Genomic DNA, 72,089 nt, shown 5'->3' with positions numbered 1-72,089 from the left:
GGAAGAGAGGGAGTGAGAGTAGTAGAGAGATAGAGAGGAAGTCCACTAAAGTTAATAATAACTTTGTTCTTATCACTATGACTACAATTTGCATTATGAGTCAGGGCCCACATCTAACAAATGAGAAGAAATTATTGTTCATGCACAAATGAATTAAGAAGAGCCTCAGGAAGAGAGGGAGTGAAAGTAGCATAGAGATAGAGATGAAGTGCAATAAAGATAATAATAACTTTATTCCTATCATTTTTTACTACAATTTGCACAATGAGTTAGGGTCCACATCTAACAAAACGAGAAGAAATTCTCATTCATGCATCACATGGATATCAATTGTAGACAACAATTTTCACTATGAGTTAGGGCCTACATCTATCAAATGAGAAGAAATTCTCATTCATACATAGCATGGATATCAATTGTAGACAACAATTCCTCAAGGAATTGTAGTAGTCATTGTCAAGTCATAGCTCCTATAGTGGGAATAGAAGCCTTGTGGTAGTGATAATGCTATCTCATTAGAGAAGCAACTACCATTAATTCAATAGGGCACCCTTCCCACATCATCATACGAAGGATGACTAGGCCCTTTCACATTAGTCCGTCAACTTGTTCCTCAAACCATTAGACCATTAGAGACCCCTTCACCACTCACTAGAGCGGGGTGGACACCAAACCTATTTGACTATGGATTAATGGGATTTGGGAGTTCTACTCAACAATCTCTACAGTTTAACTTTTACCATCTGAGATCCACCTCTACTTCCCAACCCTTGATCACATTCTTGATCTCCGAACCATTGACATGATGGCTTATACAGTAGATGCATACAATATCTTGGAGAGTCCATTGCATAGTGGTCACCCTTCCCATAGTGACCACCCCTCCCAGTCTATAGCATCTATACTGCATAGCCTTAGAACACGTGACTTCTTCTAACTTCTTGCACTTGATCAATGACTAGATAGGTCAACTGAACTTAAATAAGGAAGAAAAAGGCTTATTGTTGATTGGATAAAGGAGCTTGTTTTGTCAACATAAAAATACAACATAATAACTACATGAAGAGAGCAAAATCCCCAAAAAGAAATCAACTCATAAGGACTCTCCATGGTAAGCTCCCACAATTATTGATAAAACGGATGGATTTTTAGATAATTATGTACTAGCATGCATTATAAAACACCTATCTCACCTTCACTCAAAGGCATAATATGCCTCTAATAATGGACTAACTCATCCTAGTTGGCTTAAAAAAGACTATTGTAAAATAACAAAGAGAAAAATTAGACAAAATCTAAACAAGTGGCATGTTTAATCCAACTAACATTTGTTCTATATATGCTTGCACCCAAAGTTTGATCAAAATAACCTTAGTTATATATCTCATTCTTATTACACAATTGCTTCTATGATGAACCTTTATAGGAGGATAAGATATTTGATTAGAGATCTAATCATGCATTTTTTAACTATATTCAACTCTATGTATGTATGTACAAACTTTTAACTATATTCAACTCTATGTATGTATGTATAAACTTTTTAACAATTTTTTAAGAAAAACAAATTTTGTTGGGGCTACTTATTTTTTTGTGCAAAGTTTAATTGGATTTAATTTCCTATAATCACTTGTGTTTGTATGATTCCTTGAGGGGTTCACCATATGTATATCCTCTATATTGCATGTGTTCAAGGCCTATTTAGAAATATGCTTATTTGTGAATTTTCCTTAATAAAACACAATCCTTCTATATTCAGTCTATAAATAATCCCTTTATATGAAACTATTCTCTATGTAAAAATTGTGTGAAAATCAATACAAGGTACAAGCCACATACTAATGTTTAAAGCGACGCAAATATTTATAAAAAAATTTGCCCTCGTCTCATCACTGTTGTACTACACACTCATACAAATAAACAAGTAACCTAGATCTAACCATAGTTAAGTCAGTATGACTTAACCTTATTCAACTAAGGTAGACAACTAACCAAAGACTATGAGCTTGACTCTCAACACTCCCCCTTAAGCTCAAGTGGGGTACTTCACTCTAAGTAGCTCTCTAAAATGCACAAACTTATCTTTACCCAATGACTTGGTAAAGATATCTACAACTTGGTCTTATGTCCTCACATGGACCAAATCAATGTCACCTATAATCACTTTTTTTCTGATAAAGTGATAGTGTACCTCAATGTGCTTAGTCCTAGCATGATAGACATGATTATTGGCTAGAAGCACACTACTCATGTTGTCACAATAGAGTGTGATATGCCTAACTTCCTGCATGCGCAAACCATCAAGAAGCTTCATGAGCCATGTTGCCTCACATGCAGCTAGTGCAACACCTCTATACTCTGCCTTAGTACTAGAGAGAGCAACTGTGGGTTGCTTCTTACTGTTCCATCTGACCATACTACTACCAAGGAAAAATGCATACCCACTAGTAGATATCCTATCATAGACACTTCTTGCCCAGCCAGCATCTGTATGACCATAGTCTAATGTAGCCTTCACATATCTCAAGATCCTCCTCATTGCATCCAAGTGAGGCTTCATAGGCTTCTGCATGAATTGGCTAATCAATCCAACTGAATAGCTAAGATCCGATCTAGTAATGGTAAGGTAAATCAAGCTACCTACCATTTGTCTATACATAGTGACATTCTCAATCTCATGTGCAACATGTGCAAGTAGCTTAACATTTTGTTCCAATGGAGCACTCAAAGACTTGCAATCCAACATATCATACTTTGTTAACATGTCTTGTGCATACTGCTTCTACAACAACCAAGTACCATGAGGTGTAGAGACAACCTCAATCCTAAGGAAATACTTCAGTTCACCCAAATCTTTGACCTGAAATTCAACATGTAACATTTCCTTGATCTCTCCAATTCCCGTGACATCATCACCTGTAATGATCAAGTCATCCACATAGATGACTAATATCACATAACCAGCCCTTGTCTTATTTGTGAATAGGCTATGATCAGCCTTGCCCATAGTGAAACCAAGTTTTTGTAAGTACGCACTTATCTTAGCATTCCAAGCTCTAGGTGCTTTCTTCAGCCTATACAATGCTTTCTTCAATCTACACACATGTGTAGGAAAATCTCGATGTACATAGCCCTTGAGCTAATCCATGTATACTTCCTCAACCAAATCACCATTGAGAAAATCATTCTTCACATACATCTAATACATACTCCATCCTCTAGATGTTGCCAATGTAATCATTGTTCTCAGGGTTGCCATTTTAGCAACGGGACCGAATGTCTCCTCATAATCAAGACCATAATGTTGTGCATACCCTTTTGCCACAAGTCTTTCCTTGTATCTTTCCGATGTGCCATCTAATTTGCACTTCACCTTGTATACCCATTTGTAACCAATAGCCATTTTTCCTTCAGGTAAATCAACCAAATCCCAAGTGTCAACTTTTGCCATGTATGCATAGTTCATCATTGTATAACCACTGTATGTAAGCCTATCCACAGGCTTCCTGACTCTTTTTTATCTTCTCAACTAAGGTGAAATATGAGACTCTCCTCTCTTATGAGGTGGTACGTATCTATGTCTCACACCAAGAGTCACAACTGATGGAATACCAAACTCACTATCCAAGCTGTCAGTGCTAGGTGAATCATAACCACAAGTGAGTGGCCATGTAACATTATCAAGTTTACCTTTGCCTTTATCCACATTTCTCCCCTTCACTGACATATCCATATCACTGGACAAAGATACTGAAGTCCTGAATCTACTTGTCCAAGGACTAACAGATGTAGTAGCATCTTTAGAAGGCCCAAAAATTTCTGCACTCTCATTTGTACCTGCATGTACATAAGTCTCCTGACAAGCATCATCATCATTCATCAATATGGTCTTCTTCTCATGGCATGATTTCAGCTCATCAAATACATCTCTTGAGACCAATGTCTCATGAGTAAAAGAATTGTAGCATTTGTACACTTTCATATCTTGTGCATACCCACAATAAAGATGGAATTTTTTACCTTTGGATCAAGCTTCTTTCTCTTTTCATTTGGAACATGTACATACGCGAAGTATCCAAAAATCTTAATATGGCTAATTTTTGGCTTTATCCCATAAAGCCTCTCATGATGAGTCACCTCATGTATCCCTACTATTGGTGTACGATTCATGACATACACTGTAGTCATTACAGCCTTTGCCTAATATACATTTGGTAGACTCTTCTCATTGAGCATGGCTCTAGCCGATTCCATGATCACCTTGTTTTTCCTTTCTGCCACACCATTTTGTTATGATGTGTACCTACATGTCAATTGTCTTTTTATCCCATGGGCTGCCAAGAAGTGATCAAAGTCTTTAGAAACATATTCTCCACCACTATCATATCTCAAGCATGAGATGTAGCAAGCCAATTCTTTCTCCACATGTCTCTTGAAGTCCTGAAATCCATGACATTACTCTTATGCTTCAGCACATACAACCATGTATACCTACTATAGTCATCTATGAATGACACATAGTAATGTGATTCCCCAAGAGATGCATTTTTTGAAGGTCCCCATACATCAGAATGTACAAGCTATAATGGTCTAGTAGTATTGCTTACATGCCTCATAAATGGAAGCCTTGATTGCTTCCCAATTTGACACAACTGACGTACATGTCCCAATGCCATATGCTTGAACTTAGGGAATCCAATTACAACTTGCTTATGCTACATATTCTTCAGCTTTTGAGCATTTACATGACCAATCCTTTTATGCCATATCTCAATGTCATTGCAATATTGTCATGTGAGTACATAGCAGCATTTAATGTTGGAATCTTCGTATCCAATGTAAACTTCCTGCCATTTCTTTTGCCTTTAGCAATGATTTTGCATCCTTGACCATACTCTTCAATGTAGCATCCATCTCTATTATTGAATCTAACTTGTAGATTCTATTCAGCCATTTGTCCCACAGAAAGCAAGTTGTTGGTTATGGAGAGTACATTTAATACATCATCGAGATTGTTTTTCCTGTCACCATGCATCATCAAGGGAACAATACATGTATGCATAATGTCATGTTGTGTATCATCCCCTATGCAAACATATCCATGAGCACCTTGTACCAATGTGTCAAACCACTCTCCATGAGGATTCATGTGGTTAGATGCCCCTGAGTCTATATACTATACATCTTCTACTTTGCCTTGTGTAGGCAACCTTTCTTCACATGTTGCATGGCAAACAACATGTCTTCCTCCTGCATACCACTAGAAGAAGCATAATTACCATGTTGCCTTCCTCTTACTCTCTGATCATTCTGCTTCTTGTAGCAATCCTTAGCTACATGCTCGTATTTGTTAGCAGAGTATTTGTCAACTCATGTATGAGTCTGAGCTCGATCTGGGCTGGGCATTTTTATTAGGTATTTTAGGTTTTTTCTAGTGTGGCATTTTATGCGAGTGGAGCATTTTTATGCACCAGTCGGCCAGCATTAATGCTGTCCGACCAGCATTATTGCTCCCCACTTTTTCAGCCTATTTATACTCAGTGCTCCTCCTCAGTCAATATCATCATCTTCACCATCTGCAGACTCTGTGGAGAGAGGAGCCAGAGCTAGTGCCAGTGTCCACGCAGCCAGTAACTCACTGTTGTATGCGACTGTCTCGTGTTCAAATATATGGATTCCATTTTCGGTGCATACATCTGAGTTCTCATCTGTATCGTGTTCTTTTCTTTTCTCTTTTTGTCTTGTGTTTCAGCAGTTTATTTCAGCACATGTTTATGCTTCCACCACTACTCCACTTCTGACAGTATTTGCCACAATAATGACGATCCTTATTTGCATTTGATTGTTGTCCATGACTCATTTGAGGCTCCTACCAAGTGTCTCTTCCTCTAGCTAAATAACCCCCTCTTCCACCAGCATTTGAGGCACCTCTATTTGCTTGAGACTGCCTATTTTGCCATCCAATACCTTGTTGTCCATGGGCTGCATATGCATTTCTAGCACCTCTTCCTCTAAGGTTTGATCTTCCTCTTCTACCTCTACCCCTTTCATTTGAGTAGAAGACACTATCCTCGTTGTTTTTAGACCCAGTGGAACTTGTATTGAGTCCAAGTTTCACTTCTTCATACAGAAGAAGTGCCACAAGTTCATCAAAGTTGGGCTGCTCTTGACACACTGAAATGGAAGTGTTAAAATGCTTATATTCTACTCCAAGACCATGGAGGGTAGTGGCCACCAAATCATCATCCTTAACATCAGCTCCAATTGAGCCTAGTTGTTCTGTAATGGTTCTTATCTCACTCACATAGTCTTCAATAAACCTTCAATTCCTGGATATGTGGCTGAATTTTTGCTTCAATTGTGTCTTTCTCACATGAGTGACATGCCCATAATTCTCTGGTGCGCAGATCGGTCGCAGATAGCTCACGTGGTGAATCCCGGAAGGTCCCCAAGAACAAAGTACTCTACTTTTTAGCACAAAAACCCATGTAAAAGCAAGCACGACAAGAGGCAAGAGACAAATTGGGTTCAATCTCCCCCATGCCTTGTGTGAGCGCTTCACAAAGCATGTATTTTATGTATATTTCCAATCTTCATGCTCAATAATAGCCCAATTACAAAAATATGACAAGCTTTTAGCTTTTGAGTTTGCTTTCTACAAAAATAGTAAAATAAAGCTAATGGACGGTGCCCATAGTATCTGGCACGCCCAATCTCAATGTCCAAATAGAAATAACATATCCAGGCGCATAAGCGCATACAAAATAATAATAAATAATCGATGTCTCAATAGACATAACAAAATATAGACGTGGCGCCTATCCAAATCTAGTCCAAGAGTCGAAAACCTGCTAGACTCCAATGCTTTTCTCCGCCACTGCTGCTATCTCTACACATCAACTGAAGCATTCACAATTGTTAGTAAATTAATACAATTAAACCGACAAAAGTGAATACCTAGCAGTTTTCAGCTACATAAATAAATCAACTGGTTAGAAATAAATCCTAACCTTAATTTATTACGAGTGCGCACTCTAAACTCATAAACGTTTATTAATTTAATATGCATTTTGTGAAATTGCCCGCTATGGAATCACCCATGTACACACTAAATTAATGAAACGCCCGAAAAGGACAGGCGTCCCCATCAACTTCTCGCACAAAGAATCCTCTTTGCGTATGAGCCCCGGTCATCTAAGTTTACGGAATCCACCGTAAAACCTCACGGAGTCCACCGTGGAATATGCCTCCTGGCATCATACCCCCGGGGTGGGATAGCAATTGACCTCAATTGCTATTAGCTCAATGTGGAGCTAACAGAGTGGGGAAAGCATTTAAGTCTCTAGCGTGCATCCATTGTGCTTCCTCTACAGGATGGTTCTTAAATTTGACTAGATATCTAGAATACCTTCGGCCAGTTCTAGTGGTCATGTAGTCAGTGTCTATAATGGCTTCTGGTTCAAGTATTTCAGTCTCTTCTTCTAGTAAAGGTGGGTTTTCATAGACAGGGTGTATAGGTAATTGGCCTCTAAATGGTCTCAATAAACTAATATGAAATGTATTATGAATTTTCCAATGAGATGGCAGTTCTAACTTGAATGCATTGTCATTAATCTTATGAATGATTCTAAATGGTCCGTAGAATCTAGGAGCTAATTTGATAACTGGATGTCTATCTACACTTTGCAGTCTACGCTTTTCTATTCTAAGCCAAACATAATCATCAACTTTGAAATTCATGGCTTGTCTTTTCTTGTTGGCTTGTTTGGTATATGATTGTTGGGCTTTAGCAATCATATCCTTTACCTCATCAAAAATAGTGTTCTGCATAACAGCAATATCATCAGCACTCTGTATTCTATTAGACAAAGATGCAACAGATGTAGATAATCTATACCCATAAATAACTTCAAAAGGTGCTTTCTTTGTAGATGTGTGCGGTGTATTGTTATATGCAAACTGTAATAAATGTAAATGAGTATCCCATGTCTGAGGTTTAGAGATAGTGTATGCACGTAAAAGATCTAGAATTGTACTATTTGTGGCTTTTGTTTGTCCATTCGTTTCTGGATGAAATGCAGATGAGAAATCAATCTTTGTGCCTAGATTTGCAAACAGTGTAATCCAAAAATTATTACAAAATCTAGAATCTCTATCTGAAATAATCACTTTCGGCAATCCATGGTTAGTAAAAACAGTTTTCAAAAATAACTGTGCTGCTTGTGATACTGTTAAAGTTTTCTTACATGCAATGAAATATGCTTGCTTACTAAATCTATCTACAATTGTCCAAACCATGTCATGGTTAGATTTAGTATTTGGTAAACCAATAATGAAATCCATAGATATATGTTCCCAAGGTTTAGATGGAATAGACAAAGGCATTAATAATCCATACTGTTTACCATGATGTCTTTTTATTCTTTGACAAATCAAACATTCAGAAACAAAATTAGATACATCTGCATCCATATGCGGCCAATAAAAATCTTCAGTTAACATGCGTAATGTAGAAATGATACCTCTATGACCTTGATATGGGGGACAATGAATTTCATTTAAAACAAAAGATCGGAATGGAATAGTAACACACAGTCTTTTTTCAAAGAACATGAATCCATCATTATATGACAATGAATCAACAAGAATGAAATTATTTTGAACTAATTTTTGTCAATCAGAATGAAAAGTAATATCCTGGTGATATGTGTCTTTCATAGCAATCAAAGAATCAAAAGATATGATAGAAATATTATGAATTGCAGGTCTTCTACTCAATGCATCAGCAACTACATTTTCTTTTCCAGGTTGGTATTGAATGATAGGATGGAAACTTTGAATGAATGAAGCCCATTTGATATGACGGTCAGAAATTTGGGGTTGGCTAAGTAGATGTCTAATGCTTTGCTAGTCGGTCTTTATCATGAATTCTGAACCCATTAAATAATGCTTCCATTGTTTTAATGCTTGGACAACTGCTAAAAGTTCCTTGTCATAAGTGGAATATTTAAGCTCAGAGGGTTTCAGCTTAGAGCTAGAATATGCTATTGGATGGTTGTCTTGCATTAGCACGGCTCCTATTCCTGATCCGCTAGCATCGGTCACAACTAAAAAGAATGGTCTGTTAAAGTCAGGCAATTGTAGAACAGGGGCATTGGTTAATGCACGTTTGAGTAAGTCAAAGGATTTCTGCTGGTTTTCAGTCCATTGATAAACAATGCCTTTCTTAAGAAGTTTGGTCAATGGTAAAGCAAGTAATGAGAAATTACGTACAAACTTCCTATAGAAACTAGCAAGACCAAGGAATGAGCGTAATTCATGTACATTTTTAGGAACAGGCCAATGCAATATTGCATCAATTTTCTTAGGATCAACTTTTATTCCTTCTTTTGATACAATATGACCTAGATATTCTATTTCTGTCTTAAAGAATTCACTCTTGTCAGGATTTGCAAACAATTAATTTTCTTTCAGTAATTGAAAAACTAATGATAAATGCTCATAATGCTCTTTTTCACTTTGACTGAACACTAGAATATCATCAAAGAAAACAATCACACAATATTGATATTTTAGAAAAATACGGTTCATCATTCTACTGAAAGTGGCAGGTGCATTAGTTAATCCAAATGGCATGACTAAGAATTCGTAATGGCCAAACTGTGTCCTGAATGCAGTCTTAAATATGTCGGATCTATCTAGCCTCACCTGATGATATCCAGACTTAAGGTCAATTTTACTAAATATAGAAGATCCTTGCAGTTTGTCCATAAGGTCATCAACTCTAGGTATAGGATACCTATTCTTTACAGTGATCTTATTTAATGCTCGGTAGTCAATACACATCCGATAAGTATTATTCTTTTTCTTGACTAAGAGCACAGGTGCACCGAATGGAGAACTGCTAGGTCGAATTAAGCCTCTATTTAGTAATTCTTCAACTTGACTCTGGATTTCTTTTTGCTCTATTTGATTGTGCCTATATGGGGCTTTGCAAGGTGGTTGTGTGCCAGGTATTAGGTCAATCTTATGGTCTTCTGGACGTGATGGAGGTAAACCTGGTGGTAGGTCTTCTGCAAAACAGTCCTTAAAATATGCGAGAAATTCCTTATGCCTAGGGTGCATATGATTTTCCTTTGCGTGCAATTCATTTATCCAAATGAGATATGATTTAGTATTCTTGCGTAATGCACGTTTTGCTTGAGTATGCGAAAGCAGTGGAAACATATGAGATGCATGCATACCAAATAATGTAATAGATTTTCCTTGAAAATTTATATTCATTGTGTGTGTGGAATAATCTATATTGGGATTATGTTGGTGTCTTCATGGCATTCCTAGAATAATGTCACTAGACTGTAATGGGACAACTAAGAAATTTCTTCTTTCAATATATGGACCAATTTGAATTTCTAAATCTTGAACTTTTTGTGTGCCATTGTACCTAGTGCCTAAAAATGTAGCTTTTATGCGATAGTGCGTAGGTACAGTATGCAATTTCAATTCCTTTACCAATTTTGCTGAAATAAAGTCATGGGTACTACCGTCATCATGCAAGATAGTTCTTTCTTTTCCATGCACCATACATTTCATTGTCAATAATGAATGTAAAGTAGGCATACCTGGTAAAGTGTCGGAAGTAGTAGTAGGATCATCCTCATCTTCAGTGAAATCTGGCATATGCTCATGCTCTTCTTCGTCCATAGCTCCAAGGTAGTTGATATGTGCTGATGGCTTCTTTGAATGACAATTTGCTGCGAGATGCCCTGGCTGGTGACACTTGTAGCATACGATGGGCTTGGCTTTGGTCACATTATTTGCAATGGCTGGGAGTCTGGGTATATTTGGATTTGCTTGTGGAATAGGCTTAGGATTTGGATTGACAGTGGATGGTAATGCAGGTGGTTTAGGCCAATTCTTGCGGAAAGATGGTGATGAGAAACGACCTGGATTAAACCTTCTGAAATTGGAATTGAATTGTTTAGATCCATAATTACCATTTGCTTGGAATGGCTGTGGTCGTCGATCTCTTCCGCGTAACTTATCTTCAGTATCGTGGGCTAAGGAGATGGTGTCTTCAAGGGTAGCAGGCTTGAACATATTCACCTCAGCGTAGTAATGTCCAAGAAGTCCAGACATATACTTCCGCTTATGTGTCGTCTCTAGTACGTCTTCAAGCATGCGTAGCTGTAGGAGTGCATTCCAAAAACGCTCTGTATACTGTGGAATAGGCTCACGATCGCACTGTTGAAGTAAATCCCATTGCTTGACAGCCTTCTCATGAAATTGCGGTGGTAGGAAATTTTGCATGAACTTCTTCTTGAAATCTTCCCATGTAGCAGGACATTCTATGCTCTTGCGGACTACAGTCCACCAAAGTGATGCTCTGTCTATCAGATGATTAGTAACACACTTGATTTTATCTTTTTCGGGATAAGTTTCCTCCTGGAAATAGTCATCAAACTGACTAATGAATGATAAAACAGTCTTTTCTTCTCTTATGCCATTGAAAGTGCGGAACTTGAAACTTCGTTTACTTATCTTGGATTCCTTGTGAATGGTTTGTGCTTCAAGAGTGGCGTTGATGGTACGGCGAATCAAATCTTCAGCTTGAGGTTCTTCTTTATCAGTGGACGCTCCTTGTAGCTTTGTCAATTGCGCTTGCAAGGCTTGCCTAGCTCTTCGCTCTTCTTCCAATTGCAGCATGATAAGATCCAGCTTTTGTTCCATGGTAGGCTCGGGTAGATCGTCTTCATCCATAGGATCATCCATATGTGGGGTAGTCATCCTGTAAAACTCAACAAACCTTTCTCACTCAAAATCAGTTAGCGGGATGAGCGTAGCTCAAATTTGGGATTACAAGGCTATGTATTTTTTGGTATTTTCTTCTTCAATTTTCAGAAATTCTGCAATATTTCTGTCTCCGTTTGCTGAAAGTACTTCAACGAACTTGTAGATAGGTAGAACAGCTTGCTGCGAACAACTTTCCAATTCAGAGTTTTTGCATACGAACAAGTCTTCTATGAGTTTTAAGCACTAGTCAGTTCTGATTTAGTCTGACTTGCAGAGTTTCAGACTTAGCAGACTTGCAGAGTTGTTGACTTGCTGGACTTAGGCCGACTTGCAGAACTTGCAGAACTTGATTACCGTCGACTTACGGAACTTGACTTCAAGAGTGCGAGACCCGTAGTTACTAAACTTGTTTGCCCAGTGTGACTTGCAAAGTATTGTGTGACTTAGCTTAAGAAATTAAGCTTAAGCTTAATAAGCTTAATAGCTTAGACTTCGTGGGGATGAAGAGCCGTCAGAAAACGGCGCAATTCGTGGAGGACAAGAGTATGTCTTTGATGACGACGCGGATTTTTCGGACGTCCTCAGTTACCACGATTTGAAATTTGAAGCTTATTAAGCTTCTTCTCCAAGCTTTGTTGATTAATAAAGTTAGGCTTTTAAACTTGAAGAAAAGGAAATACTCTGATTATCCACGACTTGATGAAGGAGTTGGATGCGTGGTCCTCCGCCTGCAGAGCCTGGTCCTTCGCGATCTGACAGTGGAAACAGGGGTTCTTGATCGCCAGAAGTCTGCCTGTATCGACGGTTCGCGACGAGGTTGACTGTAGAGGTCGTTTGTTCCTGGAGCTCCGCCTTCGCCCGAGATTGGTAGTGATTGGAAGCTCTTGATCTCTGCTCCGCTCTGATACCACTGGTGCGCAGATCGGTCGCAGATAGCTCACGTGGTGAATCCCGGAAGGTCCCCAAGAACAAAGTACTCTACTTTTTAGCACAAAAACCCATGTAAAAGCAAGCACGACAAGAGGCAAGAGACAAATTGGGTTCAATCTCCCCCATGCCTTATGTGAGCGCTTCACAAAGCATGTATTTTATGTATATTTCCAATCTTCATGCTCAATAATAGCCCAATTACAAAAATATGACAAGCTTTTAGCTTTTGAGTTTGCTTTCTACAAAAATAGTAAAATAAAGCTAATGGACGGTGCCCATAGTATCTGGCACGCCCAATCTCAATGTCCAAATAGAAATAACATATCCAGGCGCATAAGCGCATACAAAATAATAATAAATAATCGATGTCTCAATAGACATAACAAAATATAGACGTGGCGCCTATCCAAATCTAGTCCAAGAGTCGAAAACCTGCTAGACTCCAATGCTTTCCTCCGCCACTGCTACTATCTCTACACATCAACTAAAGCATTCACAATCGTTAGTAAATTAATACAATTAAACCGACAAAAGTGAATACCTAGCAGTTTTCAGCTACATAAATAAATCAACTGGTTAGAAATAAATCCTAACCTTAATTTATTACGAGTGCGCACTCTAAACTCATAAACGTTTATTAATTTAATATGCATTTTGCGGAATCACCCGCTATGGAATCACCCATGTACACACTAAATTAATGAAACGCCCGAAAAGGACAAGCGTCCCCATCAACTTCTCGCACAAAGAATCCTCTTTGCGTATGAGCCCCGGTCATCTAAGTTTACGGAATCCACCGTAAAACCTCACGGAGTCCACCGTGGAATATGCCTCCTGGCATCATTCTTCATCAATAAGTCCCAAGCAGCTTTTGGGAAAGTGCAGTTTGCAATTTGCATAGCTTTTGTGTCTGACACACATAAGGACTGCCAATGCAAGACCTTGCTAGTCTTTTCCAAATGTGTCCTACGTGCCTTTAATTGATCCTATGTTGGAGGTCTATCCTCTGATAGCTTGGGCTCATCTTCAAGACCTGTGACTAGGTCCCAATAGCCTCTTCCAATTAAGAAATTAGATATCCTGAATTTCCATAAAACAAAATTATTGTAGTCCAACTTCTCACCAACTATCTGAGTGATAGTGTCCTTCTCTCCTGTGTTCGCCATTCCAAAGTTTCAGCTTTATAAAAACAAGTTTGAATGTAGAGAGTCAATCTCCCAAAATTCCAGCAGGCAATACACTTCAATGACCTGTAGTGCAACCAGTTTTTACTGTAAAACTACAACAATAATACTATTGCATTCTCAGCCAATACATATCTTTTGTTCCCATTCAACCACAATTACAATGCCTCCAATAACTTTGTATTCCAATCTAATATGATGATTGCAAATCTTGGCAAAGAGGTTACTACCTCTTTTTTTGCAGCTTGCAAGGAGAACACTCTCTATGCATCATTCTTGTATTTGCTGCCCATAAGCAAGGTGCCTATTTATGGATAACCAGGGAGCTACTCTTGATCAAAAGAGCAAAGCACCTTTCAGAGATGTTGTGCCATTCACCACTTCAATGTTAATCCTGCTTCATTTGACATTGAATATGGAGCCAAAGAAGAGAATAACTCACAGATGAATCACTAGAAAGAGGATGAGGAAGTTATGGGCCAAAGTTACCTTCTTAAAAATAGGCTTGTGTCCTGTTATCAAGGCCTACTGCAGATTTGTGGCCCAGGATTGCAAGTGCAGCTAATGCTATTGTTTGATCCACATTTTCTTTGTTCCTTCAAATGCCAAATTTGCTAATGAAAGCACTCTATCACCATGGTCTATTAGTTGACATGCATACCATTTCAAGAAAAATCTTCCATAGTAATTGTCCCAATCACCTCCATCACGAAAGAATTCTATGTCTTGAGGTTTATAATTGTAATGCCCATAGTTAATTGGGACCTTGCCCTATGCTGGATGCCCACGAGCTTTAGTAGCTTTCCTAATATTCTTGTGAATATATTATCATAGCATTGGAACTCTCCAATCAGGATACTTCCAGCCATGCCTTTTCGGGTAAGAAGAATATCGAAGCTCTCCGCATGCACCAAGCCATGGCAGTGACTAGTAGCAGTAGATGTAATTATACTCCTGTGATCCTGAACATTGACAATACATTGAGGCAAGTCCATTTGTACAATGGCATCATCATCATCATCTCTTCTGAATGTAGAGACTGATATCGAAACGGTTGTTGGAATTGATGTCGAAACACCTGTTGAAGAAAAAAACGACAATGATGCAAGGACAATATACGTGACGCCACCTTTTTCACGCCTTCGTTCAGCAGTAGCACCTGGAAACGCGCAGACTCTTCAGCAACTATCTCGTCGACTCTGCATCAGTCAATACGTCTTCGACCAATTGTTGCTGGCTATATTTAATTTGTGATGGCATAGTGTAACTGTTGCTATTGTGAGGGGCTCCATAATAGTATTTTGTACATGCTCTAAAGCAATCCCAAATTACAAGTATATGCTGCAATCTTAGCCCTCAAGAGGATCCTGTGCCATCTTCCTGCTTTTTTTTGTGTTTGATACTGCTTGTATGCGTCTGAACAGCACCTTGTGTTACACAAGAAGGGGTGGGATAAATACTTATCTCCCAAACATTTTCATAAGAAAGCACAGAGCTAACAATGTGTTGTAGCGTAGGGGCGTCCATAGCCATAGCCTCCTGGAGGACGAGGAAGAAGAGCGGTGGATAGCGCTGATAATGATGGTGAGGCACTTTCGCAAAAGCCATCATGCCATCGTCATGGCCTCGTCGACATCATGCTCCCTGCACCTACATTGTAACGTATAATCCTCGACCTCCCTTATTTTTGGCTTTGTCAATTCCAAAGTAGCTAGCCCTACAGCTCCACCGCTTCATTCAAAAATGACATTGTGCATCGATTAGATCTTTTGTTTTCTGATATAGCTATTAGCTATGGCTGCTGGATCAGTGTAGGTGGCCGAGCTCAATAATGGAGTATTGATTTGAAGCTCTAATACCATGTAAAGAACTAGGAAGAGAAATGGACAAAGGCCAGTCCAAAAGGGTAGCAGTCATGCTCCCTGTTCAATCCATTATCATCACACACTCAAGTCAACTGTAGTACTACAGACTCATACAAACAAACAAGTAATCTAGATCTAACCATGGTTACGTCTGTGTATGACTTAACCTTATTCAACTAAGGTAGACAACTGACCAAAGACTATGAGCTTGACTCTCAACACACCATGCCCTCAGGATATTGAACCGGTCGATGGCATGTACTGCGTCAAAATTTTGATCGCGCTTCCTCCCACTCTTTTCTAGCACACACTTGTACCTAGCGAGCCACTTCTCCATAGATGCATGATACAAGATACAAAAACAATTCACTTTCACCTCCATGGCACCATTCATCCTTTTTTCTACCCCATTTTCAATAACCACATCTCCAATCAATCTATGATCATCCTTCAATGATCACAGCATATTGTTGTCTAAATCCACCATCAAAAGCTACTCCAAAATATGTACTAATGCCTTCAACACTAGCCAACCTTTGGCCATGCTACATTCTATCCAAGCTCATTATCACACAAAGCCTTTCACGGTTTCATAAAGCGCTCTAAGAAGAACATACATCGCGTATGGATGGGTCCCGCAATCTCCACTTCATCCACAAGATGTACCAAGAGGCAAGTTTGTATCATGAGCATGCTTGTGGGTAGGTGTTTCTCAAAGAGATAGACCATTTCCACCACTCCCCACCTTGCAGACTCAATAAAGGATGTGTTAATCTCTATTAACAGTATTTTGAGAAGGCAAACTGGAAGTGCAAGTATAGATACTCTTTTTTGATGGATTAGTATTTTTGAAACTTCAGTATATTACCTTTCGGAACATCAATGCACTTGTATTATTATTTTACTCATGGTCATTATCATATTATCATGGATTTATTACTTTGTGAGAGTCGACAAGCTCACTCTCGTGCAAATTATTGTATCTATCACTCACAGTTATATTTGTCACACCTGGAAGTATTACGTGGATTATGCACATGTATGTGTGATTAGACTAGCATAGACTTGGTCTATTTAGACTGAGGTTTAAGCATGCAATGGGAATTGATTGGCCTAGAGCAGCCCACTAAAAGGATAAGATGTCCAAAAGAGGGTGCAAACCCTAATTCACTATTGTGGAAGCCCTAAATGCAAAAGGGTCACAAACCTTAACCCTAACCATAATCTTGTGTCTATATAAGGATAGGTGGTCTCAGTTGTATTGAGCCCTTTTGGCACATTCATGCTATGGAAGCTCTGTGTCACTATGACTATTCAAGGTTTCTCTTTAATCTTTCTAGTCCATCATCTTGCTTCCATTGTATTGAGAGTGACTAAGAGGGAGGAGTGAGAGGTGTGTTGAGAAGCGAGGGACTGAGGGAAGGTGAAGCTCTTCATCATCATCTTTCTTTTATCGTCTTCTCTACTAGCTCTTCGACTCATTGGTGTGCTTGGTGGTAGATATGAAGAAGTAATAGTATTGGATTCTGTTGATCGTGGTCGTGGAACTATCTTCGAGCCTTCGTGTCATCAAACACAAGAAGAAGGTAAGTTAGAAGCTTGTTGCCGAAGTGAATTATAGCTTTTGAAATAGTCGAAGTCTATCCAAAGTCTTGACTATTGGATAGTTTGACTCAACAATCTCCTTCTATGAGATCCATTGCACTAAATTCAACAACCTATAAATCGTTAAGCATATTTCTAGAGTGAGGCACCCTGTGATCGCGATCAGTGTAGTATGAACTGTCAAAAATTTGAAGCATTACAAACATCAAATTAATCCCAAATGTTGATTCACTCTTATATGTCATACTGAGCAGGTAATCTTCTATCCAAATCTCCGACAACCTTGATAGTGGTATGTTGTGCCGTCAACTCCTCTTCAGAGTATGCGAATGTATGATAAAAGCAATGTTTCTAGCATAGACCAGGAAAGTATACAGGTGGAGGAGTCGATATTGCAAGGGGTGGAGGGTGAAGACGGCTTGGAGCATACATGGGTAACGTAGACGAAGAGATAAGAGACCAAGAATTTTTTGAGAATGAAATGGACTCCTCTTTCTGTGGTGATCTATCTATAGACCTTCTAGTGTATGTTGAGTTGTGCTAGGAAATTCACATGGGACCATAGACCGAGTCATATTTGCATCTGCTTAATTAATTCTTTGATGATTCGCTTTTAAGGGTACTTTAATATATGTGTTTTAATTAGTAGCATTTTTTTCAAAGTTATATTGTCGTGATTTGCTACTCCTCATTCTTGTACTGCCGATTCCAAAGAGAGGGTGGCTCAAGTGGGTGTTGTGGAGACACCGATGCAGTGTCTCGATGTCATCAATCTAGAGGATACTTGTTGCCTCCAAGATTTGACACGCCTATAGGGACATCTACTCCCGCAGCTTCAAGTTTTGTTCAGCCATCTGCAGTAGGTGGCACCCCTATGGGTGCCACTCCAAGGAATACTACCCCTGTTGCAGCACACCAGATATACATGGATCTCCTAGTTATGCCCATGAGCATGGTCACAAGTGGGAGAGGCTACACCTTAGATATATCCCAGTAGGATACGGCTATCTCATATATGATAGGACATGTGCTTAAATCATGAATGGTGAGGAGAGGAGGGTGATGTCTCGCATGAGGGAGTTATGCCAACAAGTATTTAGGCACAATGTTCTAGACCATTAGAAGAATATACCTGAGAGGGGATCAAGAAATACATAGTGGCATCCTTGCAAGAGGATTTTCCGGTACCTACGGCGGTAGAGAGGTTCTCCAATAGATAGATGATGGATTATATGTGTGCATACATGTCACACAAATGATCAGACACATGCAAGGCATTTAAGAGTGGTGCCTCAAAGCCCGAGTGGCTAGATGTAGAGGATTGGCAAAGGCTCAAGGAGGAGGCCTCAGATTCTCCGAAACGATGGTGATAGCAAGAGGTAGTGTGGGCATGATTGGAGGCAGGGGTCATGCATCATCTAGGGAGTAGCGGCCATAGGACTTATCTGGAGGACTTTGTAAGTTTTCTTTTGGTTTTTATCGCTTTCTTATTTGGAATGTCACTTGTACTAGCAATAACAATCGTGTTTCTAACAATGCTATTTTATTTTCTTTGCATCACTCCATCACAAACCACGATCTCACAGGTTTGGAGACTCAATATGCAAAGAGACACAGTCTCACTGTACTTATCGATAGATTGTATGTGCACGATGGCCTAGTAAGTCAATCTTGTTTCTTGTCAGTAGTCACTAATTTTTTCTATGATGTATTATGTATAAGGGACTAATTATCTAGCTCTTCATTTTGCAGAGTCCATTCGACGCTTCTTTGCATCCGGACGAGCTTTCAGATGGCGAGGATTTATAGCACATGCTTAGATTTGCGGAGCACATGTCATCCTCTTTTTTTGTCATGTGATATATGAAGGTCTCTCCCATCTCCCATGTAGCATTCCTTTGATGTATTTATCATCATTTGTATAAATTCACAATTTGCATATTTACATATAGATTTTCATGTTTATTTTGACTCTCATCCCCATAGTTTTATGTAATTTCATGAGTTGCCATCACTAGTCTTATATGAATTTTATGAGTTATCAGTCGTCTTGTGGTTTTAATAAGTTTCTGTGCCCGTGTCTTGACGACGATTACGTATCCAACATGTAATTACTTTGCACGATATTGTAACCGTCGCTATTTGCATCGTAAATTTACTGCACACGTATCACTATTTACATCACTATTTGCATCGCTATTCGTGATGCTGATTGCGATGTAAATAGCGACACCTTCTGCGACGAATTTGTAGAGATGCTTATACTAATGCTTTTAGCAACAACTAGGGTAATTTTTATAATGAACAGTTGCGTCGCTTTTAATGTCGATATGAGACATGTATATTGTAATATCAGTTTATGACCCTCCGGCAAGAAAGTAATGTGTCCTTGATATACCATATTCTTCATGGTCTATGATCTAGGTCTTAACTATGGCCCGCACAATGGACATGTATGATAACTTGAGGTAACCAGAGCTATCACAATACCCCTATCTAGTCAACACAAACTTGAACAAGCCATGTTAGATATCAAAAACAAAAACAGAAGTCCACTTACATGAGTACTCTCCGAATCCTGAAAAGCATGCATGGTCCACATCAGAAAGGCTTGTATATTAGTGGACCGCCAATCATCATGCTTACTTATGTCTTCCATAGTGACCCGCTTCTCCCACAAAATCTTAAGCTCATCAACTAATGGACAGAGATAGATATGGCATGTTCTTGACTTTGTAGAGCCTAAGAATGAGCAAGCTATAAAAATCAAATGTCCTTTCTTCGTAGAAAGCCATGGCAGGGTATTGTAGTCTATAAGGACTACATACCACACATTGTAAGAAGTTGAGTGGAGACCAAATGGATTCATGCCATCCATAGCAAGACCAAGCTGAAGATTCCTTGGTTATCATGCAAAGCTTAGAAAGGTGAAGTCAATTTGGCTCCATGCAGTAAATGTGCTGATATTTGTTGGAATCCATCTGTCGATCTATTCTGCACATGTCACATTGTCAATCTCACCATGCTTGATGTATACATGACATAAGTGAAAGGTGTCAAATAATCTTCTGAGGGGCGGTTTTGCCCTTGCAAGTCCTGTCTTGTCAATAACTATAAGCACCACACTTCGGACATGTCTCCAAAGTCCCATAGTCGCCTCGAAATAGCACACAATCGTTGACACGTGCATGGATCCTGTTATAGTCTATGCCAAGCTTTCGTAATACCAATCATCTATCATCACGAGATAGGTATCGCATTTTTAGGTGGTAATATGTGATATTTTAGTATCCTGGAAAAATAAAAACCCACCCTTGAATAGCACAAAAAGTGTTTTTTATAATGAAGTCAAAATCAATAGAGTGTAGAATGTACCTAAACAACTCTGACACACTCACATCGCTCCACCCATACTTTATCTGTACACTTAAGAGCGCAAGCATCATCTTTAATTGAGATACTCAGCACCCATCATACAATGATATAGACGCTTTCTCTCTTAGTCGATCAAATGACTGGGCATCCATGGGTAGTAATGCATCGATCATTGTTTCCATCTCAGGCTCCAAGATTGGAGAAAGGTCCAAAAAGTCCACTATCACCTCTAGTATCAAGGGTGTAGTGTATAGTGTGCCCTCCAATTGATGTCTTGGCTTAAGCACTCCATCCATCGTATGTCCATGAACTCTTATGAGGGGCTGCAATAGGTGCATTCCTTGGGATAAAGCATAACCTTTCTGTATAAATTTCTAGGATACATCTAATATTTTTGCATGTAATATTCAATTACTTTGCTAATGTAAAGCATGATTGATACACACTTTTCTTACCATTCGCTCAAAGTCTCAGATCGCCTAATCAATGATCTTCGATTGAAACTCGTCGAAGTGTCGTGCATGGTCTATGAGCAAGCGATGCTTTCATTTGATTGCCAACTTGCATTGAGTGCAAGGACACAAGGGCACACTGATTAAGATACACCTCGCGATCTTGAATGTTATGACCATCATTGTTCTCCATTTAGTCTATGTTACGATAAACAATATGTTCATGTTTCTCTTATTGATGATCTTCCTCCATTTTAATCTCTTCTTATCTTTCTCACTCTCCATTCTTATATTTTCCTCCGTTCTTTTTCTCTCTCTTCTCTTTATTTCTCTCCCCACCCCTCTTTCTCTCTCCCTTTTCCTTTCTTTGTTCGCCTCCCTTCATCTCTTTGTTTCTTCCCCCCTCTCTCTCATCTCTCTACTTCTCTCCATTCTTTTTATCTCCCCTTCTCTTTACCCTTATCTATTTTATCTATCCCCCTCGCTATTTCTCTTCCCACCTCTCTTTCTCTCCCTCTTTCCCTTTCTTTGTTTACCTCCCTCTATCTCTTTTTGTCCATTCCTTTTCTCTCCCACTCTCTCGATCTTTATCTATCCCCATCTCTATTTCTCTCCCCGCCACTCTTTCTCCCTGTCTTTCCCTTTCTTCGTTTGTCTCCCTTCATCTTTCTTTGTTTCTCTTCCCCCCCTCTCTCTCTCATTGTTTCTCTCTCCTCTCATCTTCCCTCCTAACTCTCACTTTTTTTCTCTCTTCCTTTCCCTCCCTTCTTTCTATTTCTCTCTCATTCTCTCCCCACTCTCACTCAACATATCTCGTTACAATCAAAGTTAAATATAGAAAATAAAAAACTTAAAAAACAAGGATATTAAAATACACTCTCTCCCCACCTCTCTTTGTCTTTGTGTTTTCCCTCCCCCTTTATTTTTCTATCTTTCCATTCTCTCATTATTTCCCTATTTCGCTCTCCCTCTCTCTCGCTCTTTATTTGTATTCCTCCTTATCTCTTTTTTTCTCTCTCTTCTTATCTCTTTTTCTCCCCCTCTCTCTCCCTCTCTCTTCTTCCTCTCTTTACCTCATCCCTCTCTCTCATTTCTCTCACTCATTCTCCTGTCTCCCTTCATATCTCATTTCTCTCTTCCTTTTTCTCTTTGTTACCTTCCCCTCCTTTCTCTCCCTTTCTTCTTCTCCTTCCCTCCTTCATTTCCTTCTTCTTCCTCCCTCCCTTCCTCCCTTTCACCCTCTCTTTCAATGCATTTCATTACAAAGAGAAACAAAAAAAAAACACAAAAACAAAGCAAGAAGAGACAATGTACCTATCTCAAAGTCCCAAAGATGAATTCTTTTGTGCCTTCTGTTTGCAGCTTCCCTTCTTTCTCCCATACACACTTCTCTCTCTTCTTCGCATACGACAATGGTGGTGGCGATGATAGTGAGGAGCTCTCTCTCTCTCTCTCTCTCTCTCTCTCTCTCTCTCTCTCTCTCTCTCTCTCTCTCTCATTTTTGTGGCAAATGTGGCACTCAAGTTTTTTGTGCTTCTTTTTTCTCAAACTAACATCGCTATTTGTGTCACAATTAGCATTGCTAAGTGTTGCTATTGGCATCACAAGTGTCACTATTGGCATCGCTAAAGCATCACTATTAGCATCGCAAATTTCAATTTGCGATACTACGCATAGCGACACTTATAACGACACAGATAGCAAGGCCACTATTTTGCTCGCAAATCACCATCGCTATTGCCCTATTCCCTTGTAGTGAATGGTATTTGAGAAAAAATTTGCATGTTGATTGTGATCCCTCTCTTCGCCAAAGTATAATTCCATTGGGATTCATACAAGTTCAAATATTAGTCCATGTCCAACAACATAGTAGAACATACAAAGAGCAAGATCCTTCTATTTTTTGTCCTTTGCATATGTTAATATATGCATCAATATTATTTTCTACATGCATTGAAATATGTATTGATATTATTGTGGCTATATATGATCACATTTGCAACACTTATTTCGTCACTTATTATGATACCTATACCACTATACAAAGACTGAATCTTTTAACAATGCTTATTTCAATGATAAAGTTTGACATTTTAAAACATCTTGTGAACAATTCTATCTTAAATTTTATTAGTATACACTAGATATATTGTAGTCCTAGTAAGCAACTCCACTACTTTCTAAATTTCATCCCAGGCTACTTAGTGTTGGATGAAAGTTTAAATATGGATATTTTAGAAGGTAAGGTTTTACTACGCTAAATACCACTTTGACCATGGATAGAATCAATTGTCCAAATACTAAAGGTTTAATACTAATAAGGTTAGTAAGAATTTGTGAGCGATATCCATAACATTTTCAAGCAAACAATAACATGATTAGAAAGGCTAGCTTTTAATCATAGCTTTTGCCACAAGCGTGCACTACTAGTGTCATCCATTTATGTTGATGAACCACTATCAATGAAGAACAACTTTTCTTATAAGACGCAAAATGAGAGAGTTAATTATTCTCAAGAAACCTTACAAGAACTAAATCAATATGTTGGATTTGGTAACAAGATAAAATTGGTAAACAATTTTCCATCTCAAGGCTCATTTTGGAGCCCTTCACAAAGTCCAAGAAGATGGAGTTTCTCATTCCCTAGGCAAATGACTCAGAAGCTTTCCCTTTTTATTGGAGACTTGTTTTTGTTGTTAGGACTGTATTGACTAGAAATATGCTAATGATAAGTGCTCATTCTTTGTTTGGTGACTTCTAAAGTTTGCTAGCATTTCTCTACCACCACTCACATAAGGAGCAGGTCCCCATGCAAAAGGGGCAAAAGCTTCCCAACTAAATTTCTTTGGATGAAGAGTACTTGTTGTTGTGTTTGCTAACATCTAGAGCAATCTATAAGTAATGTGTTAGTACTTTTTGTCCACTCGCTCATATATGGCTAGATTCTTACCTTTGGTCAAGGAAATTACATTGTCTACTACATACTCTTATCAACGTATTGTGATGTTGCAAAGAATGTTAGTAGCTATTAATGATGTATGACTTTAAAAGACACATTTAATATAAATACTTTTTGTTATTTAACTCCTCAAATGTCCAATTGATAATTTGCTTCTAGTACAAATGTGTCCAAACCAACTTCCAACATACGATAACTAAATGTGATTAAAAGATGTTTGACAGCTTAATGATCCAAACTCTAATTGTTAACTATAGTTGTGATTAGACTAGGCACAACTCAAGAGCAATTACACACCATAACTGGAGCACAAAGGTGTGTTCTCAATGTCAAGGTGGAAGGGGCTTCTTCATATCTTGAGTTTGCACACTTTTGGATGGGCAACGGACTATAGTTGAGTGTGCACACATTCTCATAAGTTTTAGATGTCTGTAGTTGGACTTGAAAACTTACTAGAACACAAAGGCAACAAGGAAAACACTTCCTAAAAGCAAAGGTCAGTTTGTTAATCATTTTTATGTAGTCATCTTTTGATATTTACAAACACAATTGCCAAGGACAATGCGAATTTCCAACAAGTGGTGGGTGTGGGCGGGGCACACACGTGTGGATATCCAAACCACCGTGCAAATCTGACCAACCTTCCGCCTCTTCAGTGTGGACGGTGAAGCCGAAAGCAGAGCATGTCACAAGGAGGCAAGAGAGCTTTTGCTGAATGCCGAGGGTCTTGAAGGAGTCCCTTCTGCTGCTCGTCTGAACCCAGTCTAAGTTACGCTTGCCTCTCTTCAGTCCCTCCTTAGTCTCTCCAGCTCTTGGGCAGGCTATAACCTAATTGCTTGTCTACTATGAAAGAAAGATGTTGTGTGGAGTTGCGCCCCATGGCATAAGGGAGGCGCTCACTCATGCATGGAGTGAGATTTTACTCATATATGTGGTGAAATTGTACTCATTCTCTTGCATTCACGTCTCCCATTCTGATAAACCCACAGTATAGTCCACGCAGGTACCATCTTGCCGAACAAATAATACACCATCTAATCACAAACAAGGACGTCTAACGCGGCTGCAAGAAAAGAGCGTTGCAACATCTACAGGCATAAAGCCTCTTCTTAGTTTACATTCTGTCGGATGGAAGCCATCCCTCACTTCGAAAGCCCTATGGACCGCCAAAATTGTTGTTAGTTGGCACTCATGTGATGATTGTTGATCCCGGAATCTGCCTGTAGGGATTGCATTTGATGTACCTGTAAGAATTACATCTGACTAAGCCAGTCTCATATACTCAGATAAATCAGCCACCTTGATTGGATTCCTTTACGTTATCCCCTTGTCTTTTAAGTATAGCCTTGCAATCTGGGAAAACTACAGTTACTTTTAACAACTTCATCACTGCTATTCAGTCGGGATCCATAAGAGTCGAGCCCAATATTGTAAACAAGCACCTTCTGCCATTAGGTTAACACCAGCTATGCAGTCCTCTACTCCTCTTCTTGGTGATGCAGTTGATCCTGTTCCTGTTCGTTTGTTGAATCTTGTGCCTTCTTGTTTTGTTGTGACTGCTCTTGCTGCTGACATTGATGAAACTGCTCTAACTGCTCCTGTTTCAGCATCTGGAGTTGCTGATGCTGCTGCAAAAATGTATTGTGGATGCCTACATTACTAGATGACAGGGCCTACAGCACATATGAAAAGACAGTCATGAATCTAAATTTCGTATAATACCTCATTTTCATGTCACTTGTCTAATCCAGTCCCATGATCACCATGATTTTTATTATGCAACTTTGCTTTCGCATTTCAAAGGGAAAGGACTTCACACAGTTCTTTTGGACTGGAAGCACCCAACTATTCCACAACTCATGATGGATTTCCTAAATAAGAGTGCAAAGACCTCTAGTATATCTAGTCAATGTGCGACATCACTCTCAACTCCAACTTAATCTTGTACCTGAGGGTGGGGGAAATGAATTGGTGTAGACCCAGTGGTACTCAAGGGATGAAATTGAGGTAGAGAGCTTGTTGGTGCTGAAAGGGAAAGTAGCAAGTTCAACAGTGGTCTAGTTGGAGCTCCATACGTCACTTCTACCATTGCTAGGACCTTATTCTGGATTGTTTCAGCAACCCCACCCGGAAATCCCCCACTCAGTCCTATTCCTAAAGACTGAGCTGGATTAATTGGAGCCTGAACATGTGGCGATCCTGATGGATATGCAGGTGACACACTTACCCCGGTTCTCATGGACATCACCTGCATCACCGTAAATTGCTGAAAAGATAGACCCCTGATAATTAATCGTAGTGCACAAAGACAACTTTGAAAAACGTCGACTCAAATCTATGAGAAAAATAGCAAATGCTAACCAATACGGAAGGTCACCTGCAATTGCAATTGAAGCATTTTGATGTATTCAATGGCTTCATCCAGTAAGGCAGCTTTGTACGAGACTTAAAACATAGCTTAGAACAAATGAAGGTGCACAGTATAATCACTAACAATTGCATGTATTCTGAAGCTTAAAGTAGAGATCTATTGGTTATACCTTGCTTTGTCCTTCAGAATCTTTCACTATCAATTGCATGTATTCTGAAGCTTAAAGTAGAGATCTACTGGTTATACCTCGCTTTGTCCTTCAGAATCTTCAGGTTTTCTCTTCCCACTTGATAAGGCTTCCCTAATATTCTCACTTGTGTGTGAGCCTCCAGAATGCACATCGTGACACTCAGTTTTCTTCTCATGGGGCTGAATTAATACTGCAGCACCCGAACCAACAGCAGCACCAACATCTTTCTGCAAGTGCTCTACATTTGATTGGAGATGTTCGATCACAAGATTCAGTCTCTCACTATAACCAACCTTCCTTCCGTGGATAGGTGGTAAATCCCTGATTACAACTTAATTACAGCAGCAAATAATTAGTGCAAATCTGAAAATACAAATTTACCTACTGATCTTGGAAAATGCACACCCGATTGGCCCCAAAATTGGCGCCCCTTTCGGTATTTCTTTAGCTTTATTGAAAAGAAATTTATTTACAATGGGATTCTCCCACTCTCTTTCGGTATTCCAACTCCCCTTGCTGTTTAAAATCACCAGCAAGTCTTTAAATTGATTTGCCCCTTGATTTCGAGCAATCAATTGGCCTTCACCCGCTTTCATGGAGATGGAAAATGCCCCAAATTCAATTATTTACTAGTCCCTCCACTTGAATAGACTAAAAAACAGCTTCAGCCCTGTTGAATCCAAATATTGGAACTTCTAATTTTTGGCACGCTTCTTGAGACTGCTACTAAACCCTAATTTTTGCTACAGGTTAGGATTTACAGAAGAGAAATCTGAAAATTTCTCAACCTCAAGGGTCCAAATGTTGAGATCTTCCGAGCAAGGCTGTGAAATGGCTAGGAGATGAGAGAGAAAGCTGTAGAGAGAGGAAATTCAGAGTTTTGTTGAGGAATGACTAAAAAACAGTCAAATGCAGCTACTACGTTGCCACAACAGCTTGTACATGCAAAGAGCTGAAGAAAATCAGTCATTTATTGATGTTGCCTTGTCTCAACAACCTATAGATGCTTTGCTGTTGATAGGTCTTCTCCTATCCCTGGCTTCAGAAGGTCCAGCTGCATTTCAAACCTGCACCCTCTCCTCCCTCTCTCTTGCAGGCTGAATACACTAAAAATGCCTCTCTCCAGCCTCTAAAGACGTTTTTCAATCTTGCATGGGCATTTTTGATAAGTGGCAGCCTTCCCAAATGGTTTTTCGAGCCTTATCCATAATTAAATATTAATTTTCAATCTTTAAATACTGAAAATTAATCTAATAATTATTTGGTTGCCCTGAAAAATAATCTGACTAGCCAATAATTAAATTGGCTAGGCAACTTCCATTCTCGAGTGTCTCTGCGTCATCTTTGACCATTAGATTGGCGTTAGGTACCATTAAACGCCACTTCTCCAGTGTCACCAACTAACACTTATGGCCAAAATGAATGACCTAGGCCAACAACTAGCACCAGATACCACCAAGTACCTGTGCACCATAACTTATAGCGACTTTTGCCTTTGACATCCTGTGATTTCTTCGAGTCCCGAGCTCATTAGTTTACTTCAACCCCAATTGCATCTCACATGTGCAACATTTACTTAATCATGTGATTAAAAATTAATCCACATGTTATGTGAGGTTTCAAAAATACATATCCTCATGACAGCCCTCCCCCTTGAAATCTTTGCAATTGTCCTCGATTGCACTACCAAATGCACCAAAAGCAAAGTACTACATTGAAATTTCCATAGGATATCATAGTCAACACAACATTACACATTGCTGTTCAACCATTCCTATACCCAACATATGCTGAAAATTACCAGCCAACATAACATAACATAAGACTCACAAAGAATCTCAAAAACATTGCCAGATTATTATGTGACATGTCCATTTCTCATGAGCTCAACTCATCTGGCAAAACCAAACCATAGTATAGCAAAAACCAAGCATAAACCATGGCTAAAACATCAATGGCATCATAATATATGCTGTTGTCCATGGAACTAGATGTAAACCATTGAAAATTGAGCATAATTTGATCATAAATTGATCACCTGCTAATTTGAGAACTGATCACAAACTACTACAAATGTGACCCCAAACTGATCACAAACTCATTGGCAAAACTGACCAACAATCATTGCAAAAACTAATGCACAATTGATCCAAAAAGTGGCCATAAATGGTTCTCAAGCTGATAAAAATTTGAGCTGAAACTTATTAGAATTTTTGTCTCAAAGAGGCAAAATTCATACTAAATTGATCATAAGCTTATGCAAAAGTATAGTTCTAGTGCCCTGGTAAAACTCATACTCATCTGCATACATCTCACAATGACTAGTACACTATGTAGTGACCTCATGGCAAACATACTATCAACGCAGTACCTTGGATGCATGCTGAATACATCCGAGATCCACTACATACGAGAGTTGTCCATTACTGAGGAGTGGAAGTGCTACCTCCCCCTTGAGCATCAGGCAATACTTTGAACCCTTGCTCTGCTGAACCCGATGGAGCCCAAACTAAAGTCGGCTCTAACTGAAAGGCATCTAGGTAAAGCAACTAAGGATGATCTACCAAGTCATCCTTTTCCATCCATTTAGCATCCATTGGTGAATAATTTTGAAATTTCACCAAGTATCTCCAAGAAACTTTACCTTTGACATTTCTTTCCTTATGTGTCAAAATCTACTCAGGTACCAAAATCTCATCTAGCTCCTCAACCTCAAGCTGAATTTCAGCAAACATATCCTCCAGTGCATCACCATGAAAAGACCTCAACAAACTGACATGAAAGGCATTGTGTATCCGCCAATATGAAGGTAATTTCAGTCGATATGCCACATCGCTAATCTTCTCCAACACTTGGAAGGGCCCATATTATCTCATACTCAACTTCAGATACAATCTTTCTCTTCCTTTCATCTTTTTCAACCTTGCCTTTTTAAAACACAGCAATACATAATCACCCCCTGCAAACTGCAAAGCACGTCTGTGGCGATCAGCTGCCCTCTTTTGCTTTTCTTGCAAATCTCCGAAGTACATATTTTATATTTGCATAGACTACATCCAAGTTTTCTACATAACAATCAGCCTCAAAGATCTTATCCTTAGTTTGCAGAATAGGTGATACCTTCTTGCCACCCTCAACCACCTGAAATGGAGCTTTGCCCATAGAACTATACACTGTACCGTTGTAAGCAAACTCAACCAAAAGTAAATACTGCTCCCACTGTGTCTTATGGTCTAAAACATAGCATCTCAAAAGATCTAACACTGTGAAATTTGCTTCATCAGACTGACCATCTGTCTGCGGATGGAAGGATAATGAGAATTTCAACGTGGTACCCATATTCTTAAACAAGCCCTTCCAAAATAAATTGGTCATCCACGGGTCTCGATCACTAATGATCTCACTAATGATCAACTCTAGCATACCATGATGGAAGGATGATGAGAATTTCAAAGTGATACCCATATTCTCAAACAAGCCCTTTCAAAATAAATTGGTCATCCGGGGGTCTCAATCACTAATGATCGACTCTGGCATACCATGATACTTAAAGATGTACTGTAAAAACAATCGTGCCATATGACCAGCCTTTATTTTCTTCCTCACCGGAATAAAATGGGCTTGTTTGCTAAACCTACAAATGATAGTCCATATCCCATCATTCCCTGTAGGTGTCTTAGGAAGCTCAAAAATAAAGTCCATTGCAATGCTCTGCCAAGGCCTATCTAGAATAGGCAAGGGCTGCAATAAACCCGGCATCTTTTGCCTATCATGCTTTACCTTCTAGCATACGATGCTTATCTTAACAAACTGTTCTATATCATACCTCAAAGCTGGCCAATAAAAAAAATGCTCCACTACCTTGACCGTGGCATCAATACCTCTATGTCCTGCATACGAAGGAGCATGACTTTCAGTGATAACTCTAGGCCTTAACTGCTTTGTGACACACAATCGTCCATGCATCATAAAAAATCCATCTCTTACACAAAGTGTCCATGCCTTTGGCCACTGCAAAGCTGATCATAAACACTAGCAAAGTTCGAATCAGTAATATATTGCTCTTTCATGGCATCCAACTCGGTGTGATAAACCATATTGATAGCCGACAACTGAAGTTTACGTGACAGTGCATCACTTTTACCACTCTTTCCTTGCAATCAGTTCCTCTTTCCAACCCTATTTTTCAGATCTGCCCTGATTTTCAGATTTACCCTTTTTCTCAACCTTTGACTCTTTGACATGTGACTTGGCATCATTATCGTGGAATCTTGCATCCTTTCCACGCAACAATGTGTCGGTTGTAGTAGCAATTTCTATAAGCTGTGACATGCTGAAAACAGTGGACTTAATGCAAAAATCCCGAATACCCTTTGGCAAAACACAAATATACTTCTCCATCTGCTCATGGAGGGGTACTGTGCGATAAGAAGTAACTGACAGCAATGCATTCCAAAACGTCTTATTATACTGATCCAAGTTGCAGTCTTTGGAATTCAACTGATTCCAAGCTGTCATAATGTCTACTTCAAAAATACTTGTCAACCAATTTGAGGCAAACATTTGCTTGAACTGGACCCAAGTGGTAGATGACTTCCCTTGAATAAGAAGTGTAGACCACCACTGCAATGCATTTCTCTTCAAAAATGTGGCTACCTTGTGTATCTTAGATACCTCTGTGAAGTTACCTCCAGAATAGGCTACATCAAACTGCTGAATAAAAACAAGTGCTTTCAGCCTATCTTGTGCACCACTGAAAGGCTCAAACTTCACGCTTTTGCCACCTTCATCATAGTCCTTCGACGACCTATGGAAGTCAAGTTATCATAAATGGGCTGCTGCAAAAAAGGTGCATTGACTGTATTTGCATAAAAACCAGCACTATTTAAAGCACCTACATGACCAGCACCAAATCCTTGTGCTCCAACAGTCCTTGGGGTGCCAATACATATCCATATGGCTTGCTTTGTGCCCAAGCATCATGCTTATGCTGCCATACATGGGATTAGACATTCCACTTGCATTACCCAGATACATTGGGTGTTGTGAGCCATGCATTGGCTATTGCATACCATAGGGATTTGTGCCATACATTCCCATATGCGGTGTGTGTCCAATCATAACATGAAAAATGGTATCACCACCAAAGTATCCTTGTTGTCCCATGCTTGCATGTGCATAATTATTGCCTTGTTGCCCATGTTCCTCTAGATTGGCACTACCAAGTTGGCCATGCATTTGCACTTACTGCCCCACGAATACCAATTGTTTGTGCTCATCAAGCATTTCGGGCTCTTCTAAAGAAGGCTTAGGCATTTCCGTCGGTTCTTGTGACTGTCTCAAAGCTGTAGAAGGTGTCTTCTTCTCTTTGCCTTTGCTCTCCTTTGGGGCATTCAAGAATCAAGTAAACTGGGGATCCTTTGCCAATTCAGCAAAAAGATTTGCTACTATACGCATTCAATCCTTGAAGCTATCATCAAATTCTTCAGCCCCTTGTTGGTCATCAACCTCTTTATGCATTGAAGTACCAACATTTGGGTCATTTCCCACATTTTCAGCATGCTCTCCATGCTGAGAACCATGCCCAACATCAGTCATTGCATTTCCCCCTTCACCACGTGATTGACCAAGGAGTGATACATCCTCTCCACTTGATCCCATATCACCATGTGAAGACATGCTTGCTGTAATTCACTGCTGAGAACAATTTCAGCAATAATGCAATAGTCCCAAGTTGCAATCAAGTACCACGGGCCCACCAATTCAAAGGATTTGATGGTATCCCAGCAATGGAACCATGTAACCAGCCTTCCTTCCATGGATGGGTGGTAAATCCCTGATTACAACTTAATTACAGTAGCAAACAATTAGTGCAAATCTGAAAATACAAATTTACCTACTGATCTTGGACAATGCACACTCAATTGGCTCCAAAATTGGCGCCCCTTTCGGTATTTCTTTAGCTTTATTGAAAAGAAATTTATTTACAATGGGATTCTCCCAATCCCTTTCGGTATTCCAACTCCCCTTGCTGTTTAAAATCACTAACAAGTCTTTAAATTGATTTGCCCCTTGATTTCGGGCAATCAATTGGCCTTCACCCGCTTTCATAGAGATGGAAAATGCCCCAAATTCAATTATTTGCTAGTCCCTCCACTTGAATAGGCTTAAAAACAGCTTCAACCCTGTTGAATCCAAGTCTTGGAGCTTCTAATTTCTGGCACGCTTCTCAAGACTGCTACTAAACCCTAATTTTTGCTACAGGTTAGGGTTTACAACAGAGAAATCTGAAAATTTCTCAACCTCCAAGGGTCCAAATGCTGAGATCTTCTGAGCAAGGCTATGAAATGACTGGGAGATGAGAGAGAAAGCTGTAGAGAGATTCAGAGTTTTGTCGAGAGGAATGACTGAAAATCGATCAAATGCAGCTACTACACTGCCACAACAGCTTGTACATGCAAAGAACTGAAGAAAATCAGTCATTTATTGCTGCTACCCTTTCTCAACAACCTATAGATGCTATCATCTATTGTTGATAGTCTTCTCCTACCCCTGGCTTCAGAAGGTCCTCCAATAGCTGCATTTCAAACCTACATCCTCTCCTCCCTCTCTCTTGCAAGTTGAATACACTAAAAATGCCTCTCCAGCCTCTAAAGACGTTTTTCAGTCTTGCATGGGCATTTTTGACAAATGGCAGCCTTCTCGAATGGTTTTTCCAGCCTTATCCATAATTAAATATTAATTTTCAGTCTTTAAATACAGAAAATTAATCTAATAATTATTTCGGTGCCCTGAAAAATAATCTGACTAGCCAATAATTAAATTGGCTAGGCAACTTCCATTCCCGAGTGTATCTCTACGTCATCTTTGACCATCAGATTGGCGTTAGGTACCATTACACGCCACTTCTCTAGTGTCACCAACTAATACTTATCGCCAAAATGAATGACCTAGGCCAACAACTGGCACCAGATACCACCAAGTACCTGTGTGGCATAACTTATAGCAACTTTTGCCTTTGACATCCCGTGATTTCTTCGGGTCCCGGGCTCATTAATTTACTTCAATCCCAGTTGCACCTCACATGTGCAACATTTACTTAATCATGTGATTAAAAATTAATCCACATGTTAAGTGAGGTTTCAAAAATACATGTCCTCATGACACTCAGACTCCTCGGAGGCCAACACATCAGTTGTAGAAGACTCTAAAGAACCATGTTTAGAGCTACTACCCTCAACTATCGTCTTAAACTTAGTCCATTGCTTGCTATCTTGGCTTCCACTGCCAGGTGAAGTAGTAGTCTCATTAGTTGAATGCATACTTAGTAGCATAAGATATGTTCTTGAAGCTGGTTGAGAAGAAAGCATGTATCTATAAGAGCCGAATGCCTTTATCCTGGGAGGTAGCATTGGAGAATTAGAAGCCATCGGGGAAAACAATTGTTTCATCTCTGGAACCAAGTAAGATGCATGACTTGCAACACATGATCATCCCAATCTGGCCTGCTGAGGTTGTAGAGAAGTTAGGACACGACTGAATGCTTTGTCGTATAATGGTTCTATGATACCTGCTGCACGGCCAGCACCCAATGTAAGAGCTTCCTCCGCAGCTGAATTTGAAACATCTGTTTGAAGGTAACGCCTTCCTATTGCCACTGATGGTTTGCTAGCAGTTTCTGGTTGCTTCAAAAAATTACCTCTCTCCTCTGAACCTGAGAGACTAGTAATTGAAGGCCAGGGTGGGGCCTTGTTGAGCCATCCTTTCATGCCAATGGGTGGCGTTTGTTTCGATGCTGAAACTTTACTCAGGACTGCTTGATCCAAACTAACCTCATCAGCAATGCAGTTAGAGGGGCCAACAATCTGCATATGCAAGCCCGATTCTTTGTTCATCCAATGATCTGCATCACCCTGTGGCAATGGTTGCAATGCTGAATTATTAGTGCTCCCCTTTCTCTCCACCTTCTCTACCATCCGATGGACTGGTCCTTCAGGCAACTGTTCAAGATGAGACCTCCTCTTGCCACTGTTGAGACCTGCAGTCAGCTTGCCTTTGCTTGAAGGTGCAAGTATGGATGCTGCAGTGTGGGATAAGGTTTTCTGTTAAAAGATGACCAAACTGGTGGGTGTGCAGAGCTGGATTGTTGATAAACGATTGCGGTTGAGGTTGTGAGGAAACTGCCTTTGCTCTCGCTTTCTCGATCAGACTGCGACATTTCTGTGGAGACCAAACTTAGGGCATCTCTATGGATCCAATCGGGCAGCTCTTGCAGTGGCTGAGGGGAATATTTGAATGCAGAAGAGGTAATTAACTGGCTGGTGCAGGTGTAATTACTGGTAGTAACTGCAGAGGAAGCCGTAGTTCGAACCAGGGAGGAAGCTGCAAGAGCGCCCTCGCCCAAAGACCAATGGGGAAAGATGTCAGAGCTTTGACTCGACTCGAGTGGGGCAAGCTAGAGGGGATCCTGAAGCCAGGTCACAAGCTCATCTTCTACAGCATTAAGCTAAGCCGAGACATGAGACCCTTTGTTCCGAGCTGCCTCTTCCGCAATTGGAATGCTTCTGTTCTCTTCTTCTTGGCAGCTCAGTAGTGGAGCTATGCAGGTACCCACCGAGGAACCCTGTAGTGGCCCAAGTGGCTGCTTAGATATATTTCGAGGAGGGTTTAAGAGAAGCGGGTGAGTGCTATGAGAGTTTCACCTCTGTGTGTTATTACCCAATCCCTTCCAAAACTGAAGGTGCGGGTGAAATTTTAGAGCAACCGTCATGTCGTCGCATATCGTCATAAGCCACAAATGTAGAGCCAGGGGCAAACATGACCTGAGCCCATCGTTAGGACGCCGATACGACGTCAAGAACTTTCCTTTCCAAGGAACCCCAGGCGCACCGCAAAATATTCAGACAATATAGGGACCGACAATCACAACTTACAATATGAAGGATTTAGGATTCCAAGGAGACTCTCTCTCTCTCTCTCTCTCTCTCTCTCTCTCTCTCTCTCACGCACTGTGCCCACACAAAAAGGAGGTTTACCACTTCTCATTCAATCTCGGATTTCTTGAGCTGTACCAAGTTCCCAAAATCCAGTGCTTAATCAAATTGAATCTACACCAAATCAGACCACACGGCATCATCAAGAATTTTGAGTATCTATATCTCTGCTATATTTGGAGCCAAGAAACACCTATCAGATGATTTGCGCCATCCAGATTCTTATTCGTATTCTCCTTGAGACCTAAATTCATAGCATTCCTCTCCCCACAACGGGCTCATTGTCATCTCGTCCAAAGCCTTTTTCAGTGCCTATCCTCCCAGAAATCTAGTGCTGGATCAAGCTCTAAAGCAAATCAGACATGATAATCTTTGGGTATCTCTGTTGTATCTGGAGCAAACAATCTAGTGCTCAAACATGTTGGAAACGATATCTGAACGCAACGCATCATGATAAGCCTTGAGTATCTCTATTGTATTTGAAGCAAACACGCCCTGGGATTTGGGTCCTTCAGTCTTCTCTTTCTTTCTATTATCCATGAAATCAGCTTCATGATATCCTCTCCTAGAACAATCATTCATTGTCATCTACTCAAACCATTTTAAGAGATACACAGCTGATACAATTCCTCAAACGAGGTGCTGCAAATCGTCTTCATCGTCTGCTTTCACCAAGTTTAGCACCGGCATCATAATGCAACAAAGGTATTCGTTTATTGTTCCTTTGATCACTTCTTGCTCTAGGCAAGGAGAAATTGGAATCAAGTTGTTTCTGCCAGATTTTCGACAAATGGGATAAAAAGAGTGATATGGTACACACTCTTTCCAAGATTTAGACAATAATATCTTTGTTATTGCGACTACCTTGCTTGCAACTCTAGATAAGGAGAATCAAGCTGGTTCTGAGCGAGATTTAGACAAATGGGACCTGGGCTATGTGGCAAGCTTTGGAAGATTTGGATCAGTGGAAAAAGATCCGATGCAAATTTTCTGTCTGCGAGACTCGGACCAATCGGATGCAGCAACAGCAAGGCAAGCTGCTAATCCTGGCACTAAGACAAGGATTAGCACTAGCGGCGGAACAGGTGTAGAGGGGTAACTGAGGTAGAGGAGAGAGAGACTAAGAGGGGGACCGATGGGCGGGGGGGTAGAGAGAGAGAGAGAGAGAGAGAGCAATGGATTGGCAGCCGGCCATTGGCAACTGAAACCAGCCTTCCTTCTTGGAATGGGTGGTGATAACCTGATTTAAGAGTTAATTACAGCAATAAATAAATGCACATAAAATGAAATACACACTTTACCATAGCATTCTTGGACAGTAGACACCCTGTTGGCCCCAAAATTGGCGCCCCTTGCGGTATTTCTTTAGCTTTCATTCAATTGGAAGGAGTACAACTTGAGATTCTTCAATCTCCTCCTGCTAACCAATTCCTCTTGCTGTCATAAATGTCCAGCAAGCCTTTTAGGTCATTTGCCCCTTGTTTCACCCAGAACTTCTTCTCCAATTTGACCCTTGGCTGGCCAAATGCTATCCCAAATGGGATGGGCTGACTCTTGAAATCCCTTGATAATCTTCAATTATCAGCTGCTGATTTCAGTCCCTTGAGCCTTCAATCTCTGGCACGGATCCCAAGGTGGCTGTCAAACCCTAATTTCTGCTATGAATTAGGGTTTACTGCAGAAATTACAGATCAGCCTACCAAAAATGGCGGAGATCTTCTCCAAATGGCTAAGAATTGCTGAGAATGGCTGAGCATAGGCTGAAGGAGATGAGAGAATGCTGTAGAGAGAGAAAATTTTGAGATTTGTCGCGAAGAACTGATCAAAATCAGCTGCTGCCTTGCTGTACCAGCCCCAAGCAGATGCACCAACAACAATAGGAGCATCAGAGACTGTGATCTTCTGGAGAAAGTGCATCAGCAGCAATTGTCAGCTTCCCAAGGTCAAGAATATGCAATCTCCATCACCAAAATGGTCTCCAATGGCTGGGAATTGGCCCCAAAAGTTGGTAGCAACAGTCCAACACCTCTTTCCAACAGCTCCAAAATGAAAAAACGAGATTTCCCTCTCCCTTCAGCCCTATTTAGCCTTTCCCCCACTTGCATGGGAAAGTTTTACCAAGTGGCAGCTTTCTTAATCCATTTTCAGCAATTTCCAGCCATTTAATTAATTTTCAGAATTAATTAATTCTGAAAATTAATTCAGCCCTTAATCCATGCCCAGAAAATTGACCTTGCCCATCCAAAAATTAATTGGCTAGGCCATTTGCAACCCAAAGTGGTCCCATGCATTGATTGACCCTTGGACAAGCATTAATCCATTAATTAATGCCTAGTCCCTAGTGTCACCCCACTGACACTTAATGGCCAATTAATGGTCCTAGGGGCAAACTGACACCAAAATTCACCTAGAATCTAACAAGTGTAACTTGTTACAACTTTTGCCTTTGACACCCATCTTTTTCACAAGGTAATTCAATCTTCAACTGTGAGAAAGTAGCTTGCACCTCACATGTGCATCTTTTAATTGCACATTTGATTAATCCTTTAATCAAATGTCAATTAAACATAAGCAAAGCATCAAATTTTCACGTCCTCGTGACAGGCAACACTTAACCAGGGCGTTTAGGCCCTGTAGATCCGCCTTTTGTCTTTTGTGTTGAAAAAAAGCACAGGAGGTCTGCTACCCGTATCCTACCTCCGGCCACGTGTCGTCCTCTCGTAGGTACCACTAGATACGATTAATAAAGATAGCCCTTGGGCCCTAGCCGACATATCAAAAGTCTACTAATTTAGTGAGTCCGGTTTGCTTGCGTGAAATGCTGACGTGGACAGCTCAGATTGTCAACAAGCCCTTCCGCTTTCAAGGCCTTTTTCTACACATGATACCTACACGCACAAATGATAAGAACCAAGCATTCGATCCATGAGACATCACACATCTAGAACTAATAGTTGTGTATTTCTTTAAGGAGTAAGAGAGATTTATATCGAGTTGCGCCCCCCCCCCCCCCCCCCCATGGTATTATTTCCAACCTCCAAGAAAGCGAGAAGCTAGAACTAATAATCGGGAAATCATGGAACTAGGTTTGCTACTAACATATTAAAGGATCCACACTATTCTTTCCAGATAAGCAAATAGTTGTAAATGTTTATATAACTTCCAAGAAAGCTAGAACTAATCATTAGGAAGTCCCCCGCAATCAAGTTGATCTCACATGAAAACTGAGAGTTACAAATATATCGACTAGTAGGGAGACATGGATGATGGGCCTAGCTCAATCTAACATATTGAAGGATCAACACTATCCTTTCTAGATAAGCAAATAGTTTTAAATGTTTATTGGTTAATTTTTTTCATTAAAAAACCAAAACTAAGCCAGCCTTTAAGAGATAAAATAAGGCCTCAACTTAAATTTATGTTTCCCTTAAACCATGCCCTTGGACCTTAATCCAATAAGATACTTTTGTTAGAGATAGAGTCATCCCCTGGACAGGCTGAGTGTGCGGAGCAGATGGACAGATCTATTTACAGACCAGATCTGTCTCTGTCGGACAGATCTGTCAAGTGCCATGTCATCAATCCTAGGCAAGCAGACACGTTGTCAAAGAGTTCTTTGTTCATAATATAAATCATAGAATTCTTATGTTTGCAGAAGAGCTTTATTAGGATTCACATGAGGAACTTTCATACATAACTCAGTCATTGTTACCCAACAACCGACTTAGATATCACTTAGTTTCATAAGTTCTTTTATAACTGCCATACAATTTTCAGTTGTACCATGTATATTGACAAAAATTAAGTCTATGGGAACCCACAACTTGATCAACTGAAGGTAATTAACAGTCTGCAGACTAAGTCACATTGGCTCAAGAGGAAAATTTGCCTAAAAATCAAGAGAAGTGCCAAAAGTCCACTCGGTTTGTATGGGACCTGAAATAATGGACTTATATGACTTATAAGTGACCTAAATGGTCATACTAAAGAGTGGCAGCTGAAGAGGATGAAGCCCGCATTTTTCAGCGCAAAAAACAGGCCTACATACCTGTGGCAGATGGAGGATGAGCTGTGGACTATGGTGCATGCTCCAAAGCATGCAAACTCAAGGCAAACTGAAGCTGAAGAAGGAGACAAACAAGGAAGGTGAGAGCTCTTCTTGCCCGTCCATTTGGTATGACGAAAATGAGTGGTATGACAGTTTATAAAAGGAGGAAACCTGAGAAAAATTATTCAGCCTACTCTTATGTACATCTTCTTTCATTCTTTTACCATATTCATGGTCCAATGAAGCCCGTCTTGTACCCAAGTACTTGAGTGACTTTGGGGGCAAGCAAAGGGGAGGATTTTGAAGGTGTATGGGCTGTTTTGGACTAAACAAACCAATCATAAACAGGGCAGCCCACTGTTCTTGTCCATTTTGATGAGTAAATAAGTGATCTATGTGGTTGTAAGAGAAGGAATTGACCTCTTAACATCAGGGCTTCATTTGTGAATGATTAGAGAAGCCTATTCTTGGGATTATGTGCACTTTTGGAGCTTGATTATGGGCTGGAAATTACTGTTTTAAAACAGGGCTGAAGTAAATTTTATGCTTTGTCAATGCAATCATGAGTTTTTGATCTATGTCTTGGATGTAATTGAGTCTACCATCAAAATACTTGTATCTTGGAGTTGTTATCCATTCATGTTCATGAAATAGAAACCGTTTGAGCTTACATTTGGATTAAATCTGAGATTATCCCTAAATGTATTGACTTATTATCCGTATATGCATTTGATGTGATCAAGACAAAGTCTTTCATTCCATTCATGAATGCTAAATAAAAGAAAAAGCTTGAGATCTTCTTCTTCGACTAAGTCATCTCAAAAACCCAAATCTTATCAAACCCCAATCTTTCCTCCTTCTCCTAACCTTGAATTCCACACTCCTCTTCTGCTCTAAACCCCGGTGGAAGACCTTCAACCCTCAACACGATGACAGTGGTGAACCCGGCGTGAAGATCAGCCGCGGAAGAGGAAGTACAATGGGAGAATCATCAAGTTCGAGAGGAGATGCCTTGCAGCAATTGGTTCGTCTGATGCAAGAAAGCCAACAACAACAATTGCAATTTTAGCAGCAATTACAACTGCAACAACAGCGGAGACAAGATGAAGAGCGGAATGATGCCGCTGCCATTAAGGCTTTGAAAGCAGTTGGGCAGGAGCTCAAGCAATTTAATGGGCAAAATGTATCCTCTTTTATCCGCCTCTATACTGACAAGATGGTCTTCTTTGGAGTTCCTCATCATGCTTGGAGCCGATACTTTGCCTGTTTGGCCGTGCATGGCCTCCAGGACCGGATTCATGGTCTATTTCAAAAAGATGCGGGATGGTCTGTATTCAAGAAGGCTCTTTGAGAAGAATTTTTCTTGAAGATTTTGGCCTCATGACGAAGAAAGTCTTCATTGAATGGGTTGAAAGGCCCAATAAGGGACTAACCGCCACCTCTCTTCACCGCGAATTTGAAAGCAAATTTACTCAACTAGATCTTGACGATCAGCAGAGTATGGAAAGCCAGAAGATTGAATTGTTTCTAAAGGCTGTGGATCCTTTTCTTCAAGAGAAGCTAACTAATCGGCTTGAAGATCCTGACTCTGAGACAAGATTGAAGACTGCTTGGAGTGATGTCACTGAAGCAATTAATATGATTGCTCGAAGAGAGCGGATGCACCTAAGGTGGGAATCTACCTCTGCACCAACTGAATCCATGAAGGAGCCTGTTCCTGTATCTCAACCTCCTGTCTCTATGGCCGAGCAGCCAAGAAATCCTGTTGTTCCACCTCCAAAGAAGGATGTCATGGACGAGCTGATCAAGAGCATGCGGGATCTCCATCTTAATCTAACGGAGATTAATTCCAAGGTGGAAAGGCTTGATGTGAAAGTGGAAGAAAGAGGACGGACAACTGCCCAAAGACCCGTACGAGAAGGCTTCAAAAGACGTTGTATCTGGTGTGATAGCCTACAACATGATAAGAGGGAGTGCAGTGCATTCCGTGAAGCTGAAGCGCAAAAATTAGTCTTTTGAAAGGATGGTAAAATTCATGCAACCGAAACCGGGCTTCCTCTTGAGCCAAATTTCGGTAACGGTGGCATGGGGAAAGGACTGGAGGATTTGGTAACAATAACAGCCTATGCAGCTGTTGATACAGCTACCTATGGGCTGCAAATTGAGCCAACCAATGAAATTGTTAAAGCATGTAAAATTGATGCAAAATCTAAAGTGTGGATGCAGGCCTTAGATCGCATGGAGCAAGGCAAGGCAACCAAAGATGATTTAACTACTGCCAGTCAATGCATCCGAGGAAGAACCGGATGGACCGAGCCAGTTGATTCATTTTTAGCTTTCGCTCGGTTGGCTGAAATTAATAATCATGAAGCTATGATAAGAGAAAAGAGAAGAAGAGATGAAGATGTTGCCGATCCCTCCTCTTCGGGGCCAACTAAACGTATGACAAGAAGTAAACTGGATCAGTAGAAGGCTGCTGAAAATCCACCACCGCTAGAGCTTGATATGGGAAATGCCCCACAAGCAAAGAAGACAGAAGGAAAGAGAAAAGGCAAACATCCCGGCTACAAGCTGCAGTCTGACATAGAAACTACGACGGATCTCAAGCGGATCCTAGAAGAAAGGATTCTTAAAAGCAGAATTGAATTTACATTAGGTGAAATTCTCGGAATTGCAAAACGAGGATTTCATGATGTAATAATTGATGTAATTAAACGGAAAAGACAATATGTTGGTGAGGAACCTGAAGAATCTGTGCATGCTTTTTTGCAAGCACTTCATGTGTATTTGCAGGATGAAGAGAAGCTGAAAACTCAAGGGATTCGATTGGAGGCAATCAAAAAATTGATTGCAGCCATAGAAGCCAAAGATGAAGACATCTATGAAGCAAAAATTGAAGAAGCTATTGCAGAGAATGTTATGGTGGGATCTTCTCAATCCAAAGAGCAGCCCATGCATAAGAAAGAAGCTCGTCTTCACAACATATAAGAAGAGAATGATGCTCATTTTATTCCTAGTAGTCACTACTCCCGTACCCATTGGGCAAGGGCGACCACCGAAACCGTTGTCAAGATTAAAGAAAGAGAGACTCCATGCATTGCCCTTATAGACCATGGCTCGGAAATCAACGTCATGTCAAGAAGTCTCTACAAGAATGGCGGATGGCCCATAGATGTGGACCCAGGATGGCGCATGAAAGCAGCCAATAACTCCTCTGGCGATCTCTATGCGGCATGTCCTTATGTACAAGTTACTATTGGTAATGTAAAAGATGAATTTCATTTCTTTGTTCAAGATTTCTGCAACTATTCTATCATTCTTGGTCAACCTTTTATTTCTGAGTCTTGTTTGGAGACAAAGGCCCTTGATGATGGTTCATCATATGCTCAGATAAGAAGTAAGGTTAATGACAAAGCTGTCCAATTTTTTACTGTATGTGTAAATCATCACCGGAATAGAGATCGATTGAGAGTCCTGTACCTCCTAATGCCCGAGAATTTAAGGGTTTTCGGGTAGCACTGCTGTAAGTGGAGGCTATGGCGGTGCTTCATATCATAAAAATTTGCCTCCACATGTAAAGGGGGCTATGCCAAAAGCTGACTTGCACGTTTTTACGGCCAACAGTATGGGCTGTTATAAACAATTTTCAGCCATGAATAGGGCTGAAAGAAAGCATCAATGATTGTGCTTAAATCTTGTCTAAATTGGAAGAAGTCCATCTTACTCTTTCAGGTGCTAAATCTATTTTTGGAGTCGAAGAAGTTCTTGTGGTAGGGCATATGTGTGGTCCATATGGCCGAAAGCCTTCTCCAACCAAGATTAATGCCATCAGCAAAATGCAGGAAATATGCACAAATGTTTCAGAGGTGAGAAGATTTCTTGGAGCATGTGGAACTTTCATACATAATTCAGCCATTGTTACCCAACAACCGACTTAGATGTCACTTAGTTTCATAAGTTCTTTTATAACTGTCATACAATTTTCAGTTGTACCATGTATATTGACAAAAATTAAGTCTATGAGAACCCACAACTTGATCAACTGAAGGTAATTGACAGTCTGCAGGCTAAGTCACATGGGTTCAAGAGGAAAATTTGCCTAAAAATCAAGAGAAGTACCAAAAGTCCACTAGGTTTGTATAGGACCTGAAATAATGGACTTATATGATTTATAAGTGACCTAAATGATCAAACTGAAGAGTGGGAGCTAAAGAGGATGCAGCCCGCATTTTTCGGCGCAAAAAACGGGCCTGCATACCTGTGGCAGATGGAGGATGAGCTGTGGACTATGGTGCATGCTCCAAAGCATGCAAACTCAAGGCAAACTGAAGCTGAAGAAGGAGATACAAACAAGGAAGGTGAGAGCTCTTCTTGCCCGTCCATTTGGTATGACGAAAATGAGTGGTATGACAGTCCATAAAAGGGGGAAACCTGAGAAAAAGTATTCAGCCTGCTCTTATGTACGTCTTCTTTCATTCTTTTATCATATTCATGGTCCAATGAAGCCCGTCTTGTACCCTAGTACTTGAGTGACTTTGGGGGCAAGCAAAGGGGAGGGTTTTGAAGGTGTATGGGCTGTTTTGGACTAAACAAACCAGTCATAAACAGGGCAGCCCACTGTTCTTGTCCATTTTGATGAGTAAATAAGTGATCTATGTGGTTGTAAGAGAAGGAATTGACCTCTTAACATCAGGGCTTCATTTGTGAATGATTAGAGAAGCCTATTCTTGGGATTATGTGCACTTTTGGAGCTTGATTATGGGCTGGAAATTACTGTTTTAAAACAAGGCTGAAGTAAATTTTATGCTTTGTCAATGCAATTCATGAGTTTTTGATCTATGTCTTGGATGTAATTGAGTCTACCATCAAAATACTTGTATCTTGGAGTTGTTATCCATTCATGTTCATGAAATAGAAACCGTTTGAGCTTGCATTTGGAATATGCATTTGGATTAAATCTGGATTATCCCTAGATGTATTGACTTATTATCCGTATATGCATTTGATGTGATCAAGACAAAGTCTTTCATTCCATTCATGAATGCTAAATAAAAGAAAAAGCTTGAGATCTTCTTCTTCAACTAAGTCATCTCAAAAACCCAAATCTTATCAAACCCCAATCTTTCCTCCTTCTCCTAACCTTGAATCCCACACTCCTCTTCTGCTCTAAACCCTGGTGGAAGACCTTCAACCCTCAACACGACAACAACGTCACAGTTTGCGCAGTCAAGCAGGCAGCGTACAAGTGTCACATGGCACAACAGGTAGTACAGGCACCACTTTTTGTGAGCAGTCGGACAGATGTTGCACCTTTTTGAGGTGCAATCAGCTGCATTTAATGCAGCCAACCTGCTGCTGGTGGTTGCCCTTTTCCTGGCTATAAATAGCTAGTCTCTTGCACACTCTTTTACATCATTCTGATCTTGAGATCTGTCAAGGTTGGTCTGCTGAGACTGATCGTGATCAGGCTGACGGAGATCGAGGTCATCAAGACGGAGACATGCAGATATATTCTCTACACCCTTGTATTTTTCTACACTCCTATATAGCATATTGCACTGCAGATTTTCTGTGTTTCAGTCTCCTTCTCTCTCTCCTCTCTGTGTTCACTCTCTCTCAGACTTGGTACTACACTTCCGCATCGTTGTACTCTGACATGGTATCAAAGCGGTGAAGACGGACTGACTGAGTGCTAAACCTACCTGAAGAGGAGATTTCAGCATGACACAAGGCTGCGTTTTCAGCGTTCAAGGGCGAGCGGGAGGGCTGCGCATCGGAACAAGGCTGAAGCAAGTGTGGACGTGCAGGAAAGGAGTCCAGATGGTGAATTTGCTGTAGGTTATTGCTGTTTGAAGGGGAGGAAGGCTGTGTTTTAGGCCTTCCACTGCAGTTTTTACTTTTTCATCGCCTCCAACGGCTGAAGAAAGTTCGGGAATCAGAGGAAACAACCCTAACAGGCTGCATTTATACAGTTAGAGGGGGCTGATTTTGCGTTTGTGCAGGCATTGCAGGTGAACATGTCTTCGGAGATTGATTTGGAGTTCCAGGCGATCATGGACAGGAAGGTGCCGTCCTACCGGCTCTTCCATCGGATTAGAAGCTTGATGATGACAATTACCGCATCTAGCGGATGATGATGTTGGCCATCTTGGAGTCTTATGATTTGGAAGAGCTTGTGTTGAAGGAGATCAACCAGCCCTCGGTGCTAGATGAGTCCAAACTCTCTTCCAGTGCTCGTGCAGAGTTGACCAAGGCCCAGTCTCATTGGGACAAACCGAATGCCAGGATTCGTTCTTTTCTTTTTCAGTCTTGGTACTACGCTTCCGCATCGCGCATCCCCTAGACAGGCTGAGTGTACGGAGCAGGTGGACAAATTTGTTTACAGATCTATCTCTGTCGGACAGATCTGTCAGGTGCCGCGTCATCAGTCCAGGGCAGGCAGACTCGTCAGCAGTCTGCGCAGTCAGACAGGTAGCATACAAGTGCCATGTGGCACAGCAAGTATAGGCACCACTTTTTATGGGCAATAAGACAAATGTTGTATCTTTTTTAGGTGCAGTCGGCTGCATTTAATGCAATCGACCTGATGTTGGTGATTGTCCTTTTCCTGGCTATAAATAGCCAATCTCTTGCACACTCTTTTACATCATTCTGATCTTGAGATCTGTTAGGGTTGGTCAGCTGAGACTAACTGTGATCAAGCTGACAGAGATCGAGGTCATCAAGACGAAGACACACGCAGATATTTTCTCTGCACCCTTGTATTTTTTTGCACTCCTATACAACATACTGCATCGCAAAGTTTCTACATTTCACTGTCTCCTCTCTCTCTCTCTTCTCTCTGTGTTTACTCTCTCTCAGTCTTGGTACTACGCTTCTGCATCGCTACACTCTGACAACTTTCTTTACATATATCAACTCATTCTTGCATATCCAAATAGTCGAATCTTAAACAACATCTCCAAACACTATCTTAAACATATCCAAAATGAACACTTATGTGGACGGATTAAATTCATTGAATTTGCAAAGTCCATATTCAAAGTAACTTGAGACATCTAGCTTCAAAGGATATGTGAGGCATTGATTCAAGTCCTAGTTTTCAGCATGAACATGAATCAATATCCGTTTCCTAATATTGTTTTAGTAGCCAAACAAGCACATAAAATTTTACAAAGGAGGACCTTGAGCTTTGCATTTAAATAAGAATACAAAACCATAGCACATCTATGTACCTTATACCAATTACATCATTCATCCCAAATATATGTTTCTAGATTCCATCTACTACTCCTATCTACAATATGCTAGCTTCTCTATCTGTCTACTTTTTGTTTTGTCTGCCGCCTTAAAGTTTTATATATCATGGCTAGTTCCATGATCAATCTAGTTAAAGTCTTCTTAGTGTGTTTTCCACCATGGAGATGTAGACCCTAAGCATCCAAAAAGCCACCTCACAAAAAGATGCAATCTTTCTCTCCTTGTCAGATCTCCCTTTAAATCATTATAGCCTCAAAACAAATGGATTTACAAGGTGAAGCACAAGTTTGATGGATGAGCTGATTCCCAAAGGATATGCACACTCATGTTATTAATTAGGAGAAGACTTGTGCTCCAATAGCTAAAATGGCTATTGTGAGTGCTGTAGTAGTTGTGCCTGCATCAAAGGGTTGGATCATGCATCAAATAGATGTTAAAAATTTCTTCTTCCAAGGGGACTTGCAAGAAGAAGTTAATGTTAAGTAGACACTTGGTTATGTGAATGAGCATTATCCTAATTATGTATGCAAGCTTCATAAGGCTTTATAAGGGTTGAAGCAAGTACCCTGAGTATGGCATGATAGGATTGTAGAATATCTAGTCAACATTGGATTCGATAGAGCATATGTTGATCACTCACTTTATGTATGTGAGATTGATGTGAATATTGTGGTCATTACTATATACATAGATGGCTTGATTATTGTGGAGGATGACAATGAGATAGAGATTGAATATGTGAAGATTCTTCTCAAGGTTGAGTTTGAAATAAAGGATTTAGGAGAGATATGCTATTTTCTTGGAATAGAGATAATTAAGACTTTAGAGGGTATACAATTTATCACAAAGACATTATGCTTGCTTAAAAAGTTATGGTATGGTTGAATGTAAGCCAATCTCCATACATCTAGATGTCAATGATAAGCTAAGTGCACGTGAGGGTGATGTGATTGAGGATGCCATGATATATTGAAAGATTGTGGGTATCCTTATTCATTTGATGATCTAGGCCAGATCTAAATTACACAGTTGGTTTGGAGAGTCGATTCATAAAGCTTCCAAGGAAGCCACATTTTGATATAGTGCAATGCATATTGTGCTATGTCAAGTCTACACTTGAATATGCATTGTTTTATGCAACAAGTGTATCCTTGGACTTTCATGCTCACATAGATGCAAAATTGGGCTAGTAAGATTTCAGACAGGAGCTCTATGAGTGGATTTATGTTTTCCTTTGGGAGTGGTATTATTACTTACAGTAGCATGAAATAGCCTATACTTGCATATCTAGTACTTGGTAGAGTATAGGGGTGTTGTGGTTGTAGCATGTGAGGTAGCTTGGCTATACAAGTAATTTGATGATTTGGGTTGTAGGTAGAAAAGGAGGTTGTCATCTACTATGATAGCCTTATAAGTGGCATTTAGCTAACCAAGAAGCAATGTATCATGCGGTGCAAACCAAACACATAGTACTCTCGTATGTATGGCATGCAAACCAAAATAAGAGGTCATTAGGTCAATTATACCTTATACTAGCTTGCAAATAGTTCTACCTAAGTTTCATAACTATAATTTCTTTTTCCCTTAAATATAATGTGTGACATGCCTATCTAATGAACCATTCACAGTATTATTTTGGCAGTCTATCAAGACAGGTCTAGAGGATGCCATTCAACACTCTCTTGGAATATCTGAAATTTATTGGCTATGGTAGCTTGAGTCTACCTTCACATGGAAAGCCACTACATCCCTATGAGGATCGATACGTAACAAGAATCCTAAATAACTGCTGCCTAGCAATTTATTTAGCATTAGTTATGGGCAATTGCTTGTGCAAGTCAACCCAACAAAAGCAAAAATAATGTGATGCTTTTCTTGGAAAATCCTAACAACCCCTAACTTGCAGTAGATAGCCTATTTTTTGGAACCTTGTATAGAGATATGATTGATTATGTTTTTCTTTAAGAGCCAATAAAACTCAAACTCTTGTTAGCCTAAGAGTTCAAATTATATGTAGTTTATTCTTTGAATTTCTTCACATCAAAAACTTTTCTTGGCAAGTTTGGAGTTCTTCTATAGTTAAACAAGGGGAGATGGATGTTGAAAGCTAGGGAAACAATAGGAAAATGTGTATTTTCTAAACTTAGAACTCATGCACATCATTAAGAGAAGACGACCACATACTTTGGATATTGCACAAAAACTCATAGATCCCAAATTTTCAATTTACAATTATACCATTGGATTGAAGCACAAAGATTGTACCTTTAAATATTCACTGCATGACATAGGCATGTTGGGGTTATATTCAACAAAATTAGATGTATGTGCATACGAGAGAACACTTTAATGAGGTTTGGTTTGCACCGCATGATACATTGCTTCTTGGTTAGCTAAATGCTACTTATAAGGTTATCATAGTAGATGATAACCTCCTTTTCTACCTACAACCCAAATCATCAAATTACTTGTATAGCCAAGCTACCTCACATGCTACAACCACAGCACCCCTATACTCTACCAAGTACTAGATATGCAAATATAGGCTATTTCTTGCTACTACAAGTAATAATACCACTCCCAAAGGAAAACATAAATCCACTCATAGAGCTCCTATCTAAAATCTTACTAGCCCAATTTTGTATCTATGTGAGCATGAAAGTCCAAGGATACACTTGTTGCATAAAACAATGCATATTCAAGTGTAGACTTGACATAGCACAATATGCATTGCACTATATCAAAATGTGGCTTCCTTGGAAGCTTCATGAATCGACTCTCCAAACCAACTGTGTAATTTAGATCTGGCCTAGATCATCAAATGAATAAGGATACCCACAATCTTTCTATATATCATGGCATCCTCAATCACATCACCCTCATGTGCACTTAGCTTATCATTGACATCTAGATGTATGGAGATTGGCTTACATTCAACCATACCATAACTTTTTAAGCAAGCATAATGTCTTTGTGATAAACTGTATACCCTCTAAAGTCTTAATTATCTCTATTCCAAAAAAATAGCATAACTCTCCTAAATCCTTTATTTCAAACTCGACCTTGAGAAGAATCTTCACATATTCAATCTCTATCTCATTGTCATCCTCCACAATAATCAAGCCATCTATGTATATAGTAATGACCACAATATTCACATCAATCTCACATACATAAAGTGAGTGATCAACATATGCTCTATCGAATCCAATGTTGACTAGATATTCTACAATCCTATCATGCCATACTCAGGGTACTTGCTTCAACCCTTATAAAGCCTTATGAAGCTTGCATACATAATTAGGATAATGCTCATCCACATAACCAAGTGCCTACTTAACATAAACTTCTTCTTGCAAGTCCCCCTGCAAGAATAAATTTTTAACATCCATTTGATGCATGATCCAACCCTTTGATGCAGGCACAACTATTACAGCACTCACAATAGCCATTTTAGCTATTGGAGCACAAGTCTTCTCCTAACTAATAACATGAGTATGTGCATATCCTTTGGCAATCAACTCATCCATCAAACTTATGCTTCACCTTGTAAATCCATCTGTTTTGAGGCTACAACAATTTAAAGGGAGATCTGACAAGGAGAGAAAGATGACATCTTTTTGCGAGGTGACTTCTTGGATGCTTAGGGTCTACATCTCCATGGTGGAAAACACACTAAGAAGACTTCAACTAGACTGATCATGGAACTAGCCGTGATATACAAACTTTAAGGCGGTAGACAAAACAAAAAGTAGACGGATAGAGAAGCTAGCATATTGTAGATAGAAGGAGTAGTAGATTGGATCTCGAAACATATATCTGGGATGAATGATGTAGTTGGTGTAAGGTACATAGATGTGCTACAGTTTGTATTTTTGTTTAAATGCAAAGCTCAAGGTCCTCCTTTGTAAAATTTTATGTACTTGTTTGGCTACTAACAATATCACGAAACAGGTATTGGTTCATGTTCATGCTGAAAACTAGGTCTTGAATCAATGCCTTATCCTTTGAAGGTAGATGTCTCAAGTTACTTTGAATATGGATTTTGCAAATTCAATGAATTTAATCCTTCCACATAGGTGTTCATTTTGGATATGTTTGAGATAGTGTTTGGAGATGTTGTCTAAGATTCAACTATTTGGATATGCAAAAATGAGTTGGTATATGCGGAGAAAGTATCTTATTGGATTAAGGTCCAAGGGCATGGTTTAAGGGAAACATAAATTTAAGTTGAGGCCTTATTTTATCTCTTAAAGGTTGGCTTAGTTCTGGTTTCTTAATGAAAAAAATTAACCAATAAACATTTACAACTATTTGCTTATCTAGAAAGAATAGTGTTGATCCTTCAATATGTTAGATTGAGCTGGCCCATCATCCATGCCTCCCTACTAGTTGATATATTTGCAACTCTCAGTTTTCATGTGAGATCAACTTGATTGCAAGACTTCCTAATTATTAGTTCTAGCTTTCTTGGAAGTTGTATAAATATTTACAACTATTCGCTTATCTAGCAAGAATAGTGTGGATCCTTTAATATGTTAGTAGCAAACCTAGTTCCATGATTTCCCGATTATTAGTTCTAGCTTCTCGCTTTCTTGGAAGTTGGAAATAATACCATGGGGGTGGAAACTCGATATAAATCTCTCTTACTCCTTAAAGAAATACACAACTATTAGTTCTAGATGTACGATGTCTCACCGATCGAATGCTTGGTTCTTATCATTTGTGCATGTAGGTATCATGTAGAAAACGGCCTTGAAAGCGGAAGGGCTTGTTGACAATCTGAGCTGTCCATGTCAGCATTCCACGCAAGCAATCCGGACTCACTAAATTAGTAGGCTTTTGATGCATCGGCCAGGGCCGAGGGGCGGTTTTTACTACGAGAGGACGACATATAGCCGGAGGTAGGATACGGGTAGCAAACCTCGTGTGCTTTTTTTTAACACAAAAGATAAAAGGCGGATCTACAGGGTCTAAACACCCTCGTTAAGTGCTGCCAATGGCCGGATGCCAATTCATTGCTCTCTCTCTCTCTCTCTCTCTCTCTCTCTCTCTCTCTCTCTCTCTCTCTGTGTGTGTGTGTGTGTGTGTGTGTGTGTGTGTGTGTGTACCCCCCCAACTGCCGGCCCCCCTCTCAGTCTGTCTCTCCTCCTCTACCTCAACTGCCCCTCTACACCTGTCCCACTACTAGTGCTAATCCTTGTCTTCGTACCAGGATTAGCAGCTTGCCTTGTTGTCGCTGCGTACCATTGGTCCGAGTCTCGCAGATAGAAAATTTGCATCGGACCTTTTTCCACTGATCCAAATCTTCCAAAGCTTGCCACATAGCCCAGGTCCCATTTGTCTAAATCTCGCTCAGAACACAGCTTGATTCTCCTTATCTAGAGCTGCAAGCAAGGCAGTCGCACTAACAAAGATATTACTGTCTAAATCTTGGAAAGAGTGTGTACCATATCGCTCTTTTTACCCCATTTGTCGAAAATCTAGCAGAAACAGCTTGATTCCAATTTCTCCTTGCCTAGAGCAAGAAGTGATCAAACGGACAATAAACGAATACCTCTGCTGCATTATAATGCCGGTGCTAAACTCGGTGAGAGCAGATGATGATGATGATTTGCAGTACCTTCTTTGAGGAATTGTATTAGCTGTGTATCTCTTAAAATGCTTTGAGCAGATAACAATGAATGATGGTTCTGGGAGAGGATGCCATGAAGCTCATTTCATGGATAATAGAAAGAAAGAGAAGACCGAAGGACCCAAATCCCAGGGCCTGTTTGCTTCAAATACAGCAGAGACACTCAAGGCTTATCGTGATGTGCTGCATTCTGATATCGTTTCGAACATGTTTGAGCACTAGATTTTTAGGAAAACAGCATGATAGGCTTTGAAGGAGATGTCAGTGAGCTCTTTTTGGCAAATGATTTTAATAGGTTTCACGAAGAATATGAAGAAAGAGAAGCCTAAAGGACCCGAATCCCTCAGATTGTTTGCTCCAAATACAACAGAGATACCCAAAGATTATCAAGTTTGATATGCTTTAGAGCTTGATCGAGCACTAGATTTTTGGGAGAATAGGCGCTGAAAAAGGCTTTGGACGAGATGACAATGAGCCAGTTATGGGGAGAGAAATGCTATGAATTTAAGTCTCAAGGAGAATACGAACAAGAATCTAGATGGCGCAGATCATCCGACAATTGTTTCTTGGCTCCAAATATAGCAGAGATATAGATACTCAAAATTCTTGATGATGTAGTGCGGTCTGATTTGGTGTAGATTCAATTTGATTAAGCACTGGATTTTGGGAACTCGGTACAACTCAAGAAATTCGAGATCAAATGAGAAGTGGTAAACTTCCTTTTTGTGCGGGCACAGCGAGAGAGAGAGAGAGAGAGAGAGTCCTTGGAATCCTGAATCCTTCATATTGTAAGTTGTAATCGTTAGTCCCTATACTGTCTGAATATTTTGTGGTGCACCTGGGGTTCCTTGGAAAGGAAAGTTATTGACGGCGTATCTACGTCTTGACGATGGGCTCAAGTCATGTTTGCCGTCGGCTCTACATTTCTCGCTTATGACGAGATGCGACGACATGACGGTTGCTCTAAAATTTCACCCGCACCTTCAGTTTTGGAAGGGATTGGGTAATAACACACAGAGACGAAACTCGCATAGCACCCACCTGCTTCTCTTAAACCCTCCTTGAAATATGTCTAAGCAGCCACCTGGGCCAATACAAGGTCCCTCGGCCGATACCTGCATAGCTCCACCACTGAGCTGCTAGGAAGAAGAGAACAGAAACATTCCAGTTGCGGAAGAGGCAGCTCAGAACAAAGGGTCTCATGTCTTGGCTCAGCTTAATGCTGCAGAAGATGAGCTTGTAACCTGGCTTTAGGATCCCCTCGAGCTTGCCCCACTCGAGTCGGATCGAAGCTCTGACATCTTTCCCTATTGGTCTTTGAGTGAGGGCGCTCTTGCAACTTCCTCCCTGGTTAGAACTACGGCTTCCTCTGCAGTTACTACCAGTCCCTACAAAAATACACCATCTGATCACAAACAAGGACGTCTAACGCGGCTGCAAGAAAAGAGCGTTGCAACATCTACAGGCATAAAGCCTCTTCTTAGTTTACATTCTGTCGGATGGAAGCAATCCCTCACTTTGAAAGACCCTATGGACCACCAAAATTGTTGTTAGTTGGCACTCATGTGATGATTGTTGATCTCGGAATCTGCCTGTAGGGATTGCATTTGATGTACCTGTAAGAATTACATCTGACTAAGCCAGTCTCATATACTTAGATAAATCAGCCACCTTGATTGGATTCCTTTACGTTATCCCCTTGTCTTTTAAGTATAGCCTTGCAATCTGGGAAAACTGCAGTTACTTTTAACAACTTCATCACTGCTATTCAGTCGGGATCCATGAGACTTGAGCCCAATATTGTAAACAAGCACCTTCTGCCATTAGGTTAACAACAGCTATGCAGTCCTCTACTCCTCTTCTTGGTGATGCAATTGATCCTGTTCCTATTCGTTTGTTGAATCTTGTGCCTTCTTGTTTTGTTGTGACTGCTCTTGCTGCTGACATTGATGAACTGCTCTAACTGCTGCTGTTTCAGCATCTGGAGTTTCTGATGCTGCTGCAAAAAGGTATTGTGGATGTCTACATTACTAGATAACAGGGCCTACAGCACATATGAAAAGACAGTCATGAATCTAAATCACGTATAATACCTCATTTTCATGTCACTTGTTTAATCCAGTCCCATGATCACCATGATTTTTATTATGCAACTTTGCTTTCGCATTTCAAAGGGAAAGGACTTCACACAGTTCTTTTGGACTGTATGTACAGACTAAGCACCCAACTATTCCACAACTCATGATGGATTTCCTAAATAAGATTGCAAAGACCTCTAGTATATCTAGTCAATGTGCGACATCACTCTCAACTCCAACTTAATCTTGTACCTGAGGGTGGGGGAAATGAATTGGTGTAGACCCAGTGGTACTCAAGGGATGAAATTGAGGTAGAGAGCTTGTTGGTGCTGAAAGGGAAAGTGGCAAGTTCAACAGTGGTCTAGTTGGAGCTCGATATGTCACTTCTGCCATTGCTAGGTCCTTATTCTGGATTGTTTCAGCAACCCCACCCGGAAATCCCCCACTCAGTCCTATTCCTAAAGACTGAGCTGGATTAATTGGAGCCTGAACATGTGGCGATCCTGATGGATATGCAGGTGACACACTTACCCCGGTTCTCATGGACATCACCTGCATCACCGTAAATTGCTGAAAAGATAGAACCCTGATAATTAATCGTAGTGCACAAAGACAACTTTGAAAAACATCGACTCAAATCTATGAGAAGAATAGCAAATGCTAACCAATATGGAAGATCACCTGCAATTGCAATTGAAGCATTTTGATGTATTCAATGGCTTCATCCAGTAAGGCAGCTTTGTTTGTCTGTCATCAAACAAGAAATTGTCTCATCATGTTAACACTGGCACTACAGTATGAGGATAACCTGCAATGATCAAACTTCACATTGCCAAGACCAACCAACCCATCATACCTTACTTGCACTCGGAATCAGCTCACGCAGGGCATTCATCTTATCATTAATTCGTGTTCGTCTTCGCTGTAAGATGGAATGTTAAGGACCAATCAGATGGGGATGGCAGACTAACTTATACGCAAACATGTTGTGACATAAATAGCTATAAAGTATCCCTGCTGAAGGAGCAAAAGAAAACACTAACCCGCTCTGAAATATTATGAATCTCATTGGCCCTTGTCCTTTTAGGCATGGACCTTTTGGTCTGTGAATTCATTGCAGATTCACCTTCAGCTTCCTGATCCCACAAGGAGAGAGTTATATACACGTGTAGCTTGGTAAACCAAGTAGAAGTTCAATTTCAGTAGATGATGAGACTTAAAACATAACTTAGAACAAATGAAGGTGCACAATATAATCACTAACAATTGCATGTATTCTGAAGCTTAAAGTAGAGATCTACTGGTTATACCTTGCTTTGTCCTTCAGAATCTTTCACTAACAATTGCATGTATTCTGAAGCTTAAAGTAGAGATCTACTGGTTATACCTCGCTTTGTCCTTCAGAATCTTCAGATTTTCTCTTCCCACTTGATAAGACTTCCCTAATATTCTCACTTGTGTATGAGCCTCCAGAATGCACATCGTGACACTCAGTTTTCTTCTCATGGGGCTGAATTAATACTGCAGCACCCGAACCAACAGCAGCACCAACATCTTTCTGCAAGTGCTCTGCATCTGATTGGAGATGTTCGATCACAGGATTCACTCTCTCGGACTCTTCAGAGGCCAACACATCAGTTGTAGAAGACTCTAAAGAACCATGTTTAGAGCTACTGCCCTCAACTATGGTCTTAAACTTAGTGCATTGCTTGCTATCTTGGCTTCCACTGCCAGGTGAAGTAGTAGTCTCATTAGTTGAATGCATACTTGGTAGCTTAGGATCTGTTCTTGAAGCTGGTTGAGAAGATAGCATGTCTCTATAAGAGCCAAATGCCTTTATCCTGGGAGGTAGCATTGGAGAATTAGAAGCCATCGGGGAAAACGACTGTTTCCTCTCTGGAACCAGGTAAGATGCATGACTTGCAACACATGATGATCCCAATCTGGCCTGCTGAGGTTGTAGCGAAGTTCGGACACGACTGAATGCTTTGTCATATGATGGTTCTATGATACCTGCTGCACGGCCAGCACCCAATGTAAGAGCTTCCTCCGCAGCTGAATTTGAAACATCTGTTTGAAGGTAACACCTTCCTATTGCCACTGATGGTTTGCTAGCAGTTTCTGGTTGCTTCAAAAAATTACCTCTCTCCTCTGAACCTGAGAGACTAGTAATCGAAGGCCAGGGTGGGGCCTTGTTGAGCCATCCTTTGATGCCAATGTGTGGCATTTGTTTCGATGCCAAGACTTTACTCTGGACTGCTTGATCCAAACTAACCTCATCAGCAATGCAGTTAAAGGGGCCAACAATCTGCATGTGCGAGCCCGATTCTTTGTTCATCCAATGATCTGCATCACCCTGTGGCAATGGTTGCAATGCTGAATTATTAGTGCTCCCCTTTCTCTCCACCTTCTCTACCATCCGATGGACTGGTCCTTCAGGCAACCGTTCAAGATGAGACCTCCTCTGGCCACTGTTGAGACCTGCAGTCAGCTTGCCTTCTGCTTGAAGGTGCAAGTATGGACGCTGCAGTGTGGGATAAGGTTTTCTGTTAAACGATGACCAAACTGGTGGGTGTGCAGAGCTGGATTGTTGATAAACGGCCGAGGTTGAGGTTGTGAGGAAACTGCCTTTGCTCTCGCTTTCTCCATCAGACTGCGACATTTCTGTGGAGACCAAACTAGGGGCATCTCTATGGATCCAGTCGGGCAGCTCCTGCAGTGGCTGAGGGGAATATTTGAATGCAGAAGAGGTAATTAACTGGCTGGTGCAGGTGTAATTACTGGTAATACCTGCAGAGGAAGCCGTAGTTCTAACCAGGGAGGAAGCTGGAGGAGCGCCCTCGCTCAAAGACCAATGGGGAAAGATGTCAGAGCTTTGACTCGACTCGAGTGGGGAAAGCTCGAGGGGATCCTGAAGCCAGGTCACAAGCTCATCTTCTGCAGCATTAAGCTGAGCCAAGACATGAGACCCTTTGTTCTGAGCTGCCTCTTCCGCAACTGGAATGCTTCTGTTCTCTTCATCCTGGCAGCTCAGCAGTGGAGTTGTGCAGGTATCGGCTGAGGGACCTTGTAGTGGCCTAGGTGGCTGCTTAGACATATTTCGAGGAGGGTTTAAGAGAAGCGGGTGGGTGCTATGCCAGTTTCACCTCTGGATGTTATTACCCAATCCCTTCATAAATTGAAGGTGCGGGTGAAATTTTAGAGCAACCGTCATGTTGTCGCATCTTGTCATAAGCCAGAAATACAAAGCCGGCGGCAAACATGACTTGAGCCCATTGTCAAGACGCGGATACGACGTCAAGAACTTTCCTTTCCAAGGAATCCCAGGTGCACCGCAAAATATTCAAACAATATAGAGACTGATGATCACAACTTGCAGTATGAAGGATTCAGGATTCCAAGGACTCTCTCTCTCTCTCTCTCTCTCTCTCTCTCTCTCTCTCTCTCTCTCTCTCTCTCTCTCTCTCTCTCTCTCATTGTGCCTGCACAAAAAGGAAGTTTACCACTTCTCATTCGATCTCGGATTTCTTGAGCTATACCAAGTTCCCAAAATCCAGTGCTTAATCAAATTAAATCTACACCAGATCAGACTACACGACGTCATCAAGAATTTTGAGTATCTATACCTCTGCTATATTTGGAGCCAAGAAACACCTATCGGACGATCTGCGCCATCCAGACTCTTGTTCGTATTCTCCCTGAGACCTAAATTCATAACATTCCTCTCCCCAACCGGCTGATTGCCATCTTGTCCAAAGCCTTTTTCAGCGCCTATCCTCCCAGAAATCTAGTGCTCGATCAAGCTCTAAAGCAAATCAAACCTGATAATCTTTGGGTATCTCTGTTGTATCTGGATCAAACAATCTGAGAGATTCGAGTCCTTCGAGCTTCTCTTTCTTCATATTCTTCATGAAACCTAGCAAAATCATTTACCAAAAAGAGCTCACAAACATCTCCTCCCAAGCCTATCATGCTATTTTCCCAAAAATCTAGTGCTCAAATATGTTTGAAACGATATCAGAATGCAGCGCATCATGATAAGCCTTGAGTATCTCTATTGTATTTGAAGCAAACACGCCCTGGGATTTGGGTCCTTCGATCTTCTCTTTCTTTCTATTATAGATGAAATCAGCTTCATGGCATCCTCTCCTAGAACCATCATTCATTGTCATCTACTCAAAGCATTTTAAGAGATACACCGCTGATACAATTCCTCAAACAAGGTGTTGCAAATCGTCATCATCATCTGCTTTCACCGAGTTTAGCACCGGCATCATAATGCAGCAAAGATATTCATTTATTGTCCGTTTGATCACTTCTTGCTCTAGGCAAGGAGACATTGGAATCAAGCTGTTTCTGCCAGATTTTCAACAAATGGGGCAAAAAGAGTGATATGGTGCACACTCTTTCCAAGATTTAGAGAGTAATATCTTTCTTATTGCGACTGCCTTGCTTGCAGCTCTAAATCAGGAGAATCAAGCTATGTTCTGAGCAAAATTTAAACAAATGGGACCTGGGCTATGTTGCAAGCTTTGGAAGATTTGGATCCGTGGAAAAAGGTCCGATGCAAATTTTCTGTCTGCGAGACTCAGACCAATCGGATGCAGTGACAGCAAGGCAAGCTGCTAATCCAAGCACTAAGTCAAAGGATTAGCATAAGTGGCGGGACAAGTGTAGAGGGGCAGCTGAGGTAGAGAAGGAGAGACAGACTGAGAGGGGGGCCGGCGGGCCGAGGGGGAGGGAGGGGCACAAAGAGAGAGAGAGAGAGAGAGAGAGAGAGAGAGAGATGAATTGGCATCCGGTCATTGGCAGTACTTAACCAGGGCGTTTAGGCCCTATCGATCCGCCTTTTGCCTTTTGTGTTGAAAAAAAGCACAAGAGGTCTGCTACCTGTATCCTACCTCCAGCCACGTGCCCTCCTCTTGTAGGTACCACTAGATACAATTAATAAATACAGCCCTTGGGCCCTGGCCGACATATCAAAAATCTACTAATTTAGTGAGTCCGGATTGCTTGCGTGAAATGCTGACATGGACAACTCAAATTGTCAACAAGCCCTTCCGCTTTCAAGGCCTTTTTCTACACATGATACCTACATGCACAAATGATAAGAACCAAGCATTTGATCCATGAGACATCGCACATCTAAAACTAATAGGTGTGTATTTCTTTAAGGAGTAAAAGAGATTTATATCGAGTTGCCCCCTCCATGATATTATTTCCAACCTCCAAGAAAGCGAGAAGCTAGAACTAATAATCGGAAAATCATGGAACTAGGTTTGCTACTAACATATTAAAGGATCTACACTATTCTTTCCAGGTAAGCAAATAGTTGTAAATGTTAATACAACTTCCAAGAAAGCTAGAACTAATAATTAGGAAGTCCCGCAATCAAGTTGATCTCACATGAAAAGTGAGAGTTGCAAATATATCAACTAGTAGGGAGGCATGGATGATGGGCCTAGCTCAATCTAATATATTGAAGGATCAACACTATCCTTTCTAGATAAGCAAATAGTTGTAAATGTTTATTGGTTAATTTTTTTCATTAAGAAACCAAAACTAAGTCAGCCTTTAAGAGATAAAATAAGGCATCAACTTAAATTTATGTTTCCCTTAAATCATGCCCTTGGACCTTAATCCAATAAGATACTTTCTCCACATATACCAACTCATTTTTGCATATCCAAATAGTTGAATCTTAGACAACATCTCCAAACACTATCTCAAACATATCCAAAATGAACACCTATGTGGAAGGATTAAATTCATTGAATTCGCAAAATCCATATTCAAAGTAACTTGAGACATCTAGCTTCAAAGGATAAGGCATTGATTCAAGACCTAGTTTTCAGCATGAACATGAACCAATACCTATTTCGTGATATTGTTAGTAGCCAAACAAGTACATAAAATTTTACAAAGGAGGACCTTGAGCTTTGCATTTAAACAAAAATACAAACCGTAGCACATCTATGTACCTTACACCAACTACATCATTCATCCCAGATATATGTTTCGAGATCCAATCTACTACTCCTTTTGTCTACAATATGCTAGCTTCTCTATCTGTCTACTTTTTTTTTTGTCTATCGCCTTAAAGTTTGTATATCATGGCTAGTTCCATGATCAGTCTAGTTGAAGTCTTCTTAGTGTGTTTTCCACCATGGAGATATAGACCCTAAGCATCCATGAAGCCACCTTGCAAAAAGATATCATCTTTCTCTCCTTGTCAGATCTCCCTTTAAATCCTTGTAGCCTAAAAACAAATGGATTTACAAGGTGAAGTATAAGTTTGATGGATGAGCTGATTGCCAAAGGATATGCACATACTCATGTTATTAGTTAGGAGAAGACTTGTGCTCTAATAGCTAAAATGGTTGTTGTGAGTGTTGTCATAGTTGTGCCTACATCAAAGGGTTGGATCATGCATCAAATGGATGTTAAAGATTTATTATTGCAGGGGGACTTGCAAGAAGGATTTTATGTTAAGTAGGCACTTGGTTATGTGGATGAGCATTATCCTAATTACGTATGCAAGCTTCATAAGGCTTTATAAGGATTGAAGCAAGTACCCCGAGCATGGTATGATAGGATTGTAGAATATCTGGTCAACATTGGATTCGATAGAGCATATGTTGATCACTCACTTTATGTATGTGAGATTGATGTGAATATTGTGGTCATTACTATACATATAGATGGCTTGATTATTGTGGAGGATGACAATGAGATAGAGATTGAATATGTGAAGATTCTTCTCAAGGTTGAGTTTGAAATGAAGGATTTGGGAGAGTTATGCTATTTTCTTGGAATAGAGATAATTAAGACTTTAGAGGGTATACAATTTATCACAAAGACATTATGCTTGCTTAAAAAGTTATGGTATGGTTGAATGTAAGCCAATCTCCATACCTCTAGATGTCAATGATAAGCTAAGTGTACATGAGGGTGATGTGATTGAGGATGCAATGATATATAGAAAGATTGTGGGCATCCTTATTCATTTGATGATCTAGGCCAGATCTAAATTACACAGTTGGTTTGGAGAGTCAATTCATGAAGCTTCCAAGGAAGCCACATTTTGATATAGTGCAATGCATATTGTGCTATGTCAGGTCTACACTTGAATATGCATTATTTTATGCAACAAGTGTATCCTTGGACTTTCATGCTCACATAGATGCAAAATTAGTCTAGTTAGATTTCAAATAGGAGGTCTATGAGTGGATTTGTGTTTTTCTTTGGGAGTTGTATTATTACTTGCAGTAGCAAGAAATAGCCTATATTTGCATATCTAGTACTTGGTAGAGTATAGGGGTGTTGTGGTCATAGCATGTGAGGTAGCTTGGCTATGCAAGTAATTTAATGATTTGGGTTGTAGGTAGAAAAGGAGGTTATCATCTACTATGATAACCTTATAAGTAGCATTTAGCTAACCAAGAAGCAATGTATCATGCGATGCAAACTAAAGTCATAGCACATGATGTTATCACTTACATAATGCTATTTTATAAAGTCCCACAAGTTTTCAATACTTATATAGGATTTCAATACAATCCTTACTTTTACAATTCACTTATTCCATGACCAAGTGATGTTGTACTATAGCCACCCACTTGTACATTAAAAAACAAGTTGTAATATTATTATATATGAATAATTGTCTAAATAGAAAATTGTCACACATTGTAAAAGCTCATCTCCTGCAGCTCTTAAAAGCATTGCAATATTTTGACTGGAAACAAATCAAATCAAATCAATAATGTGCTACAAGTGAGGGAACATGTAACAGGATACAAGTAATGTTATGAAGGCAAGTTTTTTAATTTTTGAACTAAAATCAACTGCATATAGTCTCAAGAGTGGATGCAAGATGAACAAGCAACAAGCAATGTGATTGAGTCTTAAAAAGACAAAAATGGAGCAATAAGGCAAACAATCCATAGAAGAGCTCCAAAGGAGTGTGTACTCATAGTAGCTCATGCCATGAATGCTGCCCAACAATAAGAGTAGCGGGGGAGTGTTGATGGACATTAAGAATGCACACGCATGTAGACTCACAATGGAGGGATGTATCATCATGGTCATCATGTGTAATCGAAAACAAATATACTTTAGAAATAGTAGAATTCATCATATTCGAGCCCCAACAGCAAGGAATATATACTTAAGTATCATCATTCACTGCATAAAGGATAGAATAGGCATGGAACATATTATTCAAAATATATAGAGAGATCAAAAGTACATAATAAATTTTTCATGAATAATTGCATTGCACACTACATTGATTACATTTATTGATTATAGCACTTGTTACATTCAACACTTGGGATTTGTACTATAATAATCTCCTATCAAAAGACCATTGTGGGAGCATTATGGGTTTAGGTACTCCATACATGACATCTATTAGTGGAAGGGTGATTAAAAGGGATATATTCATGTGGTACGAGGAGCCATGAATTCCAAAGAGTATAAATATCCTTTATATATTGTAACTCATTTACATATAATACAACAAGAATCATTTGTCTCTCTTTCTTCTCTACATCTCTTATCTTTATCTTTCTATGTGCATTTAACTTTTGGGGGGTGAAGTCCCCTCCCCCCAAATAGGGATTATAAGCCTTTATTATTGATCCTTAGCTACTTGAATATCTAGATCTAAAAGGATTTAAATTTTTTATACATTTCATCCAACATCTTCTTAGAGGCTTCCACCTCTAGTGTAGGATCACAAAAGTTGAGTGGTTTAAGATAGTCTTGTCCATACAAAGCTTGAATAGGGGTCATCTTGATGCTTTGATGATAGAAAGTATTATAACAAATATCTACTAAGGGTAGATATTCCATCCATCATTTAGGTTCTTTGCAATAGTATGCCCTAAGTATGTCTTGAATTACTCGATTAGCCTATTCTATTTGGCTCTTAGTTTGGAGGCAGTAAGCTATATATGAAGCAAAGTTTGGTTCCAATGGCTTCAAATAGGCTCTTTCAAAAGCGAGAAGTAAAGTCGGTGGTAGGGAGGGTGTGAAGGGGGGTTTACTCATAAATATATATGTATTCACTTGGATTAGATATATAGGAATTTTAAAATATGATTATAAGGTAGATATTATATCCAAAATTTAGTTTCTGGCAATTGCCGAAGGTTAATGGTCAAAGATACTTGTTCTAATGTAGTCCAAAGATCATAAGTCTTATTTATTGCTTCCACTTACTCTTTACTTCCTTCCTTAGGAAGTATTAGTCTTTCAAGAAAAGAAGCTACCCCCACTTGAATCTTATAATTTGCTAAACGCATAGGTAATAATGGATGGTCAAAGGAATGCTGTGGAGAATCTGACTCAGGTAGCTCTACATTAGGATCTATATCCTTAGATTTACCCTTCGCTGCTTCTTTTCATTATAAACTTTCTTCCTCCTAACCTTGCTCCTCTTGTTGCTGCTTTTGCACTCTAGTAACTACACCAATCATGGGGTCAGCCTTAAAGGTCACCCTACAAGGTATAAACTTAGACCTTACTCCATTCACTTCCCTTGTTGTTTCTACTTCAACTGAATTTGTGGATGAGGTTGAAGGTTTGTTAAAAATTTTCTTACCCTTGTCATTAGGTTGATTATCTTCTCGCTTAGGGAAATCCTCTTCATGATGCCCTTTGCCGCTACATCTCTTGCATAGAGGAGTATAATCCTGATTTTTATGCGCATTTGGACAATATGTAGCTATATGACCTTCCTGTTGACATCGATAACAAATTAGTGGTCCCCTAGGCCTTTGTGGTCCCCCTTGACCCATTAGATTACGAAAATGACCATTATTTCTCCAAAAAGGAGAATCTCTTCCTCTGTTTCTATCATTATTGCAATTATTTCAGGGTATTGGGGGTCTACCTTGGGTTAGGAATCCTCTCAGCCTAAAGCGTTGATTATGTGGTCCAATCGCATAAGTCCTATTATTACAATCCATGTAATTGTAATTCGTGTGCATTGAACAAGCTTGTTGTTGCTCTTGAACTATCTTATGCCAACAATTTGTATCTAGATGCCTTGTTTAAGGCAAAAGGTACAAACAATGGATGGTCAAGAATTAGCCTTGAAGGCATTGGACACTTTGTAGCCACATGGCCATACCCATGACACTTGCCACACTAGATATTGGATCTAGGTGGTTTGGAGTTGAGTTACTCGAGGATTGTAATGCACTAGAAGACTATGTTGTTATCAAATAAATTTCTTTCAAAGTGCTTGCACTGCACTCATAATCTCCTCCTTCAAATTTCCTATGGATTTTGCAATAATATCGGCTACTTTCTCTTCATCAAGAGGGGACTGAGATTGCGGCATAAAGGGCATTCTTGTTTGCATCACATAGGCTGGAATAGAAGTGTATGGATTTAAAGGTACACTTGATACATTTGGATTTGCCATTATCAATAGATTTAAAGGAACGGTCACATAAGACACATTCTTAGATATCCCGCTTGAATTGCTTGGATATTCCATCCGAGGTTCTTTAAATAAGTCCCTCTGTCGTTGTCAATTGAGTTGCACTTCTTCCCACCATCTAGCATGTATTTTAGCATCTGCCAACATAGCTAGCTGTTGTAGGCTAACATGCTGATGAACTTTAGGGTTAAGCCCATCAATAAATTTACGCTTTTGCATAGGTTCATCAGGAGCTCAATTCATCTTCCGAATAATTGTCTCCATACGTTCAATGTAATGTTCAACACTTTCGGTTGTTCCTTGGGATAAATAATCCAATTGAAGGGCTAGTCTATTTTGGAAATCTTATCGTCAAAATTTTCCCAGAAACGCTCTCGATAAGGTGGCATAAATCACTTTATGTTGGGCATCTAGGTTCCCGTACCACCTTGCTGCCTCATCTTTTAATGTTGTAGGGAAGATATGAAGCTTTTGGTCATCGTCTATTATCTCATTGGCGACACAAGTCACCTCAAATCTTTGCAAATGCGCATCTGGATCCTTGTTCCATAATCCCCCAGATTGCGTGAAGTCAGCTAATCTGACTAGATTACAAGTCATTATTTCTCTAAATAATATCTCTAACCCTAAATTGTGGGTAATATACCAACCATGTAGGTTCCTTAGGCTTCTTAAATTGTTGGTGCAATCCAAAATTTGACTCTAAATCCCAATCAAAGTGTGGTTCAGTACTCCCTACTATAGCATTAGCTTCACTCTCTCTACTTTTGCTACTTTGTCCACTCCTTTCCCTAGTGGCACTACTGGTATTGCCTAAGGCCACTTGATCCCATTGATATGAGTCTACTTCACTTCCTATTGACAGTGTTCTATCGAATGATATACTAGACCTAAAAGGTTCTACATTTGAGTTAGACACAGCATCTATCCTAGCATTCAATAATGCATTCACCCTCTCAAGCCTTTCTAATAGCCAAGCCTCCTGTCGCACTGTGCATTCTCTAACTCGTTGATCTCGAGCTTCATTTGATGTCTCTGTCTCTCCTCTGAATTCATCCACTATTAATGAAATAGCTATTGTTGTCATATTCCAAAATTTCACACGTTTTGTTTGAAGCTATAAAGTTAAATGTTTGCTTGCATGTGCGCTTAGAAGGTTTAAAATGGTTGGTAACTCTCGGTCTATTTCTCCATATGGCAACTTTTTTTTTGCTCAAAAATTAGGCCTAAAATTTCAGTGATCTCTCTAACATCTTTTGTGTCAAAAGTAACTTTAAAACCTCTAGATACTCGTATCCAAGGCAACACATCATCCCATACCACTCTTCTAAAAGTTTGATAAAAGCGTTACGATAATACCAATCAAAGTGGTACGAAACACTAATTGTATTTATTTCCACTGCATCTATTAGCCTAAAGTGCGCTGCTAATAAAACTATGGTTTGCGCGTAATCGTTATAACCCCAACTCCAAGAATATAATTGTTCTATGTCTATAGTTAATTTTTAGCCAAAATATTTCCCCCCCTCTACTAAGTCTGTGTCTCTTGCCAAATCCAATATTCTCCTTCGGTAATTTTGGGGCAAATTTGAAAAATAGTCCCTTAGAAAAGAGACCTCATATTCACTCATCAATACCTAGGATTTTAATATCCTAGGGAGATCAATCACTCATTTGAGTGCACTTGGCTCCCGGAAAATGCATCACAAAATGACCAATTAAAGACCAAGCTACTTTTAACCAGGTTGTCAAGCCAACTCCTAGGAGATGTTGCACTGAATAGGTGATATTGATAACTAATTTCTATGATTTATCTTAGCCTTCCTCAATATTTACTATGCTTGTTCATAATAGTACTCTAACTAATCTAATATCAAAAAATCTATAAGTTTGCTTAATCTTGCACTTCGTCTCTCTCTCTATACTAGACACTAAAATACTAAAACTAGGAATTTTATATCTTCGAGAATTAACTTCAAAGCATAAATCCAATAGTTCTATCTCATTCCTTTTATTATCAAATCAACTAACATTCCTCAAATCCATAAATTTTAATTTTCTTTTAAAAATATTTTCCTTGTCCAATATTAATATAACTTAATACCCCATCAACACTTTTAATTTGCATAAAGTTAGATACATCATATTTTATATTAATAATGTTCAAAGTAATAACATCAAGTATTTTTTTTCTAACCCTAAGAACATTTTATAAAATATCCAAAACTATATTATTAAGTTTTCTATAGAATATTCTATTTTTTAAATTAAAAACATGATTTTTATAAAAAATAATGTAATGTTCATCCAAAATAACTATTTTTTATTTTTAAGACATAGTAAACATCTTTCAAAAATTTTGAAAATTTTTTAAAATACTTATAGCAATACATAGTTTATCAAAAAAATATCTCATCTCATAATTCTAAAATCAAATATTTTATAAAAATTTAACTATACTATTTTAAGCCATTTTAAAGCATTTTTAATTGTTTTTTATTTTTAAAATATAAAATAAAATCTACACAAATTCTAAAAACTATCCAAATTGAAATTGAGATTCCAAGACATTTTATAAAAATTATAAACTAAATAAATATTTATGATTTTTTTTAAATGTTAACAAGTTAAGGCACTTACATAAAGTACGAGAATTGTAATTGCGTCTCTGGAAGCCGTGTCCTTTGCAGTCCAGCCAAGGGGATTCTTATCACTTCAGAAGGAGGGGATACATTGAAGCTCCAAAATGGAGGTAGAAGGAGAAGACCTGGCTATGGCTATGGGAGAGGCATGGGCTTCAATTCTCTCTTCTTGCCCTCTCCAAATACAATTTTTCTCAAATCCTCTAGATTGGATGGCCTTGAAAGAACCTTTCACTCTCTCCTCTTCTCCAATTGATGGCATCATGGTGTTCAATATGGTGCCCTCTCTCTCTCTCTTTTAGTTTTCTCTCTCTTCCTCTTTATAGGATGGCAACCCCCCCTTCTTTTTATGACTCTCCAACTTCCCACTAACTCCTCCCCTTCCTCTTCTCCAATTGGCACCCTTTGGGCTTCCTCTCCCCTTCCTCTTCCTCTTTCACCAACAATTGACCTTTTTATTGCATGTTTTTGTTGTAGATCAATTTATAAACAATAATGCAAGTGACCCTTTTTCTCCATATTCCAATCTCTAAGTTGCACATCAAATTGGTGGCAAGTGCAATGGATGATCACTACAACTCAATATTGATTTGCATTCATTTCTTCATGGATAAGTAACCATGTTAGTATCTTGTCACATTAACTCAAATACTCATAGTCCACTAATTGTTATATCCATGTCATTAACTCCACTTACTCAAAGATAATCCCTGCTAATTAGATAAAACTATCGAATTCTACCTGGTATTTTCCTAAGTTCACCCTCTAAAACAAAACTCTTTCAAACCAAGATTTTCCACTTTCTAGACTCTAGAGACATGTCCTCCAAAGACAAAATCTTAACCGCATCTACATTAAATTGATACGAAAATTGGATAACAATGTGCCAATTGTATACAATGTTGCTTAAAAATTTTGTAATGTTAGGCATTGTTTCTAGGTGCTATCACTTGAAACCCGTTGTGATACCATGTTATAATATTGAGGATGCATGCTAAGGTGGATCAGTTAAGAGCAAATAAACAATCATAATGAGGTACAAGTAATGACAAAGAAGAACAACTGATATTATCCAAGCATAATGCAAGTACAATTGAATTAGAAGGATAGATGAAATTAGTGTAGAGATGAGTGCCTTTAGTATAGGCTTACAGTAGATGGTATTGGTAGGTGGAAAAAGGTGGAAATGGACCATGGTATTCACCAACTATGGCTTTAATAAACCATGCATACATGACCTAGTCTAAGGCTTTATTAGCAATGTGATTCTTTGCCTTGTTTTTCCTTACAAAGAGGCTATAGTGGATGTGATTGCACATTTCTCAACATACACGTGATACATAAGTATCTTTATAACTGACCTCCCTGGTTTTTGGACACTAAGGAGAAGCCCCACCTCTTCAAGTACATCTATAAGTGTTGAGATAAGGCCAAAGAGACTATGAAAGTATTAAATGGTAAAGACACATCTTATAGTCATTTGAGGTTTGATGGAGATTCTAATGGTTCAAAGAGTTTAGATTATGAGCTTGGTATTCCTTTAGTCAGGACACTAGATGTATAAAGAACACATGGTAATGCAAAGACTCCACTAAGTGATCCAATGGTACATAAGTGTAATAGGGTTACATACCCTATTTAAAGATTTGGTATTGAAGGTTACACAACTCGCCATTATATTTATATAATAAAGCTGGCTCAGAATGCTAAGCCCACATGTTTTAAGGATGTTGTTGGTTATGCTTATTGGGATGCAACAATGGATGAGGATATAATAAGATTAGAGACCAACAAGACTTGGGATCCAATACCATTGCCTTAGGACAAGAAAGCTTTTGGCTAGAAGTGAGTCTACAAAATTAAGCATAATAAAATGGTTCTATTAATAGATATAAGTTTAGGCTAGTTGCAAAAGACTATACTTAAATTTATTGCATAGATTATAAAGAGATTTTTAGTCTAGTTGCTAGGATTGTAAACATTAATAGATATATAATTGCTTTGATATAGTAGCGAAAGATTGAAGTTTGTAGCAAATGAATATAAAGAATGCCTTTTTTTGCATGGTGAGTTGCAGAAAGAGGTGTATATGGAGCAACCATCAAGTTATGGGATGAGGATAGGAGCAACCATCAGGTTATGAAGTTGACTGATGATGTTGGAGATAAGATAGAAGACCCTACTATGTTCGATAGGATAGTAAGAAGTCTATTTTACATGACTATCACAAGGCCAAACTTGAGTTATGTTGTTGACATTGAGAGTCACTTTATATAAATGCTTAGAAAGCCTCATTTGGATTTAGTTAGATGCTTATTGAGGTATGTGATGTCCACTTTACATTATAGACTTCTTTATGAGGTAGGTATTAAGAATATATAGATGCTTGGATACGAAAATGTAGATTAGATTGATAGCATGTTTGCCACAAGAACTACTTGTGGATTCATGTTTTCCCTTAGTAGTGTAATAGTTAGATGGAGTAGTAAAAAGAAACCTATAGTTGCTTTATTGAGTATAGAGGTTGAATATAGGGGTGTTGTTGTGGTAGCATGTGAGTTGGTATGGCTGCAAAAGTTCTTGGATGATTTGGATGTGGAGGGTGATGGTCCAGTCGTCATTCATTATGACAACATTAATAGTATTTAGTTAGCTATGAACCCACTATTTCTTACTAGGACAAAACATTGAGATGCATTACTACTATGTGAGAAAGCAAAAATTTGCAAGTGAGATCAACTTGCCATATATCAATGCAAAGGATCAAATAGCTTATATTTTCACAAAGTAATTGGGTACAAAGAAGCTTTAAAATTTTCCAAGCTTGGGGTTGTAGAGATATAGTTGAGCTTGAGGGGGAGTGTTGAGATGGCAAGCTCAACATGTGCAGACATTGATAATGGACCACCTAGTTAGATGGATCTACATATCTACACTTAGCACCTTAGTAGTCATTACAACTCTTACATGGATTATGACTTATCACTTATTATATTTAGTTTGTTGCACATACCTACAACTGACATAATTATAGCACCAAGTATAGTTAGTTATGCACTATTTTACTTAGTAGACCTCTTTTCTTTATGTTATATCTTATCTATACTTTGTATACATTTTATTGTGTGTGAAAGAAGAAGAAGAAAACTTGCAAAAAAAAATTCTTTGTCCCCATCTCTCTCCTTGTGTTCTTGAGGGACTTCCTCTTACGTATATGGTGTGTGTTTGGCACAACAACTCAAGCAAGTCCCCCCACCATGTGATTTGAAATAATGCAATAAAAGGTTCCTAAATTATATTTATGTCCCTTATGATTAGGGCCTCATCACTCATTCAAAAAAGAGAAGCACTCTATCCCCCACTATTTCAAGCACTTCCAATGATAGATTCAATGAAAGTCATAAACCTCCCTCACAACACTGATGTAGTCCTACACGACCCTCAACTCTCCAACACACTCACTAACCCGAAGGTTTCTATTCACTAGTATAAGGCCCCATGAAGTGCCAAAATAGTGCTTGCTTAGTTAGAATGCATAGTCATGTGCTCATGGTTCTAATTTTTGTTGGATATAGCTTCACAATCGGCCTCATGTCATGCTACTGCATCAAGATGGTGCAGTTAAATGTATCTTCCCTCCATGGCATAGTAGTAATCAAGAAAAGAAGGGATATATGAATCCCTAATGGAGTGTAAGGACAAGTATAGTGTAGCACTTCCAATGATAGATTCAATGAAAGTCATAAACCTCCCTCACAACACTGATGTAGTCCTACACGACCCTCAACTCTCCAACACACTCACTAACCCGAAGGTTTCTATTCACTAGTATAAGGCCCCATTTTGAAGTGCCAAAATAGTGCTTGCTTAGTTAGAGTGCATAGTCATGTGCTCATGGTTCTAATTTTTGTTGGATATAGCTTCACAATCGGCCTCATGTCATGCTACTGCATCAAGATGGTGCAGTTAAATGTATCTTCCCTCCATGGCATAGTAGTAATCAAGAAAAGAAGGGATATATGAATCCCTAATGGAGTGTAAGGACAAGTATAGTGTAGTACTCAGTGTAATCCCCCCCTAATGAGTGCAAGGTATTAAGATAGAAAACAAACCTTCTCATAACTTTATGACAAATTTCATCCAGTTAAGCTCTGCATGCCCACAAAACTTACATAGAAACGCATGCTTCAGTTGCTCACAATCTCTCCCTCTTTGTCATTGTATCCTATCAAGGTTTCTCCCTAGACCTTAAA

At 39.6% G+C, this 72,089-nt stretch overlaps 1 protein-coding gene across 7 annotated transcripts; it reads right to left on the bottom strand.

Moving 5' to 3' along the window:
- Nucleotides 1-24,363: 24,363 nt before the first annotated feature.
- LOC148015109 (uncharacterized) lies at nucleotides 24,364-57,874 on the bottom strand. Of its 7 annotated transcripts, none has more exons than XM_087665960.1 (8): nucleotides 56,881-57,874; nucleotides 56,126-56,751; nucleotides 55,782-55,874; nucleotides 55,595-55,660; nucleotides 55,420-55,485; nucleotides 54,991-55,308; nucleotides 26,112-26,411; nucleotides 24,367-25,836 (listed from the first exon to the last, which is right to left on the bottom strand). In XM_087665960.1, exons 1-8 carry the CDS (start codon nucleotides 57,833-57,835, stop codon nucleotides 25,642-25,644), a joined length of 2,619 nt encoding a protein of 872 aa, XP_087522086.1. In that variant the 5' UTR covers nucleotides 57,836-57,874; the 3' UTR covers nucleotides 24,367-25,641. The 7 variants fall into 7 exon arrangements, 6 of the variants coding, with proteins under 6 accessions (XP_087522085.1, XP_087522086.1, XP_087522083.1 ...); XM_087665963.1 differs by having other exon boundaries at nucleotides 24,369-25,836; nucleotides 56,126-57,451; nucleotides 57,529-57,668; XM_087665959.1 differs by having other exon boundaries at nucleotides 24,364-25,791; nucleotides 56,126-57,874.
- Nucleotides 57,875-72,089: the final 14,215 nt, after the last annotated feature.

This window comes from Lygodium microphyllum, chromosome 24, assembly GCF_053477565.2.
Source record: "Lygodium microphyllum isolate KBCC chromosome 24, Lygodium_microphyllum_v1.1.10, whole genome shotgun sequence".
Taxonomy (NCBI): domain Eukaryota; kingdom Viridiplantae; phylum Streptophyta; class Polypodiopsida; order Schizaeales; family Lygodiaceae; genus Lygodium; species Lygodium microphyllum.
The sequence above is the reverse complement of the archived record's forward strand: the minus strand, read 5'-3'. Positions and strand labels throughout refer to the sequence as shown.

Bases quoted from the DNA above. Each gene is read 5' to 3' on its own strand.
- LOC148015109 (XM_087665957.1), bottom strand. From the start codon at position 57,835: ATGTCTAAGCAGCCACCTAGGCCACTACAAGGTCCCTCAGCCGATACC. The intron at 55,309-55,419 runs GTGATCTTCCAT...CTATCTTTTCAG, and splicing joins TGCTTCAATTGCAATTGCAG to CAATTTACGGTGATGCAGGT. The intron at 26,412-54,990 runs GTACAAGATTAA...ACGGTGATGCAG, and splicing joins TTCATTTCCCCCACCCTCAG to GTGATGTCCATGAGAACCGG.